The following is a 72,089-nucleotide window of genomic DNA, read 5'->3' on the forward strand; positions in this document are numbered from 1 at the left end:
ATCCCGAAGGTAAAGGGATTGTGCAATGCTGATCTTATCAACCTTGGAATCACTTCCAACACATATCGTCACCTCGCCCTCAACTAGTCTCTGTTCATTTTGTAACTCCTGTTTCAAGTTACTAATCATAGCAACTGAACCAGTATCAAATACCCAGGGGCTACTATGAACACTAGTAAAGTACACATCAATAACATGTATATCATATATACTTTTGTTTACTTTGCCATCCTTCTTATCCGCCAAGTATTTTGGGTAGTTTCGCTTCCAGTGACCATTTCCTTTGAAGTAGAAGCACTCAGTTTCAGGCTTGGGTCTAGTTTTGGGCTTCTTCATGGGAGTGGCAACTTGTTTGCCATTCTTCTTGAAGTTCCCTTTCTTTCCCTTACCCTTTACTTGAAACTAGTGGTCTTGTCAACCATCAACATTTGATGCTTTTCTTGATTTCTTCCGTTGTCGATTTCAGCATCACGAAGAGCTCGAGAATCGTTTTCGTCATCCTTGCATATTATAGTTCATCATGAAGTTCTAGTGACTTGGTGACAGTGACTAGAGAACTCTGTCAATCGCTATCTTATCTGGAAGATTAACTCCCACTTGATTCAAGCGATTGTAGTACTCAAACATTCTGAGCACATGCTCACTGGTTGAGCTATTCTCGTCCATCTTGTAGGCAAAATACTTGTCAGAGGTCTCATACCTCTTGACTCGGGCATGAGTCTGAAATACTAATTTCAGCTCTTGGAACATCTTATATGCTCCGTGGCATTAAAAACATTTTTGAAGTCCCGGTTCTAAGCCGTAAAGCATGGTGCACTAAACTATCAAGTAGTCATCATACGAGCTTGCCAAATGTTCATAACATCTACATTTGCTCCTGCATTGGGTCTATCACCTAGCGGTGCATCAAGAACATAATTCTTCTGTGCAGCAATGAGGATAATCCTCAAGTTAGGACCCAGTCCGTGTAGTTGCTACCATCATCTTTCAAATTAGCTTTCTCTAGGAACGCATTAAAATTCAACGGAACAGTAGCACGGGCCATTTATCTACAACAACATAGACATGAAAAATACTATCAGGTACTAAGTTCATGATAAATTAAAGTTCAATTAATCATATTCCTTAAGAACTCCCACTTAGATAGACATCCCTCTAATCATCTAAGTGACCGCGTGATCCATATCAACTAAACCATGTCCGATCATCACGTGAGATGGAGTAGTTTTGAATGGTGAACATCACTATGTTGATCATATGTACTAGATGATTCACGTTCGACCTTTCGGTCTCAGTGTTCCGAGGCCATATCTGCATATGCTAGGCTCATCAAGTTTAACCCGAGTATTCTGCGTGTGCAAAACTGCCTTGCACCCGTTGTATGTGAACGTAGAGCTTATCACACCCAATCATCATGTGGTGTCTCGGCACGACGAACTGTAGCAACGGTGCATACTCAGGGAGAACAATTGTACCTTGAAATTTAGTGAGAGATCATCTTATAATGCTACCGCCGTACTAAGCAAAATAAGATGCATAAAGGATAAACATCACATGCAATCAGTATAAGTGATATGATATGGCCATCATCATCTTGTGCCTTTGAGCTCCAACTCCAAAGCACCGTCATGATCACCATCGTCACTAGCTTGACACCTTGATCTCCATCGAAGCATCGTTGTCGTCTCGCCAACTACTGCTACTAGGACTGTCACTACCGCTTAGTGATAAAGTAAAGCAATTACATGGCGATTGCATTTCATACAATAAAGCGACAACCATATGGCTCCTGCCAGTTGCCGATAACTGTTACAAAACATGATCATCTCATACAACAATTTATATATCATCATGTCTTGACCATATCACATCACAGCAAGCCCTTCAAAAACAAGTTAGACATCCTCTACTTTGTTGTTGCAAGTTTTACGTGGCTACTACGAGCTTAGCAAGAACCGTTCTTACCTACGCATCAAAACCACAACGATTTTTCGTCAACTGTGCTGTTTTAACCTTCAACAAGGACTGAGCGTAGTCACACTCGATTCAACTAAAGCTGGAGAAACAGACACCCACTAGCCACCTGTGTGCGAAGCACGTCGGTAGAACCAGCCTCATGAACGCGGTCATGTAATGTCGGTCTGGGCCGCTTCATCCAAAAATACCGCCGAATCAAAGTATGACATCCTGGTAAGCAGTATGACTATTATCGCCCACAACTCTTTGTGTTCTACTCGTGCATATAACATCTATGCATAGACCTGGCTCGGATGCCACTTTTAGGGAACATAGTATTTCAAAAATTTCCTACGATCACGCAAGATCAATCTAGGAGAAGCATAGCAACGAGTGGGGAGAGTGTGTCCACGTACCCTCGTAGACCAAAAGCGGAAGCGTTTAGTAACGCGGTTGATGTAGTCGAACGTCTTCGCGATCCAACCGATCAAGTACCGAACGCACGACACCTCCGCGATCTACACACGTTCAGCTCGGTGACGTTCCTCGAACTCTAGATCCAGCTGAGGCCGAGGGAGAGTTTCTTTAGCACGACGGCGTGGTGACGGTGATGATGAAGTTACTGACGCAGGGCTTCGCCTAAGCACTACGACAATATGACCGAGGTGGAAATCTATGGAGGGTGAGGGAGTCCTGGATTAGGGGGTCCTCGGACAGCCGGACTATATACTTTGGCCGGACTGTTGGACTATGAAGATACAAGATTGAAGACTTCGTCCCGTGTCCGGATGGGACTCCCCTTTGTGTGGAAATCAAGCTTGGCAATTCGGATATGTAGATCTCCTTCCTTGTAACCGACTCTGTGTAACCCTAGCCCCCTCCGGTGTCTATATAAACCGGAGGGTTTAGTCCATAGGACAACAATCATAATCATAGCCTAGCTTCTAGGGTTTAGCCTCTACGATTTCGTGGTAGATCAACTCTTGTAATACTCATATCATCAAGATCAATCAAGCAGGAAGTAGGGTATTACCTCCATTGAGAGGGCCCGAACCTGGGTAAATATTGTGTCCCCCGCCTCCTGTTACCATCCGCCTTAGACGCACAGTTCGGGACCCCTACCCGAGATCCGCCGGTTTTGACACCGACATTGGTGCTTTCATTGAGAGTTCCACTGTGCCGTCACCATAAGGCTTGATTGCTCCTTCGATCATCGACAACGATGCGATCCAGGGTGAGGTTTTTCTCCCCGGACAGATCTTCGTATTCGGCGGCTTTGCACTACGGGCCAACTCGCTTGGCCATGTGGAGCAGATCGAGAGCTACGCCCCTGTCCGTCAGGTCAGGTTTGGAAGCTTAAACTATACTGCCGACATCCACGGAGACTTGATCTTTGACAGATTCAAGCCCATGTCAGGTGCGCCGCACAATCACGACAAGCATGACTTAGCTCTACCGTCGGATGGTGTTCGGAAGATCACACCTGTGGCTACTCCGGCCCTCAATCCGGAGCAGATTGCGCCGTCCTTGGGACGGGTGGATGGACCCCGCCACGGAGGCCGCACACTCAGTGGCGATAGAGCCGAATACTGATTTCACCTCCTACAAGACCTGTGTTGCCGGATCCCCGGATTCGTCCCCGGCCACGGGCTCCGAACCGCCTGCGTCCGTGCCTATCGAATCCGATTGGGCGCCGATCATGGAGTTTTCCTCCACGGATATCTTTCAGCACTCGCCCTTGGGCGATGTGCTAAATTCATTAAGGTCTCTCTCCTTGTCAGGAGGCCTTTGGCCGAACTGTGTCCGACTTGAGTGGGAAGCGGACGACGAAGAAATTCGTTCCCCACCCACCACCCACTTAATAGCTACTTTCGACAATTTAACCGACATGCTTGATTTCGGCTCCGAAGACATCGACGGCATGGACGACGATGTAGGAGAAGAACAGGAACCACCACCCATAGGGCGCTGGACTGCCACCTCATCATATTATATATACATGGTGGACACCCCCAAAGAATGCGATGGCAATAAGGCAACGAAGGATAATCCCCTCGAGAAGCAATCTAAGCACCAGCACCAACGGCGCCGCTCTAAGCCCTGCCATGGCAAAAGCGGCGATGCCGGCATAAGAGACAATAACACTGTGGATAGTGCCGAAGACGAAGACAATCCCCTCCAGCCAGGCCTCGAGCGAGAAGATGGGCAAGCTAGCCCTAAGGAACATGCAGCAGACGGAGAATCAGAGGATGACAATTACATGCCTCTCTCCGAAGATGAGGTGAGCCTCGGCGACAAAGAATTTATCGTGCCTGAGGATCCCGTCGAGCAAGAGCACTTCCAGCGTCGGCTTATAGCCACAGCAAAAAGCCTGAAAAAAAGCAACAGCAGCTTAAAGATGACCAAGATCTGCTAGCAGATAGATGGACTGAGGTCCTAGCGGCCGAGGAATATGAACTTGAGCGCCCAACCAAAAGTTACCCAAAGCGCAGGTTGCTACCCCAACTCGAGGAGGAAGCATTAAAACCTACGCCTCCAGCGTATGATGCGGCTGACCGACCACCTCGTGGCCGAGACAAAGCGGCATATCAGGCCAAAGTCCAGCCCGCACCCCGTCGCCAGATAAACAAAAATACCAAGGCCCGGGGTAACACGCAGGACCTGCGAGACATATTGGAAAACAAAGCAGGACATAAAAGATCGATCTATGAATCACGTGGGCGCGCACCAACGCGTGACGACTACCGTCACGCCGGATATACTAAAAGCAAACCCGGCCGGGCAGAACACAGCAGACAAGACTCGTACGAACTTCGTCGTGATATAGCCAGGCACAGAGGCGCTGCACACCCCCTCTGCTTCACTGATAAAGTAATGAATCATGAATTCGCAGAAGGGTTTAAACCCGTGAGCATTGATTCATACGATGGTACTACAGACCCCGCGGTATGGATAGAAGACTTCTTCCTCCATGTTCACATGGCCTGCAGGGATGATCTACACGCCATCAAGTATCTCCCGCTAAAATTCAAAGGGCCAGCTCGGCATTGGCTGAATAGCTTGCTGGCAAACTCCATCGGAAGTTGGGAGAACCTGGCAGACGCATTCCTGGACAACTTCCAGGGCACTTATGTGCTGCCACCGGATGCTGACGATTTAAGTCACATAACACAACAGCCCAAAGAGTCAGCCATGAAATTCTGGACTCGGTTCTTAACTAAAAAGAACCAAATTGTCGACTGTCCGGATGCCGAAGCCCTAGCGGCCTTTAAGCATAACATCCGCGACGAGTGGCTCACCCGACATTTCGGCCAAGAAAAGCCAAAATCCATGGCAGCCCTCACGACACTCATGACCCGCTTTTGCGCGGGCGAAGATAGCTGGTTGGCCCGTAGCAACAACACAGCAAGCAACCCTGGCATATGAGAGGCCAGAGATAGCAACGGCAAACCCCGACGCAACAAACACAAGCGCCGCAAACATGGTGAAAACGCCGAAGATACAGCAGTCAATGCCAGATTTAGTGGCTCTAAGTCTAGTCAGCGGAAGGGGCCACTCAAAAATGACAATTCGGGTCCATCCAGTCTGGACCGTATACTCGACCGCCCATGCCAAATTCATGGCACCTCGGGAACACCAGCCAGTCATACCAATAGAGAATGCTGGGTCTTCAAACAAGCCAGCAGGTCAGGTGCCAAAAACAAGGATAAAGAGTCTCAAAGCGATGATGGCGACGAGGAGCCTAGACCACCAAGTACAGGAGGGCAAAGGAAATTCCCCCCGCAAATCCAAACGGTGAACGTGGTAAACGGCACCCACACTCCCAACCCGGACAGGATTCGCACCCTTAGGTTTATCGACTTAACGGAACCAGTCGTCCCACAATGTAAACTCAGGCCGATCACCTTCAACCGCACGGATCGTCCGGTTAACACCAGTCAGGGCAATCCAGCCGCACTAGTCCTCGACCCAATAATTGATGGGTTCCACCTCACATGAGTCCTTATGGACGGAGGCAGCAGTCTAAACCTGCTTTACCAGGACACAGTGCGCAAGATGGGCATCGATCATTCGATGATCAAACCCACTAAAACCACCTTCAGAGGTATTATACCAGGTGTGGAGGCCAGCTGTACAGGCTCCATCGCCCTTAAGGTAGTCTTCCGATCACCAGACAATTACCGTGCCGAAGAGTTAATCTTCGACATCGTCCCCTTTCGCAGTGATTATCAGGCACTGCTCGGACGAACCGCGTTCGCTCTATTCAACGCGGTGCCACATGATGCCTACCATAAGCTCAAGATGCCCGGTCCGCGCGGCGTCATCACGGTTAATAGCAAGGCCAAACTTTCCCTTGGTACCAAAGAGTGTACCGCTGCTTTAACAGTAGAAGCAACGAGTGGTACGTTTCAATCGAACCTCGAGTTGACGGCCAGGCTCCCAGACACCGCCAAAGGGCTCCGAACTACTTCGCGGCAGAATAAAAAGGCTCGTTCAGAGCTCAATTAAAAACACCCTGGCGAAGGCCAGGATAGGCCACATACCGCGGCTCAACCGCTCTGCGGCACACAAGCACTTCTTACATTTTCCTTGTAGGCTTAACTTTGCGTAGACCAGGACTGGCGATATGGAAGCAACTCAAACGCGCAAGAGAATCCTTAGATATTCCCCGCGGTGACCATCCAACTATACTCCGGATCTGCACACAGCTTCTCCCCCCTGGTCTCAACAGCGGCATCCGTACACCACGATATGCCTTAAATATGCCAGGGGCTTAGTTCAACCCATAATACGGCAATAAAGTCCGAACACCTTCATGGAAGTTCGGCACCCCAAACTTATAGCATTACATGCATCAGCTCCGAATCATGTCTTGGGTCAAATGTTGGGTTTGCCCGGCTCCCATGTTTTGCTGCCTTACGTTCCGCTATATCGGCTAAGGCGGCACAGGGAGAACTACTGCGATTGTGTCCCGGTTCTTCCGGACGAGCACCTCAGTAGAGAAAGCCGAAAACTGACTGTCATGATACGGCGAGAGCTGGTCAGCTGTTCGAGAGGATGTAAAATCTTTATGGATTTCTCCCGCATAATGCCATAACCAATGTAGCGTGCGATGGATCAGTTTTTCTTCCGATCAGGTGCTTATATAGCCCCTCGTGCGGTCTTCCGAACACCAGGGGATGCGCCTACCTTCCTTTCCTAAAGCTCCTATGGCTAAGTGAGAGTGATAAAGCCCTATAGTCCGATTGCCTGGTTTGTTGTGCTGAACACCTCCTTCGAAGGACCCAAAACTGGGATAAAGAGTGATCAGGTTTATCCCGAACACCCCCGTACTTCCTACATGGGGGCAGAAGCCGACGACTGGCCAACTCTCAGGATTAATATATAAAATGGCCGCGCAGGAGGATAAAATTTTATATAACAGGCAATAAATAATAGAAATGACCTTGTTCAAACATTACAAAGGACAACATGATTTGCATTCATGGAACTATAACGTCCTTGGTGCATAACTCCGCCGCAAGATAGGATCCTTTCAGGACACTTTCATAATATAATTCGGGCTTGTGGTGCTCCTTCCCCTCTGGCGGTCCCTCGGTCACCAGGTTTTCAGCATCCCTCTTCCCCCAGTGCACCTTTGCGTGGGCGAAGGCCATTCGTGCACCCTCTATACAGACCGACCGCTTGATGACGTCAAGTCGAGGGCAGGCACTCCCAAGCCGCTTCACGAGCCCGAAGTAACTGCTTGGAATCGGCTCGGCGGGCCATAGCCGGATAATTAAATCCTTCATGGCTAGTTCGGCCGCCCTATGCAGTTCGATCAGCTGTTTCAGTTGGTCGACGAAAGGCACCGGATAATTCGGTGCCAGATACTGCGACCAGAAGAGCTTATCCGCAGTGTTCCTTTCTTCAGCTCGGTAGAATTGGGCAGCATCTGATATGCTGCGGGGCAGTTCCGTAAACACCCCTGGAGAAATCCGAACTCAAAATTAAAAACATGATTCTCTCCTCAAAATACTTGATGTACATGGAAAAGAGCCTTACCAGCCGCGATCTTCCTCGCCTCTTGGATCTCCTGCAGGGCGCCTTGGGTTTCCCCCTGGGCATCGCACGTGGCTTGATGAGCCCTGGTGAGTTCGGATTCTTTCTCCGTTAAACTCTGCTCCAAGCTCTCACATTTCTTAATGGCCTCCTGAAGCTTCTGCTCAGCTTCAATAACCCTGGCCTCGTGCTTCTCATGAAGAGCCTGCTCTGCGGCTGCCTTTTCCTCGGCCTCGACCACAGCCCTCTTAAGAGCCTCGACTTCGGTCATCATACCTAGAGAAAATCAGGGAACATATTTTATCATACTGGAAATTCGTTCGCACCAAACGCGAACAAGGCTTGTGCATACCTTGCTTATCTTCCAACTGCCTTTGCAACTGGCCAAGTTCTTCTTTGGCCCGCTCCAGACTTTGATTCAATCCGGAGATCTCCACAGTATGAGAGGCAGCAGCCGCTGTAGACGCCTGCTTATAAAAAAGAGATAGATGTCACCAAATGAGTCTTCCTGCGAACATAAAATTTGATCCTCTGTCCGGTTCTTTCTTTCACCGAACAGCGTATCAGGGGCTACTATCCATACCATGCCATTCTTCGAAACATCATAAAATATACCTCAAAGCCTCTTATAAGGCTGATGCAGGCTTCATTCAGTCCACTCTCGGCAGACTGAATCTTCTCAATCACCGCACCCATAAGGGCACGGTGTTCATCGACGATGGAGGCGCTCTTCAGCGCCGCCAACAAAGCATCCGGCACCTCCGGTTGGACAGAGATTGCCGGTGGAACAGGCGCGCCCCCTCCAGCCGAGGGAGGCCGCCTGCTTTAGTCTGGAGCCGTACTGGTGTCCGAAATTGCGTCCGACTGGGAGCCGAATTCAAGATGGCTCCCGCCGACGACTCCCATGGGAATCCTCTCCCCCATGTCTCCGGCCCCTGAAGTTTGACCTCCAGGTGCCGCTTTCACGATCTCTTCCTCCCCTCCTTGGCCGGGGTCCTTCTGGGACGAAGCCTCGGTGTTATCCACATGTTTCGGGGAAGGGGCCTTCGGGGGCGTCCCGCTTTCCATAGCATCTGAGCTCAGCAAATCCTTTGATGAGGATCGTTCGGTGCGGGACCTCGCCGGACTACAAAAAATATGGCTCAGGTCAAAATATTACACCATGATAAGACTGGACGCATAAATGTGTTCGGATTCTATACTCATGAGTCCACCAGGGGCTGGGCCCTAGGATCCCACGCCGGGCTGTTGTCGGCAGCGGCAGTGGACTCTTCCGGAAGAGGAGCTTTTCCCCTTTTAGGAGACTCGGCTTCCAAGTGTATGGAGGCCGCCCTCTTCTTTCTTCCCCCCGCTGGGGATTCGTCTTCCTCCTCCTCCTCGTCCTCTTCGGAGGTAGAACGGGCATTGGAACCTTCGGATATTGTGTCTGAAGTGCCGCGGTGACGAAGGCCACCCCGGGTCTTTTTGGCCTCCTTCTCGGCCTTCTTCTTCGGCGCCTTGTACGGCGCCGGGACCAGCATCTTCGTCAGAAGTGGGTCGGCCGGTTCTTCGGGCAGCGGGGCCGGACAGTGGATCCGCTCTGCCTTCTTCGTCCAGCCCTAGGGGAGTTGAGGAAAACACACTAAGCATTTCCCTTGGGTTATGCGGATACAACGTATAATAACTTACCGAGCTTGCAGGGCGGGACAGTTGGTACCCGCGGTCCTCGGCCGAGTCCGGCCATGATTTGCCGGACTTGAAAAGCACCTTCTAGATGTCTTTGTGCGAGGAGCCAAAGAGCTCTCGCAGGGTCTGGTGCTTGGCCGGATCGAATTCCCATAGATTGCAAGTCCGGTGTTGGCAAGGCAGGATCCGGCGAACTAACATCACCTGGACTACATTGACAAGTTCGATGTTCTTGCCTTCCATATCCTTAACGCGCGTTTCGAGCACCGACTGTTCGTCGGACGAAGACCAGTTCAGGCCTTTCTTATTCCAGGACGTAAGCCGCAGAGGGGCTCCGGATTGGAACTCGGGAGCAGCGGTCCATTCCGTGCCGCGCGGCTCCATGATGTAAAACCACTGCTGTTGCCACTCTTTGACGGAATCATTAAGGTACATGTCGGCCATGTGACGTTGGGCATCCTGCTCACCATAGCGCCCCCGCACTCGGCGTGCTCGCCGCTCACTACCTTGGGCTTCACATTAAAGATCTTCAGCCATAAGCTAAAGTGTGGCAAGATGCGGAGAAAAGCCTCGCACACGACGATGAATGTCGAGATGTTGAGGAAGGAATTGGGGGGATAGATCATGAAAATCGATCCCGTAATAATACATGATGCCACGAACGAACGGGTGGAGGGGAAACCCTAGCCCGTGGACAAAATGAGGGAGGAATACAACCCTCTCGTGGGGTTACGGAGTAGGAATGATCTGTCTCGCCGTCGGGAGACGGTGGCTGATTTTCTTAGCCAGGTACCTGGCCTCCCGAAGCTTTTTGATATCCTTCTCCCGGACGGTAGAGGCCATCCACTTGCCTCCTGCTCGGGATCCGGACATTTTCAGAAGGCCTTTGTGGGCGGAGAAGATGAATGCTTGGGCGCTGGAGCTCGAGCGAAGGGGAATGGATCGGGAAAAAGAAAGCGTGGGTGCGAAAGGGAGTCCTTATCCCCTTATAAAGGCAGCAGTGCCTCCCCACTTGCCTGGTAAACTCGCTTATTCCCCAAGCGTCGTGATTAATGGCATGGTTGGGTTACCCACACCCGTATTGATGAGGATCCCGTGATAAGGGGACACAATCTCTGCTTCGACAAGACGTGCCAAGAAAACTGCCTCGCAATATGTGCAGTAGCTGGTTGAGAAAAACGGTTCGAATAACGACCGGGCCATGGCATGATGTCATGTTATGAAAGGTTGTCAGCAGATCAGATTTGTGGAAATATGGTACTCTCTATGGTGGTATGTGGAATTTGTTTTGCAGAGCCGGACATGATCCTTGTGTTCAAAATCTTCTATGGAGTATTCGGAGGAAGAACCTGCCATGCAATGTCAAAGACAATCTGCGCGCCGGACTCATCGTCATTGAAGCCTGGTTCAGGGGCTACTGAGGGAGTCCTGGATTAGGGGGTCCTCGGACAGTCGGACTATATACTTTGGCCGGACTGTTGGACTATGAAGATACAAGATTGAAGACTTCGTCCCGTGTCCGGATGGGACTCTCCTTTGCGTGGAAGGCAAGCTTGGAAATTCGGATATGTAGATCTCCTCCCTTGTAACCGACTCTGTGTAACCCTAGCCCCCTCCGGTGTCTATATAAACCGGAGGGTTTAGTCTGCAGGACACCAATCATAATCATAGGCTAGCTTCTAGGGTTTAGCCTCTACGATCTCGTGGTAGATCAACTCTTGTAATACTCATATCATCAAGATCAATCAAGCAGGAAGTAGGGTATTACCTCCATAGAGAGGGCCCGAACCTGGGTAAACATTGTGTCCCCGGCCTCCTGTTACCATCCGCCTTAGACGCACAGTTCGGGACCCCCTACCCGAGATCCGCCGGTTTTGACACCGACAGAGGGGGCACCACACACGGCTAAGAAATCAACTTGTGTGTCTACGGGGTGCCCCTCCCCCGTATATAAAGGAGGGGAGGAGGGGGCCGGCCGGCCTCATGGGGCGCCCCCCAAGGGGGGGAATCCTACTCCTACTAGGAGTAGGTTCCCCCCTTTCCTAGTCCAACTAGGAGGGGAAGGAAAGAGGAAGAGGGAGAGAAGGAAAGGGGGCGCCCCCCAATTCGGATTGGGCTTGGGGGGGCGCCTCGACTTGGCCGCCTCCTCCTCTCTTCCACTATGGCCCATGAAGGCTCATTAACCCCCGGGGGGTTCCGGTAACCCCCCGATACTCCACAAAATGCATGAACCTATCCGAAACCTTTCCGGTGTCCAAACATAACCTTCCAATATATCCAGGACTCCGAACAACTTTCGAGACTCCTCGTCATGTCCGTGATCACATCCGGGACTCCGAACAACTTTCGGTACATCAAATCACATAACTCACAATACATATCGTCATTGAACGTTAAGCGTGCGGACCCTATGGGTTCGAGAACTATGTAGACATGACCGAGACTCATCTCTGGTCAATAACCAATAGCGGAACCTAGATGCTCATATTGGTTCCTACATATTCTACGAAGATCTTTATCGGTCAAGCCGCATAACAACATACGTTGTTCCCTTTGTCATATGTATGTTACTTGCCCGAGATCGATCGTTGGTATCATGATACCTAGTTCAATCTCATTACCGGAAAGTCTCTTTACTCGTTCCGTAATGCATCATCCCGCAACTAACTCATTAGTCACATTGCTTGCAAGGCTTATAGTGATGTGCATTACCGAGAGGGCCCGGAGATACCTCTCCGACAATCGGAGTGACAAATCCTAATCTCGATCTATGCCAACTCAACAAACACCATCAGAGACACCTGTAGAGCATCTTTATAATCACCCAGTTACGTTGTGACATTTGATAGCAATAGAAATAAACTAAACGATCATAGTGCTAAGCTAACGGATGGGTCTTGTCCATCACATCATTATCTAATGATGTGGTCCCATTCATCAAATGACAACACATGTCTATGGCTAGGAAACTTAACCATCTTTGATTAACGAGCTAGTCTAGTAGAGGCACACTAGGGACACTCTGTTTGTCTATGTATTCACACATGTACTAAGTTTCCGGTTAATACAATTCCAGCATGAATAATAAACATTTATCATGATATAAGGAAATATAAATAACAACTTTATACAAGCGCAAGCAACAATGTCCGAGTACAGGCATAATTAGACAAGTTTGCCTTAAGGAGGCTAGCAAAACAACGATATCTAGATTGAAAAGGCGCAAGCCTCCTACCTCGTGCCTCCTAACTACTCTTGGTTGTCGGTCTCCTAGTAGTAGTAGGCTCCATCAGGTAGTAGTAGCCATCAGCGGGATCAACTGGCTCCGGGACTCCATCATCTAGTCGTAACAACTGGGTAGGGGAAAAAGGTAGCTAAGCAACCGTGAGTACTCATCCAAAGTACTTGCAAAATTACATTAGATATATGCTAAATATGCATCAGTATCAAGGGGAAGGGTTTGTCTGAGGACAATACCACAGAAATGCCAGAATAGAAGGGGAGACCTAGCCTAACAAAGTCTAGCATCTTGCAGCGTCTTGCAGCAACAGAAGAGAGTAGAGTAACATATCATATAGTAACAAGTATATGATAGAAACACCCAGAGATCCTTCCTCATCTACCCCGCGAGGAAGTGATCCCGAAGCCATCATATCGGTTTAGTGTAACAAGTATCCGGTTCTAGTTGTAGTAGATCGACATACAACTCCGAGGGTCTGTTATCGTGGACATGGCTATTCGAATAGATTACTTCCCCTGCAGGGGGTCACAAACTTACCCAACATGCTCGATTAACTCCGGCCGGACACACTTTTTGGGTCGTGCCCGGCCTCGGCAGATCGACATGCCGTAGTCCTACCTAGGCTCAACAGAGAGGTCAACACGTCAGTCCACATCCTATAAGTGCAAACGGGTCTTGGGCCAATTGTCCTAAGCACTCTTAAGCATTGCACGACTAGTCGGGGACCAGACCCACCTTCTTATACAAGCGCATGATGTTACCTTCCACCCCAACAATCAGCCCATATCTCTGAACTGTGACATCTGAAGAGCTTTCGGGAGAATCGTATGAAGCTGAATGCCCATAAGTTATCCTGAGTGGTGGTTAGTGCAAAAAGGCCACATGCCTACTCAGACCATATATCCAAACCCGTTAGTGTGTTGGGAGCTCATGGTGATGATTAGTGCTCCTATTGCCCCATCTCGCGGTCTTACAACAAGGACTAGGCCCATCCCTTTCCTGAGCGGTCTCTGCCTGCCTGGTCGTGCCGCGCCAATAACTCTCGCAGGTACGCTTGGGGCCGAGCCGACTTATCAAGAGACTGTTGGGAACTCAGGTCCACCTCTACCGGGGTGGTACCACCTGTCCCTTCAGTCCTGCAGTAACAGTTAATGGGGAACAATTAAAGTAGTTGTGGTTCCATACCATCAAGGTGAACTCACAGGAATCACCCTCTGTAGGTTCACAGCCGAGGTAAAATGTCAAGGTGAACTTGCATGAATCACCCTCCATGGGTTCATGCTTGAGGTGTTGCACGATAGAGTCATCATTGGGAGTGGTGAGTGAGGATTCACCCTCGGTAACCACACTTGATGTGCTACACTATAGAGATATCATCGAAAGTGGGACGAGGCATCACCCTTGGCACTCGATATTAGCTCTGTAGGGTCATACAACTAAGGGGATACTGCTGGTGTATTCGGTCTCAATACATCGATCACACTGATCGAGTCACCAGTAGAAAAGCATGGCAACAAGGACAAGGGTGCGGGGCTGATGTCTACCACACAACTTATTCTTGTAGACTCGTGTTGGGCCTCCAAGCGCAGAGTTTTGCAGGACAATAGCAATTTTCCCTCAAGTGGATGACCTAAGGTTTATCAATCCGTGGGAGGCATAGGATGAAGATGGCCTCTCTCAAACAAGTCTGCAACCAAATAACAGAGAGTCTCTTGTGTCCCCAACATACCCAATACAATGGTAAATTTTATAGGTGCACTAGTTCCACGAAGAGATGGTGATACATGTGTAATATGGATAGTAGATATAGGTTTTTGTAATCTGAAAATATGAAAAGAGCAAGGTGGCAAGTAGTAAAAGTGAGCAAAACATGTATTGCAATGCTTGAAAACAAAGCCTAGGGTTTATACTTTCACTAGTGCAAAATCTCTCGACAATGAAAACATAATTGGATCATATAAAAATCCCTCAATGTGCAACAAAGAATCACTCCAAACTTCCTATCGCCGAGAACATAAGAATAAATTGTTGTAGGTAGCAAACCACCTCAAAGTTATCCTTTTCGATCAATCTATTGAGTCGTCCATATAAGTGTCACAAACAGCCCTAGAGTTCGTACTAACATAACACCATATGAAAACACATCAATCAACCCTAATGTCACCTAGATACTCCAATGCCACCACAAGTATCTGTGGGTCAATTATATGATATGCATCAAACAACTTCAAATTCATAATATCCAATCCAACACAAAGAACCTCAAAGAGTACCGCAAGATTTCTACCGGAGAAACAAGGACTAAAACGTGCATCAACCCCTATGGATAGATTAACCTAATGTCACCTTGGGAATCCGCGAGTTGAGTGTCGAAACATACATCAAGTGAATCAATATGATACCCCACTTTCACCACGGCTATTCATATGCAAGACATACATCAAGTGTTCTCAAATCCATAGAAGTATTCAATCTGATAGTAAGAAAATCTAAAAGGTAAAACTCAATTCATCACAAGAAGGTAGAGAAGGAAGAACACCATAAGATCCAACTATATTAAGAAAGCTCGCGGTACATCAAGATCGTGCCAAATCAAGAAAACTAGAGAGAGAGAGAGAGATCAAACACAATGCTACTAGTACATACCTCAGCCCCAAGGGTGAACTACACCTTCCTCATCAAGGTGGCCGCCAGGATGATGAAGATGGCCTCCGATGATGATTTCCCCATCCGGTGGGGTGCCGGAACGGGGTCCCGATTGAGTTTTCGTGGATACACACACTTGCGGTGGCAGAACTTCTCATCTAGGGTTCTTTTCGGAGGTTACTGTATATATAGGGGCACTTTGTGCTGGAATCAAGTCTGGAGGGGTTCCCTAGGGCCCCACAAGTTCGGGAGGCGCGTCCTAGGGGGTGGGAGTGCCCCCAGGCTTGTGGCCTCCTCGTTCACCTCCTGGTCCAGCTCCGGTGCTTCGTGGGTCTCTTCTGGTCCATAAGCGATCACCGTAAGTTTTTAGCCCATTCCGAGAACTTTTATCTCTGCACAAAAAACAACACCACGGTAGTTCTGCTGAAAACAATGTCAGTCTGGGTTAGTTCTATTCAAATCATACCAAAACCATATAATTTTTTTGTAAACATGGCATGAATAGTTCATAAATTATAGATACGTTGGATACGTATCAGGGGCCACTGATGGATCACTAACCATCCTATACTAAGCATATATGACTACAAGTAAAGTATCAACAACAAGTTACAAAATCAGGCTATGCATCAAAATAGGAGCTATCGAATACAATGGCAAAATCTAATGCAAACACATGAGAGAGAGAATGGGTGATATAGGAACGATCAATGTGTTTTTGCTTGCCTGGAAGCTCTGCGGAAAGTGGCTGGACGTCTATAGCGTAGTTGTACTCAGTGGCGTCAGTGCCGGTCTCGGGGTCTACTGGAGAAGAAGAGGGGGAAGAAACATTAAATATAAAGCACTCAGATGCAGCATAATGCATGACATGGTGATATGCTATGTTAGGGGTGGCCTAATGCAGTGCTCGGTGTTATAGACGGAGCGGGAAAATATCCGGGAATATTTGCTCGGCTCTAGGCATTTATCTGTCAGACGATCTGGAGGGGAAGGTTCCGTGTTTGCAGTGCTAGTGGCATGTGACATTTATGTGGATGGCACATTTAGATTCTTCTTAGTTTTCTGATCATTTTTCATATATAAATTATTTTCATCCGAGCTACGAATTATTTTATAGAAAAAGTCCATTTTACCACCCTGAAAAAATGGCTGGTTCACATAACCCCCTGATCATTTTTTTCTCCCTTAACCCCCTAATCCTTGCAATACCATTCAGAAGTCATCCTGAGTGGGTTTGCTCAAGTGGTTTGATGATGTGGATGTGGTCAAAGCGGTATTTTGATCTGTGGGAGATGCGGCGGAGAGAACTTGTGGCGGAGCACAATAGCGATGTTGCTGTGGGAAGGTTGGAGAGCATCAGGGAGAGCAAAAACTGGTGCTGCAGCACTAGAAGCTCAGCAGAGAGGACAGTGAGGCCGGAGAGGCTCGACTGCAACACCATAGATGAGGGGAGCGGCGACGGAGTCCAGAGCTCGTGGGGAATGTTGCTTGGGGCCGAGCGGCTCAATGAGGAGGACGTCCACATCTTCACTAGCACCGCATGGGTGCTAGGAGGCTAGGGAAGACCCTCGAGGTTCACCATATGAGAAGATTGTGGCACGTCGGCTGGGCACCGGCGGCGGGGAAGAAGGCTCGGGTGCGGTCGATTCAATGCATTTCCCCCAACCCCTTCCCTTCTGAGCCTTTGACCCTCTCACCGTCACTCTAATTGAGTCACCGTGTGAGGAATCGAGCCGGGAAGGCCCCACCCCTACATCAAACCGGCGATCTGATGTCGTAGCAATATGCATGCCGAGGTGTGAGGTGAACCAAGCTTCAATTCCTCACATCCATGGCTTGCGCTCGATGCACTCCTGCTGATGCGCGGTCGTTTGAGCAAGGTGCATGCCCACACGGAGGAGAACGACCTAGTCCCGCAGTCACCATCGTGGGAGAAGAGGTTATCATCACCACAGACCCTACCTTCGCCCGTGGGTAGTGAGGGAGTCCTGGACTAGGGGTCCTCTGGTTGCTGGCCTATCCTTCATGGGCCGGACAGTTGGGCCGCATTATACCTGGACCGAAGTCCTTTTTGTGCCTTGGCATGTACTCCAAGTCAATATGGAAAATTCGGCGTTCTTGTTCCTCGATGTAACCAACTATGTGTAAACCCTAGTACCCCTGGTGTCTATATAAACCAGAGGGTCTAGTATGTAGAGGCCAAGAGAACATCCATTATCCTACTAACCTAGGGTTTAGTTCATCTGATCTCATGGTAGATCGACTCTATAATCCTCATATACACAAGCAATATAATGAAGCAGGACGTAGGGTTTTACCTCCTAGAGAGGGCCTGAACCTGGGTAAATACCATGTCCCACGTCCCTTGTTCCCCATCAATCCCAGATCCACAGTTCGGGACCCCCTACCCGAGATCCACTGGTTTTGACACTGACATTGGTGCTTTCATTGATAGTTCCATTGTTGGATCACCGAAGGACTGAGGGCTTGCCTGATCATCAGAGATGGCATCAACACCGGGGACATCTTAGTCCCCGGTCAACTGTTCGTGTTCGGCAGCATTGTTCTGCATGCCGAATCGGTCGGTCGTCTTGACCATTGACACGTCTCCGTCGTATCTATAATTTTTTATTGTTCCATGCCAATATTCTAAAACTTTTACATACTTTTTGCGACTTTTTATACTATTTTTGGGACTAACATATTGATCCAGTGCCCAGTGCTAGTTCGTGTTTGTTGCATGTTTTTTGTTTCGCGGAAAATCCATATAAAATGGAGTCCAAACGGGATAAAAACTGACGTAGATCTTTTGGAATATATGTGAATTTTGGGAAGTGGAATCAACGTGAGACGATGCCCGAGGGGGCCACGAGGCAGGGGGCGCACCCCAGGAGGGCAGGCGCGCCCCTGAGCCTTGTGTTCACCCCGTGAGGCGGTTGCTACCCTTCTTTCGCCGCAAGAAATCTAATATCCGGATAAAAATCGTGTTCAAATTTCAATCCAATCGGAGTTACGGATCTCCGGGAATTTAAGAAACGGTGAAAGGGCAGAATCAGGGAGCGCAGAAACAGAGAGAGACAGAGAGACAAATCCAATATCGGAGGGGCTCTCGCCCCTCCCATGCCATGGAGACCAAGGACTAGAGGGGAAACCCTTCTCCCATCTAGGGAGAAGGTCAAGGAAGAATAAGAAGGGGGGCCCTCTCCCACTCTCTTCCGGTGGTACCGGAACGCTGTAGGGGCCATCATTATCACCGCAATCTACAACAACAACTTCACCGCCCTCATCACCAACTCTTCCTCCCTCTATGCAGTGGTGCAACCCCTCTTTTACCTGCTATAATCTCTACTTAAACATGGTGCTCAATGCTATATATTATTTCCCAATGATGTATGGCTATCCTATGATGTTTGAGTAGATCTGTTTTGTCCTATGGGTTAATTGATGATCGTGATTGGATTGAGTTGCATGTTTTATTATTGGTGCTGTCCTATGGTGCTCTCAGTGTCGTGCAAGCATGAGAGATCCCCGCTGTAGGGTTTGCAATATGTTCATGGTTTGCTTATTGTCTGCGTTGCGTGAGTGACTGAAACACAAACACGGATAAGTGGGTCATGGTGTATGGGAATAAAGAGGATTTGATGCTTTAATGCTATGGTTGGGTTTTACCTTAATGATCTTTAGTAGTTGCGGATGCTTGCTAGAGTTCCAATCATAAGTGCATATGATCCAAGAAGAGAAAGTATGTTAGCTTATGCCTCTCCCTCAAATAAAATTGCAATAATGATTACCGGTCTAGTTATCGATTGCCTAGGGACAAATAACTTTCTTGTGACAAAAAGCTCTCTACTAAAACTAACTTAGTTGTGTCTTTATCTAATCAGCCCCTAGTTTTTATTTACGTGCTCTTTATTATCTTGCAAATCTATCCAACAACACCTACAAAGTATTTCTAGTTTCATACTTGTTCTAGGTAAAGCGAACGTTAAGCGTGCGTAGAGTTGTATCGGTGGTCGATAGAACTTGAGGGAATATTTGTTCTACCTTTAGCTCCTCGTTGGGTTTGACACTCTTACTTATCGAAAGAGGCTACAACTGATCCCCTATACTTGTGGGTTATCAAGACCTTTTTCTGGCGCCGTTGCCGGGGATTTATAGCGTGGGGTGAATATTCTCGTGTGTGCTTGTTTGCTTTATCACTAAGTAGTTTTTATTTGCTGTTCCAAGTTGTTCTCTATCTTTAGTTATGGATATGGAACATGAAATACCAAAAAAATAGGTGTACTTGCTACTCATGGAGACGGGGAAGCTCCTAAAACCCTCGATGATCATTATGTGAAAGATATTATGTACTACTTTGATAATCCGTAGAAAACCCCATTCAACTTTGTAATGGGAGACACGTTGGATCAACGTGAATACTTTAGGGATTATCGCTTGACTCCAAAAGGGAAACTGTCGGGGATATACCCCGCGGTGTAACCCGCCGGATGTATGACCCGGCTGGAGCGTGGCGACTCACTGGTGACCCGCCTGGGGCTTGGCGATTCATAGATAACCCGCCCGATAATGGCAAGCGGGTCAGATGGACAACAAGGCCCAAAGCCCAGAAGGCCGGCTCACGTTATGATGGGCCGGCTTAAGAGGAAAGGGATGACGAATATTTCCTTTACGAGGAAGCAAGACCCGGACTTGTATTCAACTTGTAAGAGAAGATAGACTAGTCCTAGTCCTACTAGGACTCCACATGTAACCCGCCCCTCTAACTTATATAAGGAGGGGCAGGGTTCCCCAAAGGGGGACAAGCAAGAAACAATCTCTAGGGCTAGACACGAAGAGCCGGCTTACCGGCGACTCCCTCATGACCATAATGAGACCTAGCCACAAACAGCATATAGGGTTATTACCGGATGATGTTTCCCGGGGCCCGAAGCTGTCTAAATCCTTGTGTTATGTTGCGTCTCTCGATTCTGCCCAACCCCTCTCAAGCTACCACATAGATGCGTTGGCCTCGCGACTAAGTCCTCACATTAAGGACATCTGCCGTGACAATTCCATGACAGTTGGCGCCCACCGTGGGGCTCGCGCACGGTGGTGATGAGTTCTTGGAGGAAGCTTTTCAGGGATCATGAAGCTCACGATTAATCGGATGAAAAAAGCACCACGGAAAAGCGTGCAGGATAACCCAGCAAGCCTCAGACAGAGCCGGTAAATTCATCGTTTATGACCAGTATCATGGTCAACCTCGGAGCTAGTAGTGCGAAGAGAGATTTAGGGTTGCGCGCGTGGCCGCATGCAACCAAGCGATCCGTCCGGATCGATTCCCGATGCGCTGTTCTACAAAGTCGCCAAGCCCAACAGGAAGATTCCCTTTGCACCATTGCAGAAATCCACCGAAGGCGTCCCGTTTTCCGGATCGGAAGTAAACATCGCTGCAGCCGTGCGCGTCCCCAAAATACGACCACGTCTTGCCATCTACGGACAAATATGCAAGACCCCAACTACTGCTGCTACTGATACATGTCAAATCAGAAAGCTCTCCCAAAAGGAATCATCCATAGTTTGCGACGTGTGCAGACCGGGTCAAATCCAAGGAAACAACATATACTACTTCAACTAGCATTGCAGGCGCACAAACTGACTAGGATGGTACATTGGATAATTTTGGACGGGCAGAGTCCAGGTAACGTTTCCATCGATTGGATTAAAAAAAGGAAAAAGAAGGCCACGACTTGGAGGAAGACACTGGCAAGCAAACCACACTGACTAAGACGAGGACACAGACGAGTGGTTGAACTCGGACGCTGCATCTTCACCGTCCCGCTTCCACCGTCGCGGCGGCACCTCACCGGCGCGTCCCTGCTGTCAAACCGCCGCCGCTGGTCCTTTCTATCCCGGCTGCAGCCTACTGAGCCGCCTTGGCTGGTCCAACGCGCTGGCGTCAACCGCGCTTCAAGCCACCGACCACCGCGAGCCGCCTGTGCTCCGCCGAACTCCGCTTCTGAATCCGTGGCCTCGAGCGGCCCCCCTTATTCAGCTTCATTGAGCCGCTGGCTGCTGTCGTCACTGTAGCCCGCCGCCATGGTAAACCACCCCGGACTTTCCTGCCACCACGGGTCACGAGTCGTCGGGCGTTTCCGCCTCGGATCCGACCTGAGTCACTATCGTCCTTGTTGCCAAGACGCCTCAGTCTCGATTGCGAGCCGCCACCCGTCCGAGCGCGCCTCGCCTCCTTCTGCGGGTTTCTGCCATGACATTGAGCCGCCGCTTCTGAGCCGGCCCCGCCTTCCGCCTCTGCCAAGAACCGCTGTGGCTTCGATCCTGGCCTTGCGTCGCCTCTGCTGGTCCAAAGTTGATACTTGTGGAAGGTTGAGGACTGGATGAATGCTCGTGTGAAATGAGATCTGAGATCTGACCGAGAATCTCACGCTGAAGATAAATGCGCAGTTTGCCAGTGAGCATCATTATTTTTAAGGGATTGGTAAACTTTGCTTAAAAGGAGACAGAGTATCAAAGCACAGTTTTCAAAGTTGGAAACAATACGTTCAGAATTTGTTGATGGAACAGAGAGCATGGTTAAATTATGTTCCTCGCAAAAAGATCCTCTATCGTTTTAATATATCAGGAGGCTCGCACCAGTTTAAACGTTGTGGCCAATTCTCGCACCTGCGCTGGCTTAAATGTTGTGGCCAACTCTCGTGCCTGCACCGATTACCGCTGTCCGCGGCCGATTCATCAGTCCGCACCCGTGCGCGCTGATTTACAATACCGCGACCGACTCATCTGTTGTCCGGGCGAATCCGGTGACATCCCTCTAACAAAGGTGGTGCCGTGTTGTGCCTCTGAAGTGTACGTCAGCACCATCACGCACCGGCGTCTGCGCCCGCTTACTGATGGAACAGGTGTGCGTAAGTCGCCACCCGTGCAGCTTAATCTACATCAACCCGCCGGAGCCGCGTTGAGCCGCCCTTGCCGCTTTGAGCCGCCGGGGTTATATTAAGTCGCCGGTCTACCTGAGCCGCTGGAACTATATTGAATCGCTGGTCTGTCTGAGCTACCTCTGTCGCGATAAACGGGTCATCCGTCATCCAAACAAATCAGGTGATATCCATCCGAGTTTGTTTTATTAGCACATGTTGTTTTTGTCAAAGAACAAGTTTGTCTTTGCCTGGTCTGCAATATTGTTTATGCAGGGCAATTATTTATGACATATTATACCGCGGAGATGGAGGCATGCCAACATCTTTGGGCATAGGTGGTCGTCGTTACTCAACGGACTCCCGCACCGGCTTACAATGTCGTGGCCGTCTCTCGCGACCGCGCCGGCATATACCCCGCGGTGTAACCCGCCGGATGTATGACCCGGCTGGAGCGTGGCGACTCACTGGTGACCCGCCTGGGGCTTGGCGATTCACAGATAACCCGCCCGATGATGGCAAGCGGGTCAGATGGACAACAAGGCCCAAAGCCCAGAAGGCCGGCTCACGTTATGATGGGCCGGCTTAAGAGGAAAGGGATGACGAATATTTCCTTTACGAGGAAGCAAGACCCGGACTTGTATTCAACTTGTAAGAGAAGATAGACTAGTCCTAGTCCTACTAGGACTCCACATGTAACCCGCCCCTCCAACTTATATAAGGAGGGGCAGGGTTCCCCAAAGGGGGACAAGTAAGAAACAATCTCTAGGGCTAGACACGAAGAGCCGGCTTACCGGCGACTCCCTCATGACCATAGTGAGACCTAGCCACAAACATCATGTAGGGTTATTACCGGATGATGTTTCCCGGGGCCCAAAGCTGTCTAAATCCTTGTCTTATGTTGTGTCTCTCGATTCCGCCCAACCCCTCTCAAGCTACCACATAGATGCGTTGGCCTCACGACTAAGTCCTCACATTAAGGACATCTGCCGTGACAATTCCACGACAGAAACTATTATGGGATCAAATTTATATGTTGCATTGGTATGCTCGGGAACTATGCTTGAGATATGATTATACTTGTTGCTCTAGGATGAAGGATCCACACCTTCCCTTTTCATGTGAATTTAATGATAATGAAACCTTAGCTTCTTATGCTAATGGTATATATGATTACTATGATGTGGAACAAATAGAAGAGTTCGTTGCTTTTATGGGTGCTTATGAAATTGAATCTTTGGTTAAAGAGTTTGAAGATTTTGCTGATTCAGTTTATAGACCAGAAATTTTTGCTATACTTAAATATTGCTATGAGAATTATGAATTCAATTCCGATATTGATGATTTTAGTGAGAGAGTCTCCGCTGTCCAAGAAGAGACTAATATTTTGCAGGAGTCTATGGAAGAAGAAATTAATGACATTGTGAGCTCATTGTATGAAAAAGATGAGGAGGAGAGCGAAGAACAAAAGGAGGAAGAGCAGATTGATCACCCGTGCCCACCTTGTAACGAGAGTAACTCTTCAACTCATACATTGTTTAATTTCCCTTCATGCTTAACGAAGGATGAATGCTATGATGATTGTTATGATCCCGTTGATTCTTTTGAAATATCCCTTTTTGATGATGCTTGCTATGATTGTGGCCAAGATGCCAATATGAATTATGCTTATGGAGATGAACTTGCTATAGTTCCTTATGTTAAACATGAAATTGTTGCTATTGCACCCACGCATGATAGTCCTATTATCTTTTTGAATTCTCCCAACTACACTATATCGGAGAAGTTTGCCCTTATTAAGGATTATATTGATGGGTTGCCTTTTACCATTGCACATGATGATTTTGATGAATATAATATGCATGTGCTTGCTGCTCCTACTTGCAATTATTATGAGAGATGAACTATATCTCTGCCTCTCTATGTTTCCAACACGATAAAATTGCAAGAAACTGTTTATACTATGCATTGGCCTCTACTAGGTGTGCATGAATTGTTCTTCTATGACATGCTGATGCATAGGAAGATAGTTAGACTTCGTCATTGCTTGATATATGTTTCTTTGTGCTTACTACTAAATGCCAAATCATTGCCAATTCAAATTGGCTTTGATATACCTTGGGATCCAGGTGGATCCATTACATGAGCACTATATGCCTAGCTTAATGGCTTTAAAGAAAGCCCTGCCAGGGAGACAACCCGGAAGTCTTAGAGAGTCATTTATTTCTTCTGCGTGCTTTTATAAAGTTTAAAAATAAAAATAATGTGCCACGGTTTGCCTTTAGGATGTTTTAGATTACTTGTTGGTTTGTGCGGTGCAGAACAGAAACTTTGGCTGTAGTGCGCGATTTTACATGTTTTACTGGAACATCAAACAGTTCTGAAACTTTTTGCACTGTCTTTCTATACAAATGTTTTATTTTTCCTAATTATTTCAGAATTTTTGGAGTACCAGAAATATGGTGAATGTTCAGATTACTACAGACTGTCCTGTTTAAGACAGATTCTGTTTTTGATGCATAGTTTGCTTGTTTTGATGAAACTATCGATTCCTATCAGTGGATTAAGCCATGGAAAAGTTATATTACAGTAGCTATAATGCAAAAACAAAATATGAATTGGTTTGCAACAGTACTTAGAGTAGTGATTTGCTTTATTATACTAACGGATCTTACCGAGCTTTCTGTTGAGTTTTGTGTGGATGAAGTGTTCGAAGATCGAGGAAGTCTCGATGTGAGGAGAAGGAGGAGAGGCAAGAGCTCAAGCTTGGGGATGACCAAGGCACCCCAAGTAAATATTCAAGGATACTCAAGCGTCTAAGCTTGGGGATGCCCCGGAAGGCATCCCATCTTTCTTCAACAAGTATCGGTATGTTTTCGGATTCGTTTCGTTCATGCGATATGTGCAAATCTTGGAGCGTCTTTTGCATTTATTTTTCACTTTTCTTTTATACCCCATGCTGGTATGAGATAGTCCTTGGTTGATTTATAGAATGCTCTTTGCACTTCACTTATATCCTTTGAGTATGGCTTTATAGAATGCTTCATGTGCTTCACTTATATCATTTGAAGTTTGGATTGCCTGTTTCTCTTCACATAGAAAACCGCCATTTGTAGAATGATATTTTGCTTCACTTATATTTGTTAGAGCATGGGCATATCTTTTGTAGAAAGAATTAAACTCTCTTGCTTCACTTATATCTATTTAGAGAGTTGACAGGAACTGGTCATTCACATGGTTAGTCATAAAATCCTACATAAAACTTGTAGATCACTGAATATGATATGTTTGATTCCTTGCAATAGTTTTGAGATATAAAGATGGTGATATTAGAGTCATGCTAGTGGGTAGTTGTGGATTGTAGAAATACTTGTGTTGAAGTTTGTGATTCCCGTAGCATGCACGTATGGTGAACCGTTATGTAACGAAGTTGGAGCATGAGGTATTTATTGATTGTCTTCCTTATGAGTGGCGGTCGGGGACGAGCGATGGTTTTTTCCTACCAATCTATCCCCCTAGGAGCATGCGCATAGTACTTTGTTTTGATGACTAATAGATTTTTGCAATAAGTATGTGAGTTCTTTATGACTAATGTTGAGTCCATGGATTATACGCACTCTTACCCTTCCATCATTGCTAGCCTCTTCGGTACCGTGCATTGCCCTCTCTCACCTCGAGAGTTGGTGCAAACTTCGCCGGTGTATCCAAACCCCGTGATATGATACGCTCTATCACACATAAGCCTCCTTATATCTTCCTCAAAACAGCCACCTTACCTACCTATCATGGCATTTCCATAGCCATTCCGAGATATATTGCCATGCAACTTCCATCATCATCATATACATGACTTGAGCATTTATTGTCATATTGCTTCGCATGATCGTAAGATAGCTAGCATGATGTTTTCATGGCTTGTCCGTTTTTTGATGTCATCGCTACACTAGATCATTGCACATCCCGGTACACCGCTGGAGGCATTCATATAGAGTCATATCTTTGTTCTAGTATCGAGTTGTAATATTGGGTTGTAAGTAAATAAAAGTGTGATGATCATCATTATTAGAGCATTGTCCCATGAAAAAAAGAGAAAATAAAAAAGAGAGGCCAAATAAGCCTAAATAAAAAAGGGGGCCAAAGAAGCCCGCAAAAAAGGGGGGGAATGTTACTATCCTTTTACCACACTTGTGCTTCAAAGTAGCACCATGTTCTTCATATGGAGAGTCTCTTGAGTTATCACTTTTATATACTAGTGGGAATTTTCATTATAGAACTTGGCTTGTATATTCCGATGATGGGCTTCCTCAAATGCCCGAGGTCTTCATGAGCAAGCAAGTTGGATGCACACCCACTTAGTTTCTAGTTTGAGCTTTCATACACTTATAGCTCTTAGTGCATCCGTTGCATGGCAATCCCTACTCCTCACATTGACATCAATTGATGGGCATCTCCATAGCCCGTTGATTAGCCGCGTCGATGTGAGACTTTCTCCTTTTTGTCTTCTCCACACAACCTCTACCATCATATTCTATTCCACCTATAGTGCTATGTCCATGGCTCACGCTCATGTATTGCGTCAAAGTTGAAAAGGTTTGAGAACATCAAAAGTATGAAACAATTGCTTGGCTTGTCATCAGGGTTGTGCATGATATGAATATTTTGTGTGGTGAAGATGGAGCATAGCCAGACTATATGATTTCGTAGGGATAACTTTCTTTGGGCATGTTGTTTTGAAAAGACAAGATTGCTTTATTAGTATGATTGAAGTATTATTGTCTTAATGTCAAATGATAGACTATTGCTTTGAATCACTCGTGTCTTAATATTCATTCCGTGATTAGATTACATGATCAAGATTATGCTAGGTAGCATTCCACATCAAAAATTATCTTTTTTATCATTTACCTACTCAAGGACAAGCAGGAATTAAGCTTGGGGATGCTGATACGTGTCCGTCGTATCTGTAATTTTTTATTGTTCCATGCCAATATTCTACAACTTTTACATACTTTTGGCAACTTTTTATACTATTTTTGGGACTAACATATTGATCCAGTGCCCAGTGCCAGTTCCTTTAGTTGCATGTTTTTTGTTTCGCAGAAAATCCATATCAAACGGAGTCCAAACGGGATAAAAACTGACGGAGATTTTGTTTGGAATATATGTGAATTTTGGGAAGTGGAATCAACGCGAGACGATGCCCGAGGGGGCCACGAGGCAGGGGGCGCGCCCCTGACCCTCGTGGACACCTCGTAAGGTGGTTGCTGCCCTTCTTTCTCCGCAAGAAAGCTAATATCTGGATAAAAATCGTGTTCAAATTTCAATCCAATCGGATATACAGATCTCCGGGAATTTAAGAAACGGTGAAAGGGCAGAATCAGGGAGCGCAGAAACAGAGACAGAGACAGAGAGATAGACCCAATCTCGGAGGGGCTCTCGCCCCTCCCATGCCATGGAGACCAAGGACTAGAGGGGAAACCCTTCTCCCATCTAGGGAGAAGGTCAAGGAAGAAGAAGAAGAAGGGGGGCCTCTCCCCCTCTCTTCCGGTGGCGCCGGAACGCTGCCGGGGCCATCATCATCACCGCAATCTACACCAACAACTTCACCGCCCTCATCACCAACTCTTCCCCCCTCTATGCAGCGGAGTAACCCCTCTTTTACCTGATGTAATCTCTATTTAACCATGGTGCTCAACGCTATATATTATTTCCCAATGATGTATGGCTATCCTATGATGTTTGAGTAGATCCATTTTGTCCTATGGGTTAATTGCTGATCATGATTGGTTTGAGTTGCATGTTTTATTATTGGTGCTGTCCTATGGTGCTCTCCATGTCGCGCAAGCGTGAGGAATCCCCGCTGTATGGTTTGCAATATGTTCATGGTTTGCTTATTGTCTGCGTGACGTGAGTGACTGAAACACAAACACGGATAAGTGGGTCATGGTGTATGGGAATAAAGAGGACTTGATGCTTTAATGCTATGGTTGGGTTTTACCTTAATGATCTTTAGTAGTTGCGGATTCTTGCTAGAGTTCCAATCATAAGTGCATATGATCAAAGAAGAAAAAGTATGTTAGCTTATGCCTCTCCCTAAAATAAAATTGCAATAATGATTACCGGTCTAGTTATCGATTGCCTAGGGACAAATAACTTTCTTGTGACAAAAAGCTCTCTACTAAAACTAACTTAGTTGTGTCTTTATCTAATCAGCCCCTAGTTTTTATTTATGTGCTCTTTATTATCTTGCAAATCTATCCAACAACACCTACAAAGTATTTCTAGTTTCATACTTGTTCTAGGTAAAGCGAACGTTAAGCGTGCATAGAGTTGTATCGGTGGTCGATAGAACTTGAGGGAATATTTGTTCTACCTTTAGCTCCTCGTTGGGTTCGACACTCTTACTTATCGAAAGAGGCTACAATTGATCCCCTATACTTGTGGGTTATCAACCATGTCGACAAATTCGCCCCTGAGCATCGTATCAGGTTTGGCAACCTAGTATACATTGCTGATGCTCAAGGCAATCTGATCTTCACCGGCTTCTCGGCCTCGCCCGGGACGCCTGACAATCCCTGAGCGTCGGCTTCCATATCCCCCTTGGTCCGATCGTTGAATCGTCCAACGACACGCACCAGGATTCGAACCCGGATGCGGCTGCAACCTCCGACGACCCAGGGTTGACCCTGGTCAGACACACCCTCCCTACCTCGGGTCAGGCTTCGAGCCTCAACGCCTGCTCGGCACCCATGGACCAGGAGACGGTCCCGACCAGACTCTCCCCCTTGACGGTGGTCTGGCTACAAGCCCTGGTGCCTGTTCGGCATCCGAAGACCAGGAGTCAATCTTGGCTGGATTCACTCCTCTCCTTACCAGCACGTTGGAGGTCAACTCCGAAGGAATCCTACATGCTGATCCAACCAGCCTAGCCCTGATAAACGAGGTGCTAGATCGGATCCAAAAGATGAGCATCTCAGATGACCTATCCTCGGCTCACGTTCAACAGAACCTTGAGATAGGCCATGGGGAATTTTGTGTCCCACCCACCACTCACCTGGTAGCCACTATCGAAGACTTAACCGATATGCTGGACTACGCCTCCAAGGAGGCCAAGGACATGGACGATGACACCGAATCGACAATCCATACTGACACCAACGCCCCTGCCACCGTCCGATGGACGGCCACCTCCACCTATGACGTGTACATGGTGGACACCCCCAAGAACAACGGCCGATGGCGCCAACAACGGTGATGGCACCTCTAGGAGAGACAACAATGAGCTGGGCGAGGATCCGCCTAAGCATCGACGCCAACATCGACGATCCAAGGGATGAAGGAGCAGAAAAACCCATTGAGACAATGGGGAGGAGCACACCCCGGACAACATCGAAGACCTCGGCGACCCCACCCTCGACCAGCAGCCTGAGGGCTCGGTAGGGTATTTTACTTTCCTACAGAAGACTTCAACATCTCTAACAATCCCAAGTGGTGTGATGGTGTCTCTATTAGCAAGTTTAATAGTAACATCTATGTCTTCTATTTCAGTGGGTGCAATGTCATCCACAATTTCTTGATATAATGTAAAAGGAATAGCGCTCACGCTAGCACCCATGTCAAATAAACCATGATAATAGTGATCTCCTATTTTGACTGAGAGAACAGGCATGCTAACAATGGGTCTATGTTTATCTTTTTCATCGAGTTTGGCAATTCTAGTAGCTTCATCACAGAAGTAAATAACATGCCCATCAATATTTTCTACCAAGAGATCTTTAACCATAACAACACTAGGTTCTACTTTGTTTTGTTCTGGTGGTCAGGTGCTTTGATATTACTTTTGCGAACCACAGTTGAAACTTAGCATGTTCCTTTATCCTAACAGGGAAAGGTGGTTTTTCAATATAAGTAGTAGGCACAAGTGGATCAACATTGTAGATAATAGTTTCTTCTTTAACAACTACTAGTTTTTAATTTCTTCTTTGATAGGTGGATGATATCTAAACCACTTCTCCTTAGGGAGAACAACATGAGTAGAAAACGATTCATAGAAAGAGGCTACTATCTCGGAGTCAAGTCCATATTTAGTACTAAACTTGTGAAAAGCATAGGTATTCATAAAAGATTTACCATAATCAAACTTAAGCTTAATACCTGACACTTTACCTTCATCGAGTTCCCAATCTTCAGAGTTGCGTTTAATTCTTTCTAAAAGATCCCACCTGAATTCAATAGTCTTCTTCATAAAAGAACCAGTACAAAAGTATCGAGCATGGATTGATCATCACGAGAAAGCCGAGCATAAAAGTTTTGAATGATAATTTCTCTTAAGAGCTCATGATTGGGGCATGAATATAACATTGACTTAAGCCTCCCCCAAGCTAGAGCGATACTTTCTCCTTCAGGAGTCCAAAAATTATATATATAATTCCGATCACGATGAACTAGATGCATAGGATAATTTTTTGGGTGAAATTCCAATTTCAATCTATTCCCATTCCAAGATCCAATATCATCGCATAGCCTATACCATGCCAATGCTTTTCCCTTCAAAGATAAAGGGAAAACCTTCTTATTAACTTCATCTCCGGGTAAACTTGCAAGCTTGAATAATCCACAAATTTCATCCACATATATCAAGTGCATATCCGTATGTGTAGTTCCATCTCCTGCATAAGGATTAGCTACCAGTTGTTCTATCATACCCGAAGGGATTTCATAACCAATATTTTCAGTAGGGGCAGTAGGTAGAGGGGCAACTAATTGTGGTTTCGGTCGAGGTGAAGATACCCCGAACAAACCCCGCAAAGGATTGTTCTCCATAGTAACAAGTGACAATAAATTTCAGGATGTAGTAATAATTTTTCCTTACCAAGAGCACTTCACTCCCCGGCAATGGCACAAGAAAAGAGTCTTGATGACCCACAAGTATAGGGGATCAATCATAGTCCTTTCGATAAGTAAGAGTGTCGAACCCAACGAGGAGCAGAAGGAAATGACAAGTGGTTTTCAGCAAGGTAATTTTCTGCAAGCACTGAAATTGTCGGTAACAGATAGTTTGATAGCGAGATATTTTGTAACAAGCTAGTAACGGGAATGGTAAATAATGTGCAGCAAGGTAGCCAAATCCTTTTGTGGCAAAGGACAGGCCAAAACGGTTTCTTATAATAGGCAAAGCGTTCTTGAGGGTACACGGGAGTTTCATCTAGTCACTTTCATCATGTTGGTTCGATTCGTGTTTGCTACTATGATAATTTGATATGTGGGTGGACCAGTGCTTAGGTTCTATTCTTACTTGAACAAACCTCCTACTTATGATTAACCCCCTCACAAGCATCCACAACTACGAGAAATGTATTCGACAAGCGCGCTACTACTATACTTAGCCTGGCGGCAACAGTGTGGCAATTATAGTAGTAGCACTGTTTCTTCCTGACGCGCTACTACTATGTAGGTAGCAGTAGCGCCCTTTTTGACCACGCGCTACTGCTAAGTAGCAGTAGCGCTTCTTTTTATCCAGCGCTACTAATAAGATTCTATGTATAAGGTTTTCCCTAGTAGTGCAAAAGAGACCCCCGAAGCATCGAGGAAGGACCAGAAGCTTCACGAGAAAGCCACAAGCCAGGGGGCGCGCCCACCCCCAAGGCACATGAAGGCATCTTGTCGCTGCCTCCTGGACCCCCTTGATGTGCGAAGAACGCTAGAAATTCTTATAAATACCGAAAATCCCCAAAAGAACCCTAGATCAAAAGTTACGCCGCCGTAAGCCTCTGTAGCCATGAAAAACCAACCAGGAGCCCGTTCCGGCACCCTGCCGGATGGGCAAATCATCACCGGAGGCCATCTTCATCATCCTGAAGGCCACCATGACGAGGAGGGAGTAGTTCACCCTCGGGCCTGAGGGTATGTACCAGTAGCTATGTATTTGATCTCTCTCTCGTGTTCTTGATTTGGCACGTTCTTGATGTACCGCGAGCTTTGTTACTATAGTTGGATCATATGGTGTTTCTCCCCCTCTACCATCTTGTGATGAATTGAGCTTTACCTTTGAGGTTTCACTATTATTGGATTGAATACTTTTATTGATTTGAGAACACTTGACGTATGTCTTACGTGGGATACCCGTGGTGACAATGGGGTGTTCTATTGATTCACTTGATATATGTTTTGGCACTGAACTCGCGGATTCCCGAGGTGAAATTGTGGTAATCTATGCAGAGGGGTTGATGCACGTTTTCATCCTTGTTTCTCTGGTAGAAATCTTGTGGCACTCTTTGAGGTTCTTTATGTTGGATTGAATATTATGAATCTGAAGTTGTTTGATGCATATCGTATAATTGACCCACGGATACTTGTGGTGACATTGGAGTATCTAGGTGACATTAGGGTTGGTTGATTTGTATCATATGGTGTTATTTTAGTACGAACTCTAGGGCTGTTTGTGACACTTATAGGAATATCTCAAAAGATTGATCAGAAAGAATAGCTTTGATGTGGTTTCGTACCCTACAAGCAATTTCATCTGATGTTGTCCGCGATAGGAACTTTGGAGTGACTCTTTGTCGCATGTTGAGGGATTGCCATATGATTTAATTATGTTATCATTGATGAGAGATTTTGCACTAGTGAAAGTATGAACCCTAGGCCTTGTTTTCAAGCATTGCAATACCGTTTGTGCTCCGTTTTATCACTTGCTACCTTGCTGTTTTTATATTTTCAAATTAAAAAAAACCTATATCTACTACCCATATTACACTTGTATCAACATCCTTTCGCCAAACTAGTGCACCTATACAATTTATCATTGTATTGGGTGTGTTGTGGACACAAGAGACTCTTTGGTATTCGGTTGTAGGGTTGTTTGAGAGACACCATCTTCATCCTACGCTTCCCACGGACTGATAAACCTTAGGTCGTCCTGATGTCTACTAGGCAACTTTATTCTGGTAGACTCGTGTTGAGCCTCCAAGAGCAGAGTTTTGTAGGACAGTAGCAATTTTCCCTCAAGTGGATGACCTAAGGTTTATAAATCCGTGGGAGGTGTAGGATGTAGATGGTCTCTCTCAAACAACCCGGAAACCAGATAACAAAAAGTCCCTTGTGTCCCCATCACAACAAATACAGTGGTAATTTGTATATGTTCACTAGTTCGGCAAAGAGATGGTGATACAAGTGTAGTAATGATAGTAGATATTGATTTTTGTGATAGTAACAATAAAAAACAGCAAGGTAGCAAGTAACAAAAGTGAGCACAAACGGTATTGCAATGCGTGAAATGAGGCCTAGGGTTTGTACTTTCGCTACTGCAATCTCTCAACAATGCTAATATAATTGGATCGTATAACCATCCCTCAACGTCCGATGAAGAATCACTCCAAAGTTCTTATCTAGCAGAGAACATAAGAAGACATTGTTTGTAGGGTACGAAACCACCTCAAAGCTATTCTTTTCGATCAATCTATCCTAGAGTTAGTACTAAAATAATACCAAGCTATTCTTTCCGATCGATCTAACCAAGAGTTCGTACTAAAATAACACCATATGATACACATCAACCAACTCTAATGTCACCTAGATACTAACATGTCACGGCGAGTTTCCATGAGTTGATTATACGATATGCATAAAAAAAATTCAGATTCATAATACTCAATCCAATACAAAGAACCTCAAAGAGTGCCCCAAGATTTCTACCAGAGAAACAAAGACGAGAACATGCATCAACCCTGATAACCCACAAGTATAGGGGATCGCAATAGTTTTTTAGGGTAGAGTATTCAACCCAAATTTATTGATTCAACACAAGGGGAGCCAAAGAATATTCTCAAGTATTAGCAGCTGAGTTGTCAATTCAACCACACCTGAAAGGCTTAATATCTGCAACAAAGTATTTAGTAGCAAAGTAGTATGGAAGTAACGATAACAGTGGCAAAAGTAACAGTAGTAGTTTTGTAAAATCTTAACAGTAGCAACGGAAAAGTAACATAGCAAAGATCAATATGAAACAAACTCGTAGCCAAGGGACCAATGATGGATAATTATGTCGGATGGCATTCATCATGCAACAGTTATAACCTAGCGTGACACAGAACTAGCTCCAATTCATCAATATAATGTAGGCATGTATTCCGAATATAGTAATATGTGCTTATGGAAAAGAACTTGCATGGCATCTTTTGTCCTACCCTCCCGTGGCAGTGGGGTCCTAATGGAAAGTAAGGGATATTAAGGCCTCCTTTTAATAGAGAACCAGACCAAAGCATTAGTTAGTGAATACATGAACTCCTCAAACTACGGTAATCACCGGAAAGAATCCCAATTATTGTCTCACCTTGGGGTATGCGGATCATAACTCGTAATAGGTGTCTACAACTTGCAAGATAGGATCAAGAACACAAATATATTCATGAAAACATAATAGCTTCAGATCTGAAATCATGGCACTCGGGCCCTAGTGACAAGCATTAAGCATAGCAAAGTCATAGGAACATCAATCTTAGAACATAGTGGATACTATGGATCAAACCCTAACAAAACTAACTCAATTACATGATAAATCTCATCCAACCCATCACCGTCTAGCAAGCCTACGATGGAATTACTCAGGCACGACGGTGGGCATCATGAAATTGGTGACGGAGGATGGTTGACGATGATGATGGCGTCGATTTCCCCTCTCCGGAGCCTAGAACAGACTCCAGATATTACCTCCCGATGAAGGACAAGAGGTGGCGGCGGCTCCGTATCGTAAAACACAATGAATCCTTCTCTCTGATTTTTTCTCCCCGAACATGAATATATGGAGTTGGAGTTGAGGTCGGTGGAGGTCCAGGGGACCCACAAGGCAGGGGGCGCGCCCAGGGGGGTGGGCGCGCCCTCCACCCTTGTGGACAGCAGGTGGGTCCCCCTCGGTTGATTCTTTCGTCAATATTTTTTATTAATTCCAAAAATATTCTCCGTGAAGTTTCAGGTCATTCCGAGAACTTTTATTTCTGCACAAAAATAACACCAAGGCAATTCTGCTGAAAACAATGTCAGTCTGGGTTAGTTCCATTCAAATCATGCATATTAGAGTCCAAAACAAGGGCAAAACAGTTTGGAAAAGTAGATACGATGGAGACGTATCAACTCCCCCAAGCTTAACCCATTGCTTGTCCTCAAGCAATTCAGTTCACGAACTGAAAGTGATAAATAAAAACTTCTACAAACTTTGTTTGATCTTGTTGTTGCAAATATGTAAAGCCATCATTCAAGTTTTCATCAAAGATTATGAACTAACCATATTTACAACATTTAGGTCTCACATTTACTCATATCAATGGCATAATCAACTAGCGAGCAATAATAATAAATCTTGGATGACAACACTTTTTCAAAACAATCATGATATGATATAACAAGATGGTATCTCGCTAGTCCTTTCTGAGACCGCAAAACATAAATGCAGAGCACCCCTGAAGATCAAGGACTGACTAGACATTGTAATTCATGGCAAAGGAGATCCAGTCACAGTCATACTCAATATCAATTAATAACAACGCATACAAATGAAAGTGGTGCTCTCTAGCTGGTGCTTTTTACAAGACGATGATGACTCATCAATAAAAGTAAATAGATAGGACCTTCGCAGAGGGAAGCAGGGATTTACAGAGGTGTTAGAGCTCGAGCTTTTAAAACAGAGATGTATAATATTTTGAGCGGTATGCTCTCATTGTCAACATAACAACCAAGAAATCCCAGTATCTTCCATACTAGATACATTATAGGCTGTTCCCAAACAGAATGGTAAAGTTTATGCTCCCACTCCACCAACAAGCACATTCCACGGCTGGTCCGAAACAATGGGTACCGTCCAACTAACAACAATCCTGGAGGAGTTTTGTTTGAAGTTATATTTTGATTTGATTTGAGCATGGAACTGGGCACATCCCGATTACCAGCCAGTTTCTCGTGAATGATGAGCGGAGTCCACTCATCGTGAGCATAAGCCACCTAGCATGGAAGATACTGACAGCCCCCATCGCTACATGAGCGATTCGGGCATACAAAACAGATTATCATTTGAAGGTTTAGAGTTTGGCACATGTAAATTTACTTGGAATGGAAGGTAAATACCGCATATAGGTAGGTATGGTGGACTCATATGGAACAACTTTGGGTTTATGGAAGTGGATGCACAAGCAGTATTCCCGCTTAGTACAAGTGAAGGCTAGGAAGAGATTGAGGAGCGACCAACTAGAGAGCGACAACAGTCATAAACATGCACTAAGATTAATCAACATTGAGTGCAAGCATGAGTAGGATATAAATCACCATGAACATAAATATCGTGGAGGTTATGTTGATTTTGTTTCAACTACATGCGTGAACATGTGCCAAGTTAAGCCACTAGAATCATTCAAAGGAGGATACCATCCTATCATACCACATCACAACCATTTTAAAAGCATGTTGGCATGCAAGGTAAACCATTATAAACTCCTAGCTATTTAAGCATGGCATGAATAACTATAATCTCTAATTGTCATTGCAAACATGTTTCATTCATAATGGACTGAATCAAGAACGATGGACTAATCATATTTACAAAACAAGATAGGTAGAGTTCATACCAGCTTTTCCTCATCTCAATCACTTCATCATATATTGTCATTATTGCCTTTCACTTGCATGGCTGAACGGTGTGAATAATAATAATAGTGCACGTGCATTGGACTAAGCTAGAATCTGCAAACATTTATTTCAAAGGAGAAGACAAGGTAATATGGGCTCTTTGTTAGATCAACAATAATGCATATGAGAGCCACTCAACATTTTCATCATGGTCTTCTCCTCTCGACCCAAAGAAAGGAAAAGAATTTCAAAGAAACACACTGAAATATTTTTGGAGTTTTTGTTTTTCTAAAGAAAGCAAAACAAGAATGAGAGAAACTATTTACACGGGAAAGCTCCCAACAAGCAAAAGAAGAACAAGAAATCTTTTTCGGGTTTTCTTTTAATACTACTACTAGTACTACTACTAAATAAACATGGAAAGGAAACTAAAAAGAAGCTAAAACTATTTTTTTGTTTTTTCTTAAGGTTTTTCAAACACACAAGAAGAAAGCACAAAAAAGAAAATAAACTAGCATGGATAAATTAAAACAATGAAAAAGTATGAACACCAACATCTGAAATGAGTGTGTGAACATGAATGTAATGTCGGTGAGAAATACATACTCCCCCAAGCTTAGGCTTTTGGCCTAAGTTGGTCTAGGGGTACCAACCGGGACCAATGCCCCCATTAGTACCGGTTGGTGCCACCAACCGGGACCAAAGGTCCCTGTTTCCCACCCTTTGGGCTGCTGAAAACTGACCTTTGGTCCCGGTTGGTGGCACCAACCGGGACTAAAGGGGGGCATTGGTCCCGGTTGGTGCCATGAACCGGGACCAAAGGCTTTCCTATATAACCAACACTTAGGAATTTTTTCACTTCCATCAAGAAGTTGCCCCCGACCATGACGACGACATCGACGCCGCCAGGCTGGCCCGACGCTGTCCGCCGCCCCCGCCCCGTCGCCGTCGCTGTCACCGTCGTCGTCCCCGAGCCCGCACCCCTACCATCGCCGACATCATCGTCTTCGACCTCGGGTGTCGGCGTTCCCCATTGCCGATTCGCCGCCATCCGTGCTTTCTCTGGCCCTTCCCCGAGCCAGCTGAGCATCTCAATGCAATCTTCGTGAGCCCCTGTCTCTTTCCCCCTCACTCCCATGCCCGATTGCTCGCCGTAGCCACTGATTCACCGGAGACCGGAACGCGCCGCCGCCAGAGCTTGTCGCCGACGTAGCTCCAGCCACTTTTCGCCTAGCCGCCTGCTCCCCTGGATTAGCACGTGCGCGGGCTACCTCTAGGTGGTCTCCGCGCGTGCAACCGCCATTGTTTTGGTCACCGCCGGCCGAGCTCCGACGAGAGCCGACGTGGCGAGGCCATTAGGGACTGACAGCGGGCCCCACAGCAAGGTCACAACCACTAACAGCGGGCCCCACAGCAAGGTCAAACCCTAGTCAGCGTTAGGTTTGACTGGGATTAGCTCTGGGTCACTGACTAGTGGATCCCACTGGTCAGGTTTGACCTGGGTCAACCCTGGGATTTTAGATAAATCAGAAATGATTTATAAATTTCAGAAAATATTGCAAACTTTGAAGAATCATAGAAAATAACCTATAACTCCAAATGAAATAAATTATATATGAAAAATTATCTGAAAAATCTAAAGAATCTGTTTATGGCAATTTCATGCATGAAAAAGCAACTTAACCTTGTTGTTTATATCAAAACAACAAAGTGCACTTTATAAATTCATATGTTGAGTTTGAATTTGAACCCTTGGTTAAAGCAACTTAACCTTGCTATTTAGATCAAAACAACAAAGTGCACTTTATATGATGTTCTTTTGTTCATAGCATTTTTTGGTCATATATGTATTTTTTCATATATGTGGCTATATGTATTTTTTTCATAGCATTTTTTTTCATGTATGTATGTGGCTATTTACGTATGGATGGATAGCATTTTTTTCCAAGTATGTATGTGGCTATGTATGTATGGATGGATAGCATTTTTTCATGTATGTATGTGGCTATGTATGTAAGTATGGATGTTGTTGTCGATCTACCCCCTCCCTGATAACTTCGACATGAGGGGGGATGTCGGACATGCATGAGGAGGGAGAGAGATAGATGTTAATAGAAAGTTTTCTCTCGAAATGTTACTAAGTTAAAATGTTACTAAGTTACTAAGTTTGATCATATGTCAAAGTTTGAATTTTGACATATGCAACAATATTTGATCATATGTCAAAGTTTGACTTTTGACATAGATTTATCAAGAATGCCCCGATTATGGATGTGCACAAGTTACTCCAATTTTTTTCTGATCTCATATATATTCTTCTATATGTCACATTGTCTGTCAAAGTATTGAAGAAATCCATGGCTACATCATTAGCCGGAAGTAACAGGCGTATGATGCTACGAAGCTCTTCAAAGTTGTTTTGGAATGGAGTTCCGGATAGAAAAATTCGCTTTTTAGTACGAATTTCAGCAAAGCCCTTCCAAATAGTGATATTCGGAAGGCTCTTGCTGAATTCGTACCAAAAGCAAATTATCCTATCGGGGACTCCGTTCCAAAACAATTTTGTAGAGCTTCTTACCATTATGCACCTGTTACTTCCGGCTAATGATGAAGCCATGGTTTTCTTGAATCCTTTGACACTAGACAACGTGACATATAGAAGGGTAGTGAGATCAGGAAAAATATGGACCATTTTATGCACATCAAGAATGGCGCCATTTTGTTAAATCTCTTGTTTGACATTCATGAGAGAGGCGGTCCGGACATCGGGCATTCATGAGAGAGGCGGTCCGGTCCGGTCGCCGGACATGTCATGTGATAGGTAGTATTTTTTTGTTCATAGAAAACTCCAGTAAATCTTCAACATGAGGGGGGACGTCGATCAACCCCCTCTCGCCCGACCAAACCCTAGAAGCGTCGAGGCCACCCAAATCTACCAAGTTAAAAGAGCGTTGTCGAGGCCACCCCAAACCCTAGAAGCGCCGAGGCCACTAATTAATATTCCTTGTTGTGATTAGCTAGCTAGGTCTATGTTTGCCACTAATATATCCATCTCTCATGTTTGTATATTAATTGCCATGGTGTAATATTTGCAGAAACTATGGATCAAAGAGACTTAGAACAAGAAGAGTTGTTGGGGGACATAATCCGCGATGGACATGATGTCTTGTCGTTTCTCAACGACACCGATGGTCTAGAAGGAGAGGATGAAGGCTCCGGTGATCGAACAATGGAGGAGGAAAGACATGATCATGATGGCTTCGGTGACCGAATGCCGGTGGAAGAAGGAGACCATCATGATGGCTTGATACATCTCCAACGTATCTATAATTTTTTATTGTTCCATGCTGTTTTATTATCAATCTTGGATGTTTTATAATCATTTTATAGTCATTTTATATCATTTTTTGGTACTAACGTATTGACATAGTGCCAAGTGCCAGTTGCTGTTTTTTCCATATTTTGTACATCGCAGGAAATCAATATGAGACGAAGTCTAAATGCCACGAAACTCCATGATGATTTTTTATGGGCCAGAAGGAAGGCAATGGGCTCTGGTTGCACCTGGGTGGGTGCCCCGAGGGGGGCACAACCCACCAGGGTGCGCCAGGAGGCCTAGGCGCGCCCTGGTGGGTTGTGCCCACCTCGGGTGCTCGCCGGACTGCCTCTTTGCTCTATAAATACCCCAAAAATACCAGAACCCTAGAAGCTTCAACGAAATATTCATCCAGCCGCGCAGAGTCCAGAACCACCAGATCCAATCGAGACACCATCTCAGATGGGGTTCACCACCTCCATTGGTGCGTCTCCGATGATGCGTGAGTAGTTCCTTGTAGACCTTCGGGTCCGTAGTTAGTAGCTAGATGGCTTTCTCTCTCTCTCTCTCTCTCTCTCTCTCTCTCTCTCTGTCTCTCTCGCTGAATTCTCAATACAATGGTCTCTTGGACATCCATATGATGTAACTCTTTTTGCGGTGCGTTTGTTGGGATCTGACGAACTTTGAGTTTATGATCGGTCATATCTTTTTTTATCCATGAAAGTTATTTGAGTTTCTTTGATCTTTTTTATGCATGATGTCTTATAGCCTCGTATTTCTTCTCTGATATTTGGGTTTTGTTTGGCCAACTTGATCTATTTATCTTGCAATGGGAAGAGGTGCCCCGTAGTGGGATCGATCTTATGGTGCTTGATCCCAGTGATAGAGAGGGAACCGACACGTATGTATTCGTGCTACTAAGGATGAAAAGACGAGATCTATATCTACCTCCTTATAGATAAACGGATCTTGTCTACATCATGTCATCGTTCTTATTGCATTACTCCGTTTTTCCGTGAACTTAATACACTAGATGCATGCTGGATAGCGGTCGATGTGTGGAGTAATAGTAGTAGATGCAGGTAGGAGTCGGTCAACTAATCTTGGACGTGGTGCCTATGTAATGATCATTGCGTGGATATCGTCACAATTATTTGAGGTTCTATGAATTGCCCAACAGTAATTTGTTTACCCACCATTTGCTATCTTTCTCGAGAGAAGCCACTAGTGAAACCTACGGCCCCCAGGTCTTCTTTCTCATATATTTGCTTGCGATCTATTTTTCCTTTGCACTATTTATTCAGATCTATTAAACCAAAAATACAAAAATACTTTGCTGCACTTTATTTTATTTGCGATCTATTATTTCAATCTATTACAAATTTCTTCCGTCCATGCACCGTTTTTGGCGTCGTACCCCGAAAGGGATTGACAACCCCTTTAACACGTCAGGTTGAGAGGTGCTGCTATTTGTGTACAGGGGCTGTTTACGTTGTGTTGCTTGGTTCTCTTACAGGTTCGATAACCTTGGGTTCATATCAAAGGGAAATACCTACCGCCGCTGTGCTGCATCATCCCTTCCTCTTTGGGGAAATACCGACGTCACTTCAAGCGACATCAAAAGGAATTTCTGGCACCGTTGCCGGGGAGGATCTTCAACATAACCAGGTTCCTAATCACAAATCTCATCTCCTCGCAATTTACATTATTCGCCATTTGCCTCTCATTTTCCTCTCCCCCACTTGACAAAAATTTGCTGTTTTATTCGCCCCTCTTTTTCCGTTCGCCGTTTTCTTGCCGGATCTGTTCTTGAGTGCAATCTTCTTGTGTAGTGATCATGACTCAAGAGAACACCAAGTTATGTGATTTCTCAAATACCAACAACAATGATTTTAGGCACTCCGCTTGCTACTCCCGCCACTAGCGCGGAGACTTGTGATATTAATAATGCTTTGCTGAATCTTGTTATGAAAGAACAATTTTCCGGTACTCCTAATGAGGATGCCGCGTCCCATCTTAATACCTTCGTGGAATTATGCGATATGCAAAATAAAAAATATGTGGACAATGATGTGGTCAAGATGAAATTATTTCCATTCTCTTTGCATGATTCTGCAAAAATTTGGTTCGCTTCTTTGCCTCATAATAGTATCGATTCTTGGAATAAGTGCAAAGATGCTTTATCACTAAGTATTTTCCTCCCACAAAAATTATTTCCCTTAGAATCCAGATCATGAATTTCAAGCAACTTGAACATGAGCATGTTTCACAATCTTGGGAAAGGATGAAAATGATGCTAAGGAATTGACCAACTCATGGGTAAAATCTTTGGATGATCATACAAAATTTTTATGCGGGGTTGAATTTTGTTTCTCATAATCTTTTAGATTCCGCCGTGGGTGGTACTTTTATGAAAATTACTTTGAGTGAAGCCACCAAATTTCTTGATAATATCATGTCAAATTATTCACAATGGCATACCGAAAGAGCTCCTACTAGTAAAAAATTTAATTCGGTTGAAGAAATTTCTTCTTTGAGTGATAAAGTTGATGCTCTTATGAAATTGGTTGCTAGTAAAAGTGCTCCTTTTGATTTTAATGATATGCCTTTGTCTACTTTGATTGAGAAAAATAGTGATGCCATTGATGTGAATTTTATCTCTAGAAATAATTTCAACAACAATGCTTATAGAGGTAATTTTAATCCTAGGCCTTTTCCTAGTAATTCCTCTAATAATTATGGTAATTCCTATGGAAATCAATCTTGCAATAAGAATAGGAACACCTCTGATCTTGATAATAATATTAAATAATTTATCAACAGACAAAAAGTTTTCAACACTTCCATAGAAGAAAAGTTAAATAAGATTGATGTTTTGTCTAGAAGTGTTGATAGAATTGCTCATGATGTGGAAAATCTCAAGATGATTTTTTTGCCTAAAGTTGATGAATCAATTAAAGCTCTTGATGTTTCTATGGATGAAAGTAAGAAAAGAGCTGCTATGCTTAGAGCTAAAAGAGAATTTTTAGAGAAAGCTTTTTCTAGTGATTATTCTCGCAAAGATGATGAAGATCTTAAAATGATTGGTGTTTCTTATTTTGATTCCTTTTTTAGTAAAGTTAATAATGATGAAAAAGGGACTGGATAAGAGTCAACTTTAGGTAGAAGGCGTCCCAATTTTTCGGAGGGTGAAAATCTTGTTGAGAAAATTGATGAAAGTGGGTTTGGAGAGGTCAAAACTTTAGCTAGTGATGTGCCCACTCTTTTGGATTAGAAAGACTTTAATTATGATAGTTGCTCTTTGATTGATTGTATTTCTTTTTTGCAATCCATGTTAAATTCACCCCATGCCTATGAACAAAACAAAGCTTTTACTAAACATATTGTTGATGCTATGATGAAATCTCTTGAAGAAAAGTTGGAATTAGAAGTTTCAATTCCTAGAAAATTGCATGATGAATGGGAACCTACTATCAAAGTCAATATTATAAATTATGAGTGTTTTTCTTTGTGTGACTTGGGTGCTAGTGTTTCTACAATTCCGAAATCTTTATGTGATGTGTTTGGTCTTACTAATCTTGAAGAATGTTCTTTGAATTTGCACTTGGCGGATTCTACTATTAAAAATCCTATGGGAAGAATTAATGATGGTCTTATGCTTGCAAATAAGAATTATGTGCCCATAGATTTTATTGTTCTTGACATTGATTGCAATCCTTCTTGTCCAATTATTCTTGGTAGACCGTTTTTACGCACTATCGGTGCCATGATTGATATGAAGGAAGGCAATATTAAGTTCCAATTTCCTTTGAGGAAAGGTATGGAACACTTCCCTAGAACTAGAATTAAGCCACCTTATGAATCAATCATGAGGGCATCTTATGGATCTCGAACCAAAGATGACAAAACTTATATCCTTGCTTTATGCCTAGCTAAGGGCGTAAGACTATAGCGCTTGTTGGGAGGCAACCCAATAAGTAAAATTTATTTTTGCTTTTTGCTTTATGTTCTTGAGTGTTAGCACAATTATTATACTATTATGATTGTGTTTTCTATGTTTTAATTAGTGTTTGTGCCAAGTAGAACCAATAGGATCTTCTTGGGTGACAGTTGTTTCATCTTGCTGAAAAAGAGAGAAACTTTGTGCTCACGAACATAATTGTTAAAACTCACCAGGACATGATAAAATTCTAATTCTTTTTGAGAAGATCAATATACAAATTATCCAGGTTGTCCTAGTTTTTCAGAATTTTTGGAGTTCCAGAAGTATTCGAACAAATCAGATTGCTACAGACTGTTCTATTTTGACAGATTCTATTTTCTTTGTGTTGTGTGCTTATTTTGATGGCTCTATGGTTTTTTTGATGAGTTTTTGCCATAGAAAAGTTGGAATACAGTAGATATAATACAGAAACAAAATAAGAATTGGTTTGATACAACACTTATAGTAGTGGTTTATTTTTCTTACACTAACGGATCTCACGAAGGTTTTGTTGAGTTTTGTGTGATTGAAGTTTTCAAGTTTTGGGTTATCTTACGATGGATGAAGGAAGGATGTAAGAGCCTAAGCTTGGGGATGCCCCGGCATACCAAGATATTATCCAAAAATGAGCAACCAACTAAGCTTGGGGATGCCCCCGAGTGGCATCCCCGCTTTCTTCCAACAACTATTAGTATTTTACTGGAGGCTATATTTTTATTCGTCACATGCTATGTGTTTTGCTTGGAGAGTCTTCTATGATATGTGTCTTTGCTTGTTTTATTTTGTGTTTTAAGTCATCAATCCTTGCTGGGCACACCTATTGGAGAGAGCCAAAATTATGTCATGGTTTGTTAGAATTGCTCTCTATGCTTCACTTAAATCTTTTATGAGCCAGGACTTGCTCTAGTGCTTCACTTATATATTTTTGAGCACGGTGTGCTTAGTATTTTTAAGGAAATGCTCTCTTGCTTCACTTAGATTTATTTGAGAGTTAGTAAAATTTTGAAGAAATTCTCTCTTGCTTCACTTAAATTATTTTGAGAGAAAGAAAATTTGTTATGCTCATGATCTTCACTTATATTTGTTTGAGCTTATGAAAAGCAACACATGAAAATTAGTCCCAAAGTGATAGATATCCAAGAAAGATAAAGAAAAATAAAATGTCATGAAGATCATTGGACAAAATAAACTTGATTCTTAGTAATAGTTTTGAGATATGATGGTGTGATATGTGAGTTATGTTGATGAGTAATTGTGCTCTAGTAAGAATATTGGTGTTAAGATTTGTGATTCCCTATGCATGCACGAAAGTCAATAATCATGCAATGAAAATTATATCCTACTTGTGGTGCATTATTCGGTGTTAATTATGCTTAATGCCTGCTTATGAGACTATTTGTTTCTTGGTTGGTCGCTTCCCAATCTTTTGCTAGCCTTCACTTTGCACTAAGTATGATCTCTACTTGTGCATCCAAAATCCTTTAAACCAGTTTTGCCACATGAGTCCACTATATCTACCTATATGCGGTATTCTTTTGCCGTTGTAAGCAAATTTTCATGTGCCATCTCTAATTTTCAAAATAAACTTCTCTTTTGTGTGTTTGTTTCGCTCGCGGAACGGTAACGGGTGGCTAACATTTTCCATGCTGGATGTGTTATTCTCAAGATGAGTGTTTATTCACTTGTCATTGCATAAGAGTAAGGAAAAGTTTTTAGGGATGCCTAGTCCCAAAAGGCAAAAATGAATTTACTTTATGTTGTCAAATAATAAATTCCTTGGAAAGTGTTGGTATGGAGGGCACCCATGGATACTGTTAGCCATGGAAAGTGATAGAATGGTGGAAAAAGGAATAAACTTTATTTTCTGTTTGGGAACCGCCAATGGCATATCTAGCATGGAAAGTGTTGGGAACTCTAATTCGTTTTTGTTGGTGGGATGGATACACCTCCCAAAATGTTTTTATCTCTAATTCTTTCACTTTGAGCTCTGGCACCTTGGCAAATCTCTACTTCCCCTCTGCGAAGGGCCTTTCTTTTACTTTATGCAATTTTTATTTTGAAATTTGAGTCTCCATCTTCTCTCATGAAAAGCACCAACTAGGAGGCAATATGATCGTGCTTAAGTATTGGGTGTAGTTAATATTCGAGTGTGTTTCATGAATGGATCAATGTTTGAGCATGATGGGCTAGGAATAACTTATTTTAGCGTTGATATTTTGAAAGAGATGGTTGCTTGTTGATATGCTTGAGTATCTAAATTATTATGTCAAAACTAGACTATTGCTTTGAATCAAAAGTCCAAATGTCCATGCTATAAAGAAAAAGAATTTGATATGACATGATGAACAACACTCCACATCAAAAATTCTCTTTTTATCACTTACCTACTCGAGGACGAGTAGGAGTTAAGCTTGGGGATGCTGATATGTCTCCAACGTATCTATAATTTTTATTGTTCCATGCTGTTTTATTATCAATCTTGGATGTTTTATAATCATTTTATAGTCACTTTATATCATTTTTTGGTACTAACCTATTGACATAGTGCCAAGTGCCAGTTGCTGTATTTTCCATGTTTTTTACATCGCAGGAAATCAATATCAGACGAAGCCAAATGCCACGAAACTCCACGATGATTTTTTTGGGCCAGAAGGAAGCCAATGGGCCCTGGTTGCACCTGGGGGGGTGCCCCGAGGGGGCACAACCCACCAAGGCGCGCCAGGAGGCCCAGGCGCGCCCTGGTGGGTTGTGCCCACCTCGGGTGCCCCCTGGACCGCCTCTTTGCTCTATAAATACCCCAAAAATACCAGAACCCTAGAAGCATCGACGAAATATTCATCCAGCCGCCACAGAGTCCAGAACCACCAGATCCAATCTAGACATCATCTTGGATGGGGTTCACCACCTCCATTGGTGCCTCTCCGATGATGCGTGAGTAGTTCCTTGTAGACCTTCGGGTCCGTAGTTAGTAGCTAGATGGCTTTCTCTCTCTCGCTGAATTCTCAATACAATGGTCTCTTGGAGATCCATATGATGTAACTATTTTTGCGGTGTGTTTGTTGGGATCTGATGAACTTTGAGTTTATGATCAGTCATATCTTTTCATATCCATGAAGTTATTTGAGTTTCTTTGATCTCTTATATGCATGATCTCTTATAGCCTCGTATTTCTTCTCCGATATTTGGGTTTTGTTTGGCCAACTTGATCTATTTATATTGCAATGGGAAGAGGTGCCCTCTAGTGGGTTCGATCTTACGGTGCTTGATCCCAGTGACAGAAAGGGAACCGACACGTATGTATCGTTGCTACTAAGGATGAAAAGACGAGATCTATATCTACCTCCTTATAGATAAACGGATCTTGTCTACATCATGTCATTGTTGAGAAGCCACTAGTGAAATCTACGGCACCCGGGTCTTCTTTCTCATATATTTGCTTGCGATCTATTTTTCATTTGCACTTTTTATTCAGATCTATTAAACCAAAAATACAAAAATACTTTGCTGCACTTTATTTTATTTGCGATCTATTATTTCAATCTATTACAACTTTCTTCTGTCCATGCACCGTTTCTGGTGTCGTACCCCGAAAGGGATTGACAACCCCTTTAACACGTCGGGTAGCGAGGTGTTGTTATTTGTGTGCAGGGGCTGTTTACGTTGTGTTGCTTGGTTCTCTTACTGGTTCGATAACCTTGGTTTCATATCTGAGGGAAATACCTACCGCCGGTGTGCTGCATCATCCCTTCCTCTTTGGGGAAATACCGACGTAGCTTCAAGCGACATCACAGCTCCGATGACCGAACGGACGAGGGAGCTGTTGCAAAGTCCGGCGAGGTATATATATTAATTAAGCCTGTGATGACTAACTAATTGATGCATTAATTGTTTTGGTATGTACATATGTTAAACTCTTATTTCTTCTTTTATAGCCCTCCGGATCGAGCCAAACTTTGGTAACAAGATGAGGCCCGAAGAAAAGGTTGCGCGAGGATGAAAGGTTCACAATCACAACAATCGCGGACGATGGCCAACCGATTGAACCCAGGGGGACCAAGGAAGTATTTTCTGCTCACTACGGAGCTATTGTTAGGGACATCATCCCGATCAGCATCCAGCTATGGAATAAGCCTATGAACGAAGACCCTCAAGTTTCTTATGTCGCTGTTAGAAAGAAAGATGATCTTTGGACCTCGCTGATGGAGTCCTGGGCTAAGGGGTCCTCGGGTGACCGGCCTGTTAACTATGGGCCGGACTGATGGGCTGTGAAGATACATAGACCGAAGACTGCACCCGTGTCCGGATGGGACTCTCCTTGGCGTGGAAGGCAAGCTTGGCGATCAAATATGTAGATTCCTTTCTTTGAAACCGACCTTGTGTAACCCTAGATCCTCCCGATGTCTATATAAACTGGAGGACTTAGTCCGGAGGAGGGAGATTCATTACCATAGTCATACAGGCTAGACTTTTAGGGTTTAGCCATTACGATCTCATGGTAGATCAACTCTTGTAATACTCATATTCATCAAGATCAATCAAGCAGGAAGTAGGGTATTACCTCCATAAAGAGGGCCTGAACCTGGGTAAACATCGTGCCCCTGTCTCCTGTTACCATCGACCTTAGATGCACAGTTCGGGACCCTCTACCCGAGATCCGCCGGTTTTGACACCGACATTGGTGCTTTCATTGAGAGTTCCACTGTGACGTCGACTACATGATCGATGGCTCGCCTTGTTCTCAAGGACAATATCACCGCCGGAGGGGCACTGGCCCCAGGCCAAACCCTCAGGCTGGGCGGCTTTACCATGACCGCCCGTTCAGTCGTTGAGCCGACGATGACCTCCTGGGTCATCGAAAATCCCCTTCGTATCGACTCCGAACACTCCAAGCAGATGGATCCAGCGGAGCTTTCGTCTTTAAACGAGCTTCTAGATCGCATCGCCGCCCTGGGGGTCGCTACAGACTACGATCGAATTGGGCTTAAACCCGATCAGAGAGAAATCAAATCTCCACCGATCACCCACCAGATAGCGGTAGTCGAGGAGCGAGACGACAACTCTTCCCCCATACTAAGGACGGACTATGTCCGGATCTCTGGTTTCGAAGAGCTGGACACCCACCTGCGAGGAGATGCATCCTGCCCTTCGAACATAGAATCGGACGACGGACCTAAGAAATCAGTGGAGATCCCAGAGCCCGATCTGTTAAGTTTGGAAGACCTTCATACTCTGGATCCAAAATTGGGTCAGGGTTCAGATTTAAAACCACCCACCCACCCAAATATAAGCGCTCTCATGAGCATACAACATCAGTCTCAGGAAACGGTCCACCACTTCTGGGCCAGATTCCTTCTTGTCAAAGAAGATTAAAGATTGCCGCGACGAGGAAATGATCTCAGCGTTCCGCAACAATTGCTTGGACGAAGGAATCCTCAATGCCATCAACCGCCGTCGCATATTACACTTCGCCGACTTGGCAACTATCGTACAAAAGTACAGCGCAATGGAAAGCGCCTGGAAAACTCAGGCAGCCCATTGGGAACCATCGGTCCCCACTCAACCCCTCATTCACGCGAAAAGGGCGCACCCTTGTAACACTCCCGGTCCAATAGTAAAGAAATATAAGTCCAGTACGGGGCGCAGAACCATTCTGGAAGGATGGCTCGATGTCATTCAAAATACACGCAACACCGGATAACATACCAACACATAGCCTTAGAGCATGTTGGATACTCCAGCAAGTGGCCAAGAGTGGCGATGATATCCTCACCAAGAATACCCTAGAACAACACCCCCCAGAAGATGATGACCCCAAAGTACTGACGGTCTTCGAGACATTCGCTTCAAACAATAGGCGCAAAAGGGCACTCCGCGGACTCATCGAAGTCTGCCAAATAGCAGCAATAAACCCTTGGAATGACACGGCTATAACTTTTAATGCCGGTGACGAACCAAAATACAGGACAGTCCGAGCACCAGCCGCCTTGGTCCTTAGTCCAATTGTGGACGGCTTTCGGCTCACCAAGGTTCTCATGGATGGCGGCAGCGGACTGAACCTCATCTATGAAGATACACTCCACAAAATAGAAATAGACAGGAGCCACATCGAGCAAAGCAGCACGACCTTCCGAGGAATCATTCCCAGTCGGGAGGCGCGGTGTGCAGGAAAAATAACACTAGACGTGGTATTCGACACGCCGGAGAATTATGGGTCCGAAGAAATAACCTTCCAAGTGGCTCCTTTCAACAGCGGATATCACACCCTCTTGGGGCGAGAGGCATTTACATGCTTCCAAGCTGTACCTCATTACGGGTACATGAATCTTAAGATGCCCGGGCCCAACGGCATAATCACTCTCGCCAGTGATCGGGACATAGCACTCCACGCCGAAAATAAAACCGCATCCCTGGCTCTTGAGGAATTACCTGAAGCCCTCGCGGCCGAAGAGTTAACTGCACTGTGCTCCACGGTGGACAAGGACGATGTGATCTTAGACAAACGCCCCAAATCCACCTCCTTCAAGCCAGCGGAAGAAATAGTCAAATTCCAGGTCCATCCAACGGACCCCAAGAAGACAACATCTATTGGAGCACAACTAGAACCAACGGTTGACGCCGCGCTACGAGAGTTCCTGTGCGAGAACTGGGATATATTCTCCTGGAACCCTTCCGATATGCCAGGAATCCCACGCAGGTTAGCCGAACATAGTCTCAATATATTGAAGGGATACACACCAGTCAAACAAACACTGCGGCGCTTTTCTGAACCAAAACGCCAAGCTATGGGGGAGGAGCTAGCAAAGCTAATTGAGGCCAGATTCATTAGAGAAATAAAACATCCGGACTAGCTGGCAAACCTGGTGATGGTACCAAAGAAGGATACATCCTGGCGCCTGTGCGTCAATTTTAAAGACCTCAATAAGGCTTGCCCTATGGATCCCTTCCCCCTCCCGTGCATTGATCAAATCATTGATGCTATCGCAGGACACAACTCACTGTGTTTCCTTGACGCATATTCCGGATACCATCAAATCCAAATGAAGGAGTCTGATCAAGCTGCAACAGCATTCATCACCCCATATGGGCCATTCTGCTTCAACACCATGCCCTTCGGGCTCAAGAACGCTGGTGCCACCTACCAACGCATGATCCAAACATGCCTGGAGAAACAGATCGGAAAGTTAGTTGAAGCTTATGTGGACGACGTGGTAATCAAAACAAGGCACGCCGAAACACTAATAGACGACTAACGTCTCACATTTGACAACCTCCGCGCATATGACGTTAAGCTCAATCCGGAGAAGTGTGTTTTTGGCGTCCCCACAGGAAAGCTGCTGGGCTTCATCGTTTCCAATAGAGGAATTGAAGAAAATCCAGCCAAAATCCGAGCTCTTTCACAATTGGCTACGCCAATAGACCTTAAACAAGTCCAAAAACTCGCGGGTTGCGTGGCAGCTCTAAGCCACTTTACCTGCAGATTAGGCGAAAAGGCACTGCCACTCTATCCCCTTCTACGGCGTACCGATCACTTCGAGTGGATGGACGCGGCAACAGCCGGACTGGAAGAAATAAAAACAATTCTAGCGAGCAACCCAATCCTGGCCGCGCCGAACATCGGCGAACCCATGTTACTATACATATCGGCAACACATCAGGTGGTGAGCGCCGTGCTCGTCGTTGAACGAGAACAGGACGGACACAAATTCCCGCTTCAGAAGCCAGTATACTACGTATCCACTGTCCTTACACCATGCAAATCCCGGTACCCCCATTATCAAAAGATAGCATACGGGGTCTTCATGGCATCCCGAAAGCTCGACACTACTTCCAGGAGTGTTCGATCACGGTGGCTTCTGAAGTACCACTCAACGACATAATAGACAACCGCGATGCCACGGGCCGGATTGCCAAATGGGCCATTGAGCTTCTTCCATTTGATATCACATACAAACCACGTCGAGTTATTAAATCCCAAGTGCTGGCTGACTTCGTCGCCGAATGGACAGAGGTCGAACTCCCTAAAGACTACGGCACATATTCCAACTGCGTCATGTATTTCGATGGCTCCAAAATGCTGGCAGGGCTAGGAGCGGGCGTCGTTTTAACGTCCCCCACTGGAGATGTCGTCCAGTATGTACTCCAAATATTATACACAGACTCCAATAATGCAGCTGAATATGAGGCCTTATTGCATGGTCTCCGGATGGCTGTCTCCATGGGCATACAACGCCTGGAAGTGCGCGGGGACTCAAACATTGCAATATCTCAAATAAATGGAGACTTCGATGCCAAAGATCCGAAGATGGAGGCTTATCGTAATGCCATCCTAAAAATGTCGGCTCGGTTCGAGGGGCTCGAGTTCCATCACGTGGCCCGAGAAAGTAATCAAGCGGCGGACGTTCTTGCTCGTATCGGCGCCAAGCGCGACCCCATCCCACCTAACATTTTCCTGGAAAGGCTTTTTAAGCCATCCGTGGTGTGGCAAGGGGAGGGCCGCAACACCAGTCCAGATCCGAACACAACCCCAGATTACGAACAGACCAATATCATCGGGGGCTCAGCCACCGAAATAACACCATCGGCCCACCTCATTATGGCAGTAATTGCCCCATGGACCAAACCCTTCTTGGCCTACCTCAATAGAAAGGAACTCCCTGAAGATCAGAACGAGGCCCGCCGTATTGTCCGGCGTTCAAAGGCCTACAAGGTTCACAAAGGAGAGCTCTACAAGAAAAGCGCTACCGGAGTCCTTCAAAGATGTATCTCCGAGGAGGAGGGGCGACAGCTCTTGGCTGAAATTCATGCCGGTCTCGGCGGCCACCACGCCACCACTCGGGCCCTTGTTAGCAAGGCCTTCTGTACAGGTTTTTATTGGCCGACGATCCGAGCAGACGCGCAGGATCTTGTCCAACGTTGCGTCGGATGCCAGCTTTTTGCCAATGAGAGCCATATGCCACATACCACTCTGCAAATGATCCCCATCACTTGGCCCTTCGTGGTTTGGGGTATTGACATCGTCGGACCCCTTAAAGTAGGAAGCAATAAGAAAAAATATCTTCTGGTCATGGTGGACAAATTCACCAAGTGGATAGAGGCCAAACCAGTTAAAATGGCCGAAGTCGGACCAGTAATAGACTTTAAATCCGGCGTTGTACACCATTATGGTGTTCCACACAGCATCATCACCGATAACGACTCCAACTTCACAGCCAATGAGGTACAGGTTTGGTGTGCCAATCTGGGCATTAAGCTCGATTACGCCTCCGTTTATCACCCGCAAACAAATGGTCAAGTCGAACGGGCCAATGGTCTCATTATGAGCGGCATCAAACCCAGGCTGGTGCGGTCTTTGAAGGAATCAGACAAACACTAGGTTGAGGAGCTCGACTCCGTACTCTGGGGGCTGCGGACCACGCCCAATCACACTACCGGATACACACCTTTTTTCATGGTGTACGGCGCAGAGGCTGTGCTACCCTGTGACGTTATACATGACTCACCTCGGGTGCGCATGTACGAAGAGAAGAGGCCGAGCTCGATCGGCAGGACAGCCTAGACGCCCTGGAGGAGGAGCATGACGTTGCAAAAGCCCGTTCCGCATTGTATCAACAACAGGCCCGCAGATATCAAAGCAGAGAAGTACGGGCCAAGACTTATAACATTGGCGAACTCGTTCTACGCTTGCCGGAGAAGAAAAAGGACAAACCCAGGCCCAAATGGGAGGGTCCCTTCATCATTGACGAAGTTCTCACCGGAGGAGCGTACTGCCTGCGTGATGCGTCAGACAATCGCCTCGAGCCAAACCCCTGGAACGCGGCCAGACTCCGAAGATTCTATGCCTAAGCGCCGAACTCTTTGTTCGTCTCCTTCTCCCTGCTATTTCCATCATACCTTTTTTTCTTCTTTCTCTCTCTTTTCATTTTTTCTCTTCAGCCTTACAGCTTTTGTGCGGTTAGACCGTGCACGCCTGACGCACACATCTTTAAAAATGTACGTCCATTATACCTCGGGGCTTCTTGATCAGAAGCTTGCTATTATTATTTCCCGGGCATCAAGCTCATCACATATGCGCTTTTTCCATATGTACCTTTTCTTCACCATTATATGCATCGATATGACTTAAGTTTTGGCCAAGCTGGGTTGCCTGGCTCCTGTGCTTATGCCCTACGTTCCCGTTAGTTCGGCTAGGGCATAAAGGGAGCACCTCTGCGATTGTTACTGCCGGGTCATCCAGACGTGTACCTCAGACTGGGTGAAGCCGAAAGCTAGCGTTCTTAAGGGAATATTCGGTCGGTGAATTAGAGATGTTTTTGCATTCACTTCATTGTGAACCCCCAGAAGTTAAATATACTGTGATTTTTCAATCACAGTTGGGACATGCACTTCAATGCATGCACACCCAGGGAAAGGAACCCTTAACGGAACTATTCTCTCTGGAAGTGTTTCTTACAATCTTAATGTAATATAACACAACTGGCCGGATACATCTTGTCTATTCAAGCAACTATGACCCCTACACCTGTTTTCCACGCATACCCCGGTCTATTCGGCCGCACTGGTATTTGGAAACACTCCGCGCCTTCGGGTCCAGAGGTCGAAGCGAAAGGTCTGCCATGACAATAGTTTTACAATTCAGCTAGATTTACATATATCAAGGAAAGTACACAGTCACTTGGACTCATAAATTTCCTCCTCTATACTATCCAACTGGCTGTCTAACTTACAATCCTGTTGGGAATACTTGGCAGCTACTGCTACTTGGTCATACACCAAATTAACGGGAACTTCTTTTCCATCTGACCCTAGAGGTTCGACTCGGGCATGCGATTTGTATCAAGCTTGGTATACCATGTCTTCACCATGGCCCAGGCCTCTCGCGCACCCTCCCGGCTGGCCGATATTTTCCATAATCGGATACGCCTCCGCGCTCCCTTGAATAGCTCTAAAAGCTCCTCCATGCTTCCTGGAGGGGAGGCGGAAGGGCATAAGGCCTTGGCAACACTCCCCATTGCCTGCCGGGCTTGCTCGTGCACTTGCGACAGCCCTTGCAGCAGATCGTCCGACAATCCGGACATCTCCTCTTCGGGATGACCCGTCAGCATACCTGCAAACATAACTCTATTAGTTCCTTTCATCTCCGAACTATTATAAGGTAAGTTCGGCCACATACTGAATATGCCGCCTCGCGGCCTTTTATTCTCCTTCACGAAGTCAGCCAGTTGGGCCCGCGCATCTTTCAATTCCTCGACCAGCTGGGTGTTGGATCCCTGGAGTTTGTTTTTCTCCTCTCTGACTCGGGTCAGAACGCGCTCGCCTGCGGCATGTAGTCTTTTTGCCTCTTTCTCACCCGTTTGAGCGGCTTTCAGTTTCTCTTCCAGTTGGTCCGACGACCCTGTTATGAGACAAGCAACAATATCAGCACAGCTAGCATATAATTGTTGTTTCTCGACGGAGGGAAATATTACCACAGGACACCTTCTTGGACTTTTCCAGTTCGGCGGTAACAGCAGTTAGCTGTGTCCGACACTTTTCTAGCTCTTGGGCTAGCAGGTCGTTCTTCTCCGTAAGAACCTGGTTATACAACGATCCTTAAATCATTTGTACCAACTGCTTCAAGTCTCGGGGGCTACTGGCACATGGTTATCAAATTCGGACAAGGTAAACTTACCTGCACATCTTTTAAATGCTGCTCTGTGGCTCTGTTAAGCCCATCTCGAGCAGCCCGGATGTATGCATCAGCCGAGCTGAAAGCACCGAATGCCTCTTTTGAGAAGCGAGGATTTCGTAAAATGGCCCTCCGGCGCCGATGATTCATGGCTCTCTCCACTTTCGAGTTGGTGACGGACATATCTTCCGAGCCCTCAGCAGAAGGACAATTCAGCGCCACTCCCATATCGGGCCCCGTCTCCTCGGCTGGGACCGAATCCTGGCTATTGGGAGTATGACTGGCCGGGTCCCCGGACACAGTCCGTCGAACCTTCTTCCTGATACAAGACAAACATAGGAGTCACAGTTGGACGTGACTGCTAAAGAACATAGTTGCGAACCCATACCTCTTCGATGAAGGCTCGGCCGTATCTTTGTTTGCCTTCCTCTTCGAAGGCCTGCCCGGCGTGGGGGCCACTCTCTTTGGAGACACCCCTGGGGCAGCACGACGCGCCGAACGCCTCCCCTTTTGAGCACATGACGGTGCGGTGGGTGAGGAAGAATGAGAAAAAACTCTCTTGGACAAGTTGTCTCCTGATTACTTATGTGTGAAGCGGGGAGAAGACCGGAATAATTAGCGATGATGGCAACTTCTGTGCTGTCATAGCTCGTTTGGTAAAACACCCCATTCTCGAGCACCATGAATATATCTGGATCCTCTTCGAATCCGGGGTCAAGGTCCTGATTGTGGCCCTCGGGCTGCGGGGCGGGGCTGCAAAGCCCCTCGGAAGTCTTTCACCAGTGCTGTTATAAATGGACGGGTTAATGTTCATTGAACGTAGCTCAGGGAGTGGAATGAGTAGAGCAGAGGAGTTGGGGGCTTACCCAGCTAGGAGGAATATACATAGTGTATACTTCCCTGTGCTTGATGCGCAGGAACTCCTCTTCCTCCCCTTTGAACAGTTCGGCCAATATTTTGGCCAGGGCGGCAAGGGTGTCTGGACCCTTCCTGCCGCAGCGGGAGGCGTCATCTTCCCCATTGTAGTGCCACATGGGAAGTCCTCTATATTGGAGTGGCTAGACCCCCCGCACTATGGAGGTCGCCATTACTTCGACTATCGTATATCTGGACTGGGCGAGCATCCTTATCTTGCTCAAGAGTTGGCGAACCTCCGCACTATATTCCTCCTCGAGGCTCCGAGGGTGCCAGCTGTGGCGTTTCTTTAAAGGAGCACTTGTGAACTCAGGAAGACCCCTCCGGACTGGGTCTAGAAGTACGACGTCCTTGATGTAGAACCACTCGGAAGTCCACTCTTCAGAAGCCATCTTCGGTGTGCCGGATAGGTATCCGGTCTCGGCAATGCGCCATATTTCAGCTCCGCCCACTTCAAATATTGATCCCTCGTGGTTACGCGGGACAAGGCAGAATAACCTTCTCCACAGTTGAAAATGGGCCTCACAACCCAGGAATAGTTCGCATAAAGCGACATAACCCGCAATGTGCAGGATGGAGGCTGGAGTAAAGTTGTGCAGCTGGAGGCCATAATATTCCAGAAGCCCTCGGAGGAATGGATGAATTGGAAATCACACGCCCCTTAGCAGATAGGGGACGAAACACACTCGTTCCCCCACAGATGGATTGGGGAAATCCTCCAGCTGGGTTTTGCCATTGAAGGAGGCCAACCCTGCTCGAACAGGGACCAGATCCGCAGGGGGGAGAAACCCCTGCATTTGTAGCTTCACCAGCTGACTGTGGGATACAGAGCACTTCTCCCACTCGCCCCTCTCTGGGCCGCAGGGACGGGAGGAGGGGCTAGGGATGCTAGACATGTTGGAGTGTTCTTTCCTAGCAACCTTTGAGGATTTTCTCCGCGAGATGTTGAATGGATCTGGGATCCAATCTCGTTAAATAGGCGCTATCCCTCGCGTGGCCGGGGTGTTATGTGCAAAAATACCCTGACCTCTCGCATTCGCTCGACATGTGGAATCTGAAGTTGTTGGTACACAGAAGCCGAGGGGTACAACATTAAATGGAAGGCCGAATACACTACTTGGAAGTCATTGGTGGAGGAACCCGCCTTGCAATGCCGAAGACAATCTATCCGCCGAACACCTCGTCATTGAAGACTGGTTCGGAGGCTACTGAGGGAGTCCTCGACTAAGGGGTCCTCGGGCATCCGGCCTGTTAACTATGGGCCGGACTAATGGGCTGTGAAGATACGAAGACAGAAGACTGCACCCGTGTCCGGATGGGCCTCTCCTTGGCGTGGAAGGCAAGCTTGGCGATCAAATATGTAGATTCCTTTGTTTGTAACCGACCTTGTGTAACCCTAGATCCTCCCGGTGTCTATATAAACCGGAGGACTTAGTCCGGAGGAGGGAGATTCATTACCATAGTCATACAGGCTAGACTTTTAGGGTTTAGCCATTACGATCTCGTGGTAGATCAACTCTTGTAATACTCATATTCATCAAGATCAATCAAGCAGGAAGTAGGGTATTACCTCCATAGAGAGGGCCCGAACCTGGGTAAACATCGTGCCCTCTGTCTCCTGTTACCATCGACCTTAGACGCACAGTTCGGGACCCCCTACCCGAGATCCGCCGGTTTTGACACCGACACTCGCTGAAGGCAAATTTCACCCTACCGCCAGAGGAGAGGATCCAAAAAAGCCAGTTATAGAGCCACTGGTCAAGGTGTGTGCTCTTAAGAAGATGGCAGATCTATTCAGGAGGTGGAAGAATGAGTTGAAATCAACATTTGTCGACAAAGGGAAGACTCCAGAATTCACTGGCCCATTTGAGAAGATAAGAGATCACTGGCCCACATTTGTGGCCTACAAGACATCGGACAAGAGTAAGAAAAAGCCAGAGATAAACAAGATAAATGCTGCAAAGAAGCTGTATCACCATCGCACGGGGTCATGCGGCTACCTCAAAGCCCGGCCGTTGTGGGACAAAGCTGAGAATGACCTGATTGCTAAAGGGGTCGAACCAGAGACATTGAACTGGCCAGACCGTTCAAGGACTTGGTTCTTTGTTGTTGGGGGAACTTTGGACCCTGAAACAGGGAAGTGCCTTTGGATGGACGAGCAACTTGCAATACCCGTCAAGAAGCTTCAGAAGTATATCACCGTAGCGCATGAAACATTCATTCCCGACAGAGAGAAGGGCGAGCTGACTGAGGCCCTCGGGAATCCTGAGCACCCTGGACGAACACGAGGCACGACAGGCTCCGTTCCATGGAGGGTTGGGTTTCCCGGTGCAGGTGGTTACAAAACCTGGGAGAGGAAGAGGAAACATGAGCTGAGCGAAATGCAGAAGCTCAATGCAAGAGTACTAAAGCTAGAGGAACAAGTTGAGAGCCAGCGAGCTACCGACCAACCATCTCAGTGGCATGAAGCTACCCCGCCATTTCGGCGGAGAAGCAGCGTGGCTTCCACGGCTCTCGTTCAGCAGCCTTACTTCATGGCTCCTAGCTACCCTGTGGATGCTATCACGAAGGCTCAACATTGCCAGCTTATGACAAAATGTCAGAACCTCACCTTGAAGGCGGCTGACGGCTCTGTTGCACCTCCTCAACCTGACGGAACTTTTCACTGTCGTCCGATTCCACATGGCTATACTGTTGTGACGGTGGATGACGTAATGGATGGATTTGAGGAGCTCGAGCTTAACTACCCTACGATGAAGGGGAGACTTAGCTGGGTTATGCTCTGAGGACTACATGTCTATGGCGGAAGGAGTATATCAAGCTTCCGAACTGGATGCCTCCTCCTCCTCCTCCTCCTCCGGTGAGTCATGGCACTCCTCCTCCTCCTCCTCCTCCTCCGACGAGTGATCAGGGCACTCCGCTTCCTTCTACGGCTCCTCCGGCGCGTGAGGGCACTCCGCCTCCTCCTTCGCCTCCTCCGGCGCGTCCGAGCAGTCCGCCTCCTCCTCCGCCTTGTCAGCAATGGCGGAACACAAACACCGCCGCTCCGGCTCCTCCGATGCGTCGGAGCACTCCGCCTCCTTCTCCGCCTCGTAAGCAACGACGGAAGGACGCTGCTGCTCCGGCAGCTAGCAGTATAGCCAGAGGTGGGAGGCAATTCAGATATGGTCCATCTCTCAAGCCTCTGGAAAAGTTACCATATGAGAGGACCGAGGAGGAAAATGCGGAGATCTCTGCTGCCCAAGTGAGGGACCATTTTGCAAAGAAACCTCCACCCCCGAAGGAGACGATAGATTCGGTGAAAGCGAAGTGCACTATCGATGCCCTGAAGCGACCACCACCGCCTCCGCCGGATACCAACTATGAACGCTATATTAAAAAGACATATGAAGATGTGCGGCAGTCGGGAAGTACTTCAAGTGATGCAAGGTTATCACAACGAAGAAGGGGGAAAAATTCCCCAGCTCGGCGAACAGGCGAACCAATCATGCCCCCCGCTCAAGGTGTCTAGCGATATCGTCGCTAATCTGCCGGGGATGGTGCCCGGTACCAATCCTGGTGATTACCTAGGCGATGATGTACAGTTTGAAACAATGGAGGTGGACGAATTCAGATACCAGTACGGGAAGCCTCTCGTCAAAGATGGAAGTCCTCCTCTAACAACGATGATGCGAAGATTCCATCAATGGTACATGAAAACCTGCAGCGAGTCTGGGAAGGATGTTTTGACGATGAGAATTAAAGAGGAGCATGACCTCGTTGGAACTGGTCTGTTCTCTGTTGAATTTGACGACTTATTCCAGTTATACCATCAAAAGGCCCTCGACAAAACACTCGTGACTTGCTACTGTCTGTAAGTACTACTTCTGTAATTAAATCTCTGTATATAGCTCAGCTCTTTCATTGCATGTGTATATATAATTATCCTCACTATATTATGCAGATTGAAGATCGTCGAATGCAGAAAAGCACAAATATATGACATTGGGTTCATTAACCCAAATATCATACATGAATGGACGGTTAAAAAGAATGTCACAGAAACCGAGGACAACTTGCTACAATCGTTGCTCAAAAATCAAAACAAAGATAAAATACTCTTTCCTTACAACTTCAAGTCAGTGTTACTGTCTTGTGCATATTCGGTTTCCCTTATTACTCGAGGTTATAGTAATGTAATTGATGAGTAATGCATGCGTGCGCAGCTTCCACTTTATTCTCCTAGAGATTAAGCTTGAGTGGGGAGTAGTAACCATCTTAGACTCAAGACGAAAAGATCCCCAGGACTATGCGGACATGACTCAAATGCTCCAGAAGTAAGTTCAATCGATCATTATCGCACCATATAGGCAACTTTGTTCATTTCCTGATATCAAGTGATTATTTTCTTTGTCTGGCAGGGTTTGGAAAGAGTTCACCATAATTACTTTGGGACTGCCGAGCGAGCTGCGATTTACACACCCGAAAGTAACTACTACTACCTAGTTCCACGCATCTCCCATTGATTCGAGCTAGTTTCATCAATACCATTTAGCATGCTTGCTTATTAGTTTGATTGACCTCTATTTCTCGTAGAGTGCTTGTGGCAGGAATCCGGGAATGATTTTTGTGGATACTACGTTTGCGAATTCATCTACAACGCGACGACCTCTAATAAGCGGGGCTACTCTGAAAAACAGTATGAAGTGCATAAGCAAAAATATTCACAATTTTATTTTATTACCATCATTTGTGTTGAGTTTCATTCATATACATGTATTGACCCTCTTCTTCAATTTAGATCTGGCAGATGCGGGATGAACTCCTACCACAAGATCGCATACGAGCAATTCAAGAGGAATTGGCGGGATTCTTTCTTGACCACGTCATCAATAGAGCCGAAGAATACCATGTCAAATTTGATGTAGACATGAGATGTTAGGGATTGTAAGAGATCTTATATTGTATATATGTAGCTAGTAGCATCGGATAGATATACGAAAACTTGTTGTTCGACAAATCTCTCGGAGAAAGAGAGGTGCACTCCTCTCTGTATATGTTGATGACGATCTTGTGTAATTAATGGTTCCTTCATTCGCTTACTAGCTAGCGTGTCGAGTGCTCTCTATACGTATAGTAGCTAGTGTCGACCAAGCACGGAGATAACGAAGGTCACTTCTCTCTATTAGCTAGCTAACACAATATAAGAAACCCCTAAATTAACCCTCCAAAACCCCCTAAAGCCCCCCTTAAAAAAACCCTACTCCTGCCAGCTGCTGACGCATGGATGCCTTTTGGTCCCGGTTGGTGTTACCAACCGGGACCAAAGGTGCTCCTCCCTGGGCGCCCCACAGCGGCCACGTGGAGCCCTTTCTGTCCCGTTTGTAAGCGAATCAGGACTAAAGGTTTTGGGCTTTAGTCCCGACCCTTTAGTCCCGGTTCCAGAACCAGGGCTAATGGGCCTCTGGAACCGGGACGAATGGCCTGTTTTCTACAAGTGCGCAAGCAACTTGCAACAATTCTAGGTGTGCGTAGGGGCTCCTGAACCGTTGTGATAGCACATTATCACACACAAGAGCTTCTTGGAAACCATGGTCGGCGCAAAATACAATCACACTCATAAATTGTTGAGGAAACGTGTGCGATCCTAAAAGGAAAGCACACGTCACTCATAGCGGAACCGTTGGTGATACACAACAAATCGCAGGTGATTTGCAGCACTTCTACGTATGTGTAGGGTGTCCTGAACCATTTGTGATTGCACATTATCGCACACGAGAGCTTATATGGAACCATGGCCAATGCAAACTACAATCCCACTCGTGAATTGTTCAAGAAACGTGTGCGATCGTCTCATGCATGGTAGACGATTGCCATAGAATACTCGTGTGCGATGGGGCACATATCGCCTACAGTTTTTATGATGGCCCGTGTGCCTCATGTCTTACTTTGCAAACTGTCCAATGTGCAACACCGTTTAGTTTAACTGCATAATTAGAATAGTTTGACTCGTGAGAGACATGGATGATTGATCACCAATCCCACACGTGTGCCAGAATGTAGTGTGTGTGATATGTTCCTGCATCGCATATGATTACATTTGGCAACGCGTCTGCATCATCGTTGCCTATCACCAATGATTTGTGGGTTGTGTGGGAAGGAGCCCCCTATCGCACACACATGCAAGGCGGCGGTTTAAAACTCCGTCGCGGAAAGGGGTTAAAAACCGTTTGTATAGAAAGTCGCTATACCAGTGTTTTATGGGAAAAATATATGCTAGTACATAAATTTTATGTTGTAGTCGAAGGCATTCATATTTTTTCTCAAACCAAGCTTGAGGCTTTACCTCAAACTTGGGGTATGATTTGTGAGCTACTAGGTTATAATCAACTTCATGGTATTAAAGATCATGCCTTGTTTTATATATATTCTACAATGCTCTAACCCCTGAATCTTAGACAACAATAGATAACTAGATATGCATGAAATGTTATCAAGGACAATACATGGAAAGAAGGTAGGGAACTTCATGATGGAATTGCTAAAAATTATGATGACGGGATCCAAGTGAGCTATTGTCACACCCTATAACAAAGAAAATATGTATAGATACTCTAAATTATGAAGATATGAGAGAAGATGAGAATTTTTTTCAGAAAAAAAGTATTCCGACTGATGAATTAGAGAAATTACGCATCTTGGGTGACACTTTCCGCCTCAGCTTTTAGGTCTTGTTATTAAAGTTAATTCTATTTATGAACTTGATGAAGGTGATCTCCCGTATGATAAGCTTCCTAACCATGAGAAAATAAATATTGTTCTCGTTGAACAATATTATTTTAACATGGAAATTAAAAGGAATCCTTATCAACTTTAATAGGATCGAAAAAACATCTACAAATTAGAGAGGGATATGAATAATATAGAAGCGATTGCTAAACATTGTGATATGATTCGAACTCAGCTCATACAAAGCATGGCGATTCAGAAAGAATTATACACGAAATGGCACATTCTAACAATAAAAAATATGGGGTAGACACTAGGGGTTGAGCCTCAATCCAACATCATTTGTATCCCGAAGGCCGTACTATTAGGATTATTCAAGATTAACTAAAGGCTAATCGGACAACCCCTGGCACTTCTTTGAATAAAAAGTAAAGCATAACTATAAGAGTGACAAATCTTCTAGAATAACTTGTGAGAAGTCAATTATCATGAAACTAATGATAAACATGACATTTCTATCTCTGAATATTTTCATGAATCTGTTATTTTGTAAATCCCTGTGACTAAAGATATGAAAATCACATCTTACTACAACTATATGAAATACAATCACTAATAAAATAAAGATACCTTGTAAAAGTAAATCTACTATGGTTGCAAACTGTTCTCTCAGAGGAAAAAAATCCTGAGAAATTAGGAGACCCTCAGATCCGCACTATACCTTAGACCATTAAAAGAAGCTTTATATTAAATATATTTTATGTGATTTACGTGAAGGTGTAAGTGTCATGCTTTTCTCTCTTCATAAAGATAAATTGAATATATCTTTGCGAACGTATATTGGTATTTGTGAAGACGTCCCAGTGGTGGTTCTTGGTGCTTAGATCCTTCTAGCCTTTCTTGTCCTTGATACGGCCGAGGATGTTAGCTTATCTATTATTCTAGGAAGACCATTTCTGACAAGGCTATTATTGGTTGCACGGAAGGCAAGGTTACTTTAAATGTTGATGGAAACTAACATATTGTTTATTTTTCAAGGAAAATTTGAATCAAAATAAATAGTGTCCTCCCTCAAGAATGGTGTTGACTATCACTATTGAAAGGTTAATCTTGTCCTATGCCTCTTCTGAAGAAGATATTTTGAAGTGTTACAATAGGAATTATCTCTATCAGTGTTGAGATAACCCAGAGTAAAAATTTAATGTATAATGGATTTGATTCTTGTGAAAAGTTTATTAATAAGATAAGAATTGACCAGCCTTATTGATAAATCATTTTCATAATGGTAAAGTAATTTCCATCGACTATCTTCATCCCTTTAGTCACTATTTTCACTTTAGTTTAGTCACTTTAATTTAGTCACTTTAATTTCATAGACTATAATTCCTACTTGTTAAAATGCCTTTTAAAATTTCAACAAGTCAATAAAAGAAAAGTTCAAGAAAAAAGAAAAATAATGTATCAGACTTATACATACATAGAGGAGGGCCAAGTAGGCACACCTGGACCACATGGAGGCCCATGGGCTACCTTGGCACCTTCCCTAGGCGCCTACTGGACTTGGGCATCTATAGGGGGCACCTAGGTTCTACCTAGGGCCCCTCAAGTGATGGTAGTTCCCCAGGTCTTCTCCTACCCTGAGCCCCTCCCTCCGCTAGAACTTGACATTGCACCTTCGAGGCGGCCATGCCATAACTAATGCCATATGTACTTGCTACTATATATTAAGCTTGCATGGTCATCCATAATAACCACCTCTGTTGCGCATGTTCCCATATTAGCACAAAAATTAGTGTCTATGTTCAACATAACATACCCTTCTGGTTGCCTTTGCCATCTATATGCATCGCACACAAGCTCACAACTAGAATCGATGAATTAGTCGAGTGAACATATATATGTTTGTTGAGTGCCCATCTCCTTTCCATGTGTTTTACGTTGGGCACTTGACAAGGGCCCCCTGAAACCAAGTGGAATAGAAAATACTTGGCAAAAATTTAGACCTATAAAATCCTTGCATTTGTTGACCATAGGTTAGCAAACACTCGTATTATAGTTGGGAACTCAGCGAATGCAATATCTCCTAGTGCTGGAAAGGGGCTAATGCCTTCACACCCACCAAAGTTCAAGGCATGATACTTGCAACTTTGGTTTGTTGCACCAATTATACTATAGGAGCCTCCTTTACAGTCTTTCTGTCGAAAGATGCAATAACTCATGTTGCTGCTTGCCAAGGTTAATGGAGGGGTGACTGCATATCCTTTTTGTAGAGTGTTTCTAAGTGGACACTGGGCTAAGCAATGAACCACTCATATTTTTAATCTCTGTCGATTGTATGGCCAACAACACCCAACTAAGGACTTTTTCATTTACTTCTAAAATTATTTACATACATCTCCAAGTACCACATTTCAAACACTCGACAAACTACTTCCCACCTTCGCTCTTTACAACCCTTTGCCCTCTGTTTCCCGTCCTTTTCTCCAATATTCAGCCACTTTATTGTGCTCGGTTCCTATAGTACTCCCTTTAACTCCCCTTCTCTCTCTCTCCCACTTTTTTCTGTCCTAGTTCCACCTCCACATTCTGAGCTCGAAAATAGTTTGTAGTCAAAGTTGTGATCACTTGAGCCATCATGATTGGTCTCTGAAAATTTTCACCCTAGACCGCATGACTACCTTCCCACTAGATATACCAGCATGTGGTATTCATTAGTTGGATAAACCACGACAATGAGTAAAGGCACATTGCCCTCGGGGAGTGTGATCACTGTCGAGATGGTTACCAGTGATCATTCATTTTGCATGCTTGTCACTGCCGTTAAGTTCCAACTCATGAGCGGTCCACACACCACTCGTCACTAGCCGCTACTTACTATTGACGAGTCTCCATTGACTAGCGCCTAACTAGCCACTAAAGTGCAAATTGTGCTCATCACTAGTGAGCCTACCTATGTCCATGTAGTAGCCTATTCCATGGGAAGACTAATTGTAGCTGCCTATGTCCATCCTTGTTTAACCAAGACAATTTTGATGCTCATTCTCATGCGAGCCCTTGCATGCAATTGTCACCCGAGTTGATTTCATATGTGTTGACCGACATGCTACTCCTGCTTTGTCAGCCTTCAATACCGGAGCATCTTACCTCACCTTTCGTTGTCATGTTTACTACCCATATGCATTTTTAAACTGCTAACTACTAAAAATATTACTTATGGCATCATGTGCAAATATTTTAGGTTAGTCATTAAAGCATGAGGTGGTTTGCTAGGTTAAATTGAAATAGAATTGTTCTCTAGCTTTTTGAATTTTGAGCATTTTTCTCTAAGAAATGTCGGATTGTCCATTGGATATGCCACTAGCATAATGTCTGAAGGTGGCATTATATATTTCCCTTAAAGCATGTTTCTTATGGGTGGGATAATAATTAGCAGAGAAGTAATAAATCATATCCTGGGGACTATGCACACAACAAGGAGTAAGAGAATTAAACCATGTTTTAGCATCATCCTTTAATGAGAACGGAAATAACTTAAGGATATAGTAGTAACGAATTTTTTCTTCATGAGTAAATAGGGTGGCTATATCATTTTATTTAGTAAGATGTGCCACAACAGTTTCAGATTCATAGCCATAAAAAGGATCAGATTCTACCAAAGTAATCAACTCAGGATCGACAGAGAAATCATAATCCTTATCAGAAATATAGATAGGTGAAGTAGCAAAAGCAGGGTCATATTTCATTCTAGCATTCAAAGATTTTTCTTTTAGCTTAGCTAACAGTTTCTTAACATCATATCTATCTTTGCAAGCAAAAAAGTCTCTAGCAGTTTCTTCATCCATAACATAACCCTCAGGCACATCAGGCAATTCATATCTAGGGGGAGAATCTTCATCATCACTTTCATCAATATTATCAGTTTCAATAATTTCATTCTCTCTAACCCTAGCAAGTTGTTCATCAAGAAATTCACCTAATGGCACAGTATTATCAAGCATAGAAGTAGTTTCATCATAAGTATCATGCATAGCAGAAGTGGCATCATCAATAACATGCGACATATTAGAATCAATAGCTGGAGTAGGTTTAGGTGTCGCAAGTTTACTCAAAACAGAAGGAATCAAGTGCAGAGCTAGATGGTAGTTCCTTACCTCCCCTCGTAGTTGAGGGATAAATCTTGGTTTTTTCGTCTTTGAAGTTCCTCATAGTGATCAACAGATATAAATCCCAAGTGACTCAAAGAATAGAGCTATGCTCCCTGGCAACAACACCATAAAATAGTCTTGATAACCCACAAGTATAGGGGATCGCAACAGTTTTCGAGGGTAGAGTATTCAACCCAAATTTATTGATTCGACACAAGGGGAGCCAAAGAATATTCTCAAGTATTAGCAGTTGAGTTGTCAATTCAACCACACCTGGATAACTTAATATCTGCAGCAAAGTATTTAGTAGCAAAGTAGTATGGAAGTAACGGTAACGGTGGCAAAGGTAATAGTAGTTGTTTTGTAGTAATTGTAACAGTGGCAACGGAAAAGTAACTAAGCAAAGATCAATATGTAAAAAGCTCGTAGGCATTGGATCAGTGATGGATAATTATGTCGGATGCGATTCCTCATGCAACAGTTATAACATAGGGTGACACAAAACTAGCTCCAGCTCATCAATGTAATGTAGGTTGTATTCCGAATATAGTCATACGTGCTTATGGAAAAGAACTTGCATGACATCTTTTGTCCTACCCTCCGGTGGCAGCGGGGTCCTATTGGAAACTAAGGGATATTAAGGCCTCCTTTTAATAGAGAACCAGACCAAAGCATTAACACTTAGTGAATACATGAACTCCTCAAACTATGGTCATCACCGAGAGTGGTCCCGATTATTGTCACTTCGGGGTTACTGGATCATAACACATAGTAGGATGAAGAACTCACATATATTCACGAAAACATAATAGGTTCCGATCTGAAATCATGGCACTCGGGCCCTAGTGACAAGCATTAAGCATAGCAAAGTCATAGCAACATCAATCTCAGAACATAATGGATACTAGGGATCAAACCCTAACAAAACTAACTCGATTACATGGTAAATCTCATCCAACCCATCACCGTCCAGCAAGCCTACGATGGAATTACTCACGCACGACGGTGAGCATCATGAAATTGGTGATGGAGGAAGGTTGATGATGACGACGGTGACGGATTCCCCTCTCCTGAGCCCCGAACAGACTCCAGATCAGCCCTCCCGAGAGAGATTAGTGCTTGCCGGTGGCTCCGTATCGTAAAACGCGATGAATCCTTCTCTCTGATTTTTTTTCTCCCCGAACGTGAATATATAGAGTTGGAGTTGATGTCGGTGGAGCCTCAGGGGGCCCACGAGGCAGGGGGCGCGCCCTCCACCCTCGTGGACAGGGTGTGGGCCCCCTGGTGTTGATTCTTTCGCCAGTATTTTTTATTAATTCCAAAAATATTCTCCGTGAAGTTTCAGGTCATTCCGAGAACTTTTATTTCTGCACAAAAATAACACCATGGCAATTCTACTGAAAACAACGTCAGTACGGGTTAGTTCCATTCAAATCATGCAAGTTAGAGTCCAAAACAAGGGCAAAAGTGTTTGGAAAAGTAGATACGATGGAGACGTATCAAGAGCTATATGTTGTTCAATAAGAACTATGTATGTACTTTGGTTTTAATGTGATGATGAACTTCTATTAATTTGGTCACTTGTCTATCCATGATGTTCTGTAATGGTTTTGACACACTTAATTATATATAATGCATGCATATGAACCGGCACTGGATGTATGGTGACAGACACACCTCGGAGTACGTTAAGGGCGTGCATAATTTTCTCGAAGTGGCTGAGGCAAACAAGCAGAATGGTTTTATGTGTTGTCCATGCCCTATATGTGGGAATACGAAGTCTTACTTTGACCGGAAAATCCTTCACAACCACCTTCTTTATAAGGGTTTCATGCCACACTATAATGTTTGGACCAAGCACGGAGAAATAGGGGTTATGATGGAAGACAGCGAAGAAGAAGAGGACAATGACAACTATGTGCCCCCTGAATACGGTGATGCTGCAACGGGGGAAGCTGCTGAAGATCAAGAGGAACTAGACGATGTGCCCGATGATGATCTCCGTCATGTCATTGTTGATGCAAGGAGACAGTGTGAAAGTCAAAAGGAGAAGCTAAAGTTCGATCGCATGTTAGAGGATCACAAAAAGGGTTGTACCCCAATTGTGAAGATGGCAACACAAAGCTCGGTACCGTACTAGAATTGCTGTAGTGAAAGGCAGAGAATGTTGTGCCTGACAAAGGATTTGAGAAGCTACTGAAAATATTGAAGAATAAGCTTCCAAAGGATAACGAATTGCCCAACAGTACGTACGCAGCAAAGAAGGTCGTATGCCCTCTAGGATTGGAGGAGCAGAAGATACATGCATGCCCTAATGACTGCATCCTCTACCGCGGTGCGTACAAGGATTTGAACGCATGCCCGGTATGCGGTGCATTGCGGTATAAGATCAGACGAGATGACCCTGGTGATGTTGACGGTGAGCCCCCCAGGAAGAGGGATCCTGCCAAGGTGATGTGGTATGCTCCTATAATACCACGGTTGAAACGTATGTTCAGAAACGAAGAGCATGCCAAGTTGATGCGATGGCACAGAGAGGACCGTAAGAAAGGCGGGAAGTTGAGAGCACCCACTGACGGGTCGCAGTGGAGAAAAATTGAGAGAAAGTACCGGGTTGAGTTTGCAGGTGACCCAAGGAACGTATGGTTTGGTTTAAGCGCGGATGGCATTAATCCTTTCGGGGAGCAGAGCAGCAATCACAACACCTGGCCCGTGACTCTATGTATGTATAACCTTCCTCCTTGGATGTGCATGAAGCGGAAGTTCATTATGATGCTAGTTCTCATCCAAGGCTCTAAGCAACCCGGCAACGACATTGATGTGTACTTAAGGCCATTAGTTGAAGAACTTTTATAGTTGTGGAATGGAAATGGTGTACATGTGTGGGATGAGCACAAACAGGAGGAATTTAACCTGCATGCGTTGCTATTTGTAACAATCAACGATTGGCCTGCTCTCAGTAACCTTTCAGGACAGACAAACAAGGGATACCACCCATGCACGCACTGTTTAGCTGACACCGAAAGTATATACCTGGACAAATGCAGGAAGAATGTGTACCTGGGCCATCGTTGATTTCTTCCGACCAACCATCAATGTCGAAAGAAAGGCAAGCATTTCAAAGGCGAGGCAGATCACCGGAAGAAGCCCGCCATGCGTACCGGTTATCACGTACTTGCTATGGTCAATGATTTACACGTAATCTTTGGAAAGGGTCCCGGCGGACTATATATATGTTCCGAATGACGCTGAGGGACGCGCACCCATGTGGAAGAAGAAATCTATATTTTGGGACCTACCCTACTGGAAAGACCTAGAGGTCCGCTCTTCAATCGACATGATGCACGTGACGAAGAACCTTTGCGTGAACCTGCTAGGCTTCTTGGGCATGTATGGGAAGACAAAAGATACACCGGAGGCACGGGAGGACCTGCAACATTTGCACGAAAAAGACGGCATGTCTCCAAAGTAGTATGAAGGTCCTACCAGCTAGACTCTTACCAAAGAAGAGACGGAAATCTTCTTTGAATGCCTGCTCAGTATGAAGGTCCCATCTGGCTTCTCGTCGAATATAAAGGGAATAATAAATATGCCAGAGAAAAAGTTCCAGAACCTAAAGTCTCATGACTGCCATGTGATTATGACGCAACTGCTTCCGGTTGCATTGAGGGGGCTTCTACCAGAAAATGCTTGATTAGCCATTGTGCAGCTATGTGCATTCCTAAATGCAATCTCTCATCAGACATGGGAAATGATCTAATGCTGCTTCTACTCTCTGTCAGAAGCTCAAAGCTGTTCGTCAAGCACTGCATCGTTGGAGCAAAAACATTTCACGTCTCTCGATCGCAATAAAGAACACTAATAAAGCGCTCCTTCAAATGGATACGTTGGAAGAGAATAGAACGCTGAGTCGACCCGAGACAAACTTCAGAAACATTCTCAAGAAACACCTGCTACGTCTTCTCTCATATCAAAAGGAGTATTGGAAGAAACGCTGCACAATCTGATGGATCAAATTCGGTGATGAGAACACCAAATTTTTTCGAGCAGCAGAAACGGAGAGATATCGGAGGAACTTCTTGGCCAGCCTAAAAACTCCTGATGGCTCGATTGTGGATGACCATAATGGCAAGGAATCTATCCTGTTTGATTCATTTCGCGGTCGATTAGGGAAATCTAACCACCATCTGATGCACTTTGACTTGGGCTCCCTGATCCAGCCTAATAATGATCTTGATCAACTCACGGTGCCATTCACTCATGCAGAAATAGATGGGG

This window comes from Aegilops tauschii, chromosome 5, assembly GCF_002575655.3.
Source record: "Aegilops tauschii subsp. strangulata cultivar AL8/78 chromosome 5, Aet v6.0, whole genome shotgun sequence".
Taxonomy (NCBI): domain Eukaryota; kingdom Viridiplantae; phylum Streptophyta; class Magnoliopsida; order Poales; family Poaceae; genus Aegilops; species Aegilops tauschii.